General features: G+C 44.5%; 1 protein-coding gene across 1 annotated transcript; it reads left to right on the plus strand.

Annotated features, from left to right (window-relative positions):
• The first annotated feature begins 261 nt into the window (after positions 1-261).
• ABHD5 (abhydrolase domain containing 5, lysophosphatidic acid acyltransferase) lies at positions 262-31,856 on the plus strand. The gene is made up of 7 exons (XM_036759137.1): positions 262-547; positions 12,925-13,010; positions 17,697-18,069; positions 24,716-24,870; positions 25,635-25,746; positions 28,104-28,290; positions 29,263-31,856. The coding sequence occupies exons 1-7, from the start codon at positions 507-509 to the stop codon at positions 29,350-29,352; spliced, it is 1,044 nt and encodes a 347-aa protein (XP_036615032.1). The 5' UTR covers positions 262-506; the 3' UTR covers positions 29,353-31,856.
• Positions 31,857-71,743: the final 39,887 nt, after the last annotated feature.

The raw sequence follows: 71,743 nt of genomic DNA on the forward strand, positions 1-71,743 counted from the left end.
TCCTAACATCACTCCCATCCTGTCACTCCTGGGCAGGGCGGTGGACGTTCCTCTGCTCGCACTAAATGACCTGCGGTCCCTTCCAGCCCCAGATGTGGGCTCCGGGATGGAGAAACCTCGGTTCCCTGGGCCTCAGTTCCCCCCAGTAAAGGCAGGGGATCATCCTATCTTGCCCCCGGGCTCCAGCCACCCAGAGCACGCGCCCCCGCGCCCCGCCCCCTCCTCCACGCTCAGTTCTGGCCCCGCCCTCCTCCGTTGCGCGTGCGCGCAAAGCAAAGAGGTCGCGCCCGGGCGCGCGCCGCGAGCGGGATGACGCAGGGGCACGTGCAGGGCCGGGCCCCCATGGCGCGCGTCCTTAAGGACTCGCGGCCGCGGGCGGCGGCACCTCCTCACTCGGCCTGTCAGCCGGCTCGTTTGGTGGCGTGCGGCCTCGGGCGAGGCTACGTCATTTCTTCGGGGACGCCCGGAGTCCCGGCCAGGCTGGGGCGAGCGAGGGGAGAGCGGACATGACGGAGGAAGAGGCCGATTCTGTGGAGACCCCCGCGAGGTGAGCGGCCGGGCCCGGCTTGGACCGGGGGCGGACGCCGGGAACTGCCCGAGCGAGCGACTGGGGGAACGTTGAGGGCCGAGGGAGCGGTGCGAAGGGGACGATGGAAGGTGGGGGCCTGGCGCGAGGGCCTGGGGGGAGCGGGGTGGGCAGGTGCGGTGACCCTGCCGGGAGCCGGCTTAGATGGCAGTAGGGCTGGAGAGCCGGGAGCGGGGCGGGGCGACAGCGCCGGGAGCGGCCCGGGATTGGCTGGAGCCGGCGCGGGGGGGTGAGGGGGAGTGAGCGTTCGAGCTTTGGGGGGGCGTTGTGTGTGACGAAGGTGGGAGGAAGAGGTCGCTGCGGGGTTAGAACCCCGGGAGCTGGGGGCGGGGCTAGAGCTTCGGGGGAGGCCGCGGATTGGTCTGAGCCGACCGGGTGGTCCGAGGTGGGGGGGAATGGGGGGGGGGGTTCGCCCGTGAACTTGGATGCGTCCTGAAATGGAAGACGGCCGAGGGGCCCTCCTCCCTGGTAGGGCCACCTGGCCTTTCGGTGGGCGTGGGCACCTTTCGAGCTGCCGGGGCGGGGCCCCCGGGCGTGGTCGTTTGGCCGCATATTTGCGGGGACTGTATTGTGACTGGCTGGGAGGCCTCGTTGCTTCCGGGACCTCCCTAGAAAGCCGGTTTCGGAGCCTGGGCGCGGGCCGGCAGGTTGTGTCTGGGATCCCCGCAAAGGAAGCCCGCGCGCTCGTGGGGGAGGGAGCCGCCTGGAGGCGTGCAGAGAGCGGGACTCTCCCCCCAGGCAGGTCGCCTCCTCGGAGACTGCCTCTCCCCCGACCTGGATCTCCGACGAGACCCGCCCGAAGGCGGGCGGCCGATTTAAGGCAGTCTCTCGTGGACTTTAAACTGTGCTTCCCAAGGAGTATTCGAAGGGTGACTTTAAACGTACTCTCACTTTAATTACATGAACCCACGAAAGAACCAGGTTTTGTCCAAAAATGTCCCAAATTATTGAGAACTAACTTAGTTCCTCGAAATTGTATTTCACAGAGCTTCATTTCCCCCAAATACTGTAGAAAGAGGTGACCTTTCCTTTCGGGTGAGATGTAGGGTGCATGGCGCGCAGTTGGAGTTTTGGGGAACTTGGCAAAAAAGTGGGTGACCGGAAGAAGGTAAAGCGTGCCTGTGGATAGGAATCCCTGTAAATCATCACTTGGAGTTGTTGGTTTGTTTCTTGGTTCCAGATAATTTTAAGTGTATTTATTTTAGTTTTCTTGGTGTTTTATTTTTCATAGCAGCTTGGAGGTTGACAGCCGGTGTTAAAACATTTTTGATAGGCCAGATTCTAAATAAAGGACTGGACCTATTTTACCTGTCGTTTAAATTAAGGCCCTTGATAGTTAAATAAATACGGTCACTTTACCGAAGAATTAATTTGACAAAAACATCTTATTTCTCAATATCGGGAAGTTAATTGCGCTTCTGCAACCTTTTCCACACATATATCAAGTGTTACAGTTTGTTGAAGCTTATGTGGTTTCTTTCAAAGGCCTGCAAAAATCCATTTCTAATTATATTATTTACATTCAAAATTGATAAGATGATTTTGAGCTTTGTGAAGACTAGTATATTCAGAAAGATATGACTATAGAAACACTAAGCTTATAATAAAGCAAAGACTCGCTGGTCATTTGCTGGGTGTGTTGTAGGAATTTTTGCGTGGCTAGGTTGGATTAGACAATCATTGAGGTCCCATCCAACTCTGAAATTCTGTGATTCTCTGATTCATGTTAACGTCCGCCTAATGTGGTTGTGTCTTGAAAATGGGATAGCTTGTGAAAGCACTTTATATTTACAAACCCACGAAGTGCAGTATACAGGTAACTTAATAGTATTCATTTAAAATCTAATCAACATTAAGCGTCTACTCCCACTGGTGGTGCTGACCTTAAATTCTTGAAGATTATGCCGGTGAAATGCATGCTTGCTCCCTGTAGGATATGGCAGTCTGGATTTGAGGTTGATGATAAGACTCTGGCTTTCTGAAAATCAGATCAGCTATATTTGGAGAGAATATCATCGGGCTGGCTGAGCATGATGGTTTTCAGCACCAATACCACTGCCAAAGGTCATCTACTAGCCTGCAGAGTGGTTATGGGGGAGGGGGATGCTCCCATGGGTGAAGTTCTAGCTTCTTGGAATATTCGAAGTTATATCAAACTCTGGGGAAGACACAAGACCAAGAAATGGTTCTTGCTGTCGCATTATTATTTTAAAACATTTTATCTTATGTTATTGCTTCGCAGTCATTTCTAAATATTTTCCCCTCCTAACCATTGAGCCATCTCTTGGAACAAAAATGTTTAAAAAGAAGACGACAAGGCATTTCAGTAAAAACAGAACACCAGGTTGACCTGACAGTACACACACTGCATTTCCTCAGCTCTTCGTTATGATCACCGCATGTTCTTTATTTCCTTCTTTCCATTTTACACTCCTGTCATTGTATGTAATGTTTTCTTGGTTCTATCTGATTCACTCTGCATCATCTTATGTAAGCTTTCCCACAATCCACTGAACATTCTTTCTTGCAGGAATTGTAGGAATCAATTCCATTACGTTCCTGTGACAACATTTGTTTAGCCATCCCCCAAATGATAGGCATCTACTTCCAGTTTCTTGCTATAAAGCACCTTTCTGTCTTTAACCTCCTCGAAGTGTGTGCTGAGCAGTGGGTTCTCTAGGTCAAAGGGTATGGATATTTTAGTCACTTTTCCCCCCATGATTCTACAGTGCTTTCCAACTGTGATTCTCTGCCAGGAGTGTTTGACTGTGCTTCACTTTTTCAGCCCCTCTAGCACTGTTTCCATCTTTTGTCTTCAGATAATTTGCTGGGTGGGAAGTGGTGCCTCAGAATGGTTCCATTTTGTGATCTCTTCTTGGCAGTGACTACATAGTTTTAAAATACTTATTCTGCCATAATTTTTCTACCTAACTCATAGGGTTGCTTTGAGGAAAAGTGCTGGGTAAACTTCAGCGTTATTGTACAAATCTCATTGCCAGCAAGTATGGAGAGAAGACCATGTTTGCGTAGTGTGTGATTTTTGTATTTCTGCCATAACCAGGTGACTGCTTGCTTATACTTGAAGTGAAAGCTCTGGTCTCTCTTATAGAAAAAAGGTAAAGATGCTTTAGGAATGCCTCTGTACTCACCAAACCATTAGGAAGAAATAAAGATTTCTTAACAAAAAAAAAAAAAAGGCAGTGGTGGGGGTGGGTTTCGATGTGAATAACAAGAAGAAAAAGGTTCTGAAGAAGCATAGAATAATCTTGGCTTATCTGAGGAAATTGGGGAGTAGAACAAAGTGACAAAGGGAGTAAACTTTGGAAATAAGAAATAAAGATTCTTAAAGAAGAAGAGAGTTGGGCCCTGAAGAGGAAGGTGCTTCTCCATTCACCACATTGACCCACTCAGGCTTCCAGGTCTCTGGATCACCAAGAGTCAGCATGGAAGAAGAGGAGTCCCCTCCTCAGGGGACAGGAGAAGCTCTTTGTCCCATTGATAACAGTAATAAAGATTAGGAATGTGTTTAGGATGTGACTTATCAAGCCAGGTGATTACTACCTGCTTCCAGTGACTTGGTTGGGCATAAATGATGCTGCCTAAAGGAATCTAGACAGGATTGCTAAGGTTGCAGATTTGGGGGGAAGAAATTGAAGAACTTAGGGGCACAAGTGGTGTTTTCATCTCTGTAGCCAGTCAACTAGTATTTATTAATAACCTGCTACATTCTGAGGACTTCGGAGGACAGAGAAACATATGAAGCAGCTTCTGTCTTCACGGAGCTTCCATTTGATCAATCAAAGGCAAGAGCTTCAGAAGAGAAAGGTAGATTTATGAAGAGAATAACAACTTAAGAAGATAGTATCTGAGAAATGGGTTTTTAATTTCTGGACCCTGGTCTAAAATAGAAGGATGATGAGCTGCTGGCTAGTGACAGTGTGTACCTGGTAATGGCTGGTGAGAATGTCTGGTTCTTGTAAATATAATCAAAAGGGCTGTAAATTGAAAAGGAAAGGGAAAGGAGAAAATAACCTATGTATAGCTACCACACTAGATGCCCTAGAGAGTAGCCACAAGTAGAAAGAATCATAACCAGACACATCTATTAATTCTGAGCAGAGAAGAAAGGAGCCAGGAATAAAACACATGGCTTCATGTCTGCACAAATAGGCAAACAAGTAAGATGAACTGAGGGTCCTGAGACTTGTTGGGAGGTGACGTGATTAGACTGTGACTCTGGAAGGGAAAAGAATGAGTAAACAGGGTGCAATAGGTGTAGATTCTTGAGGAGACATAGTCTTGAGGAAATCTAAGGATTAGAGCCAGGAGCTTTAAGGGTAAATATCAACAAAGGCAGAAACAATATTCTCATTAAATCCTACAGACCACCTGAAAAGGAGAAGAAGATAATAGGTGTGAGGAGTTTTGGAAATAGATCGTGTTGAGTATGAAGACAGGATATGGTAGTGTTGACAGGCTTCAGTTGTCTGGTAATCTGCTGGAGTTTTTCTCTGCCAAAAGCAGAGCTTCAGGTAATGACTCCTTTTATTGATAGTCTTATCTTTTGGAAGGAAGTGGAAGACTCAGGAAGAAGAAATTCTGTTCCAGATCTGATTCTCAGCAGCAAGAAAGATCTCACTGCTGGAGTGGAAAGGGACCACTCTAACTAAAACTTTACAGTAGAGGAGAGGAAAGCCAGGCTTAGTCTCAGATGTACTCTAATTTAGATTTTTATTTATTATTTATTTGGGGGTGAGGTGGGAGTTGGGGTTAAGTAACTTGCCCAGAGTCACAGAGCTAGTGTTTGAGGCTGGATTTGAACTCAAGTCCTCCTGACTCCAGGGCTGGTGCTTTATCCATTGTCCTACCCAGCTGCCCTCTAGATTTAGATTTTTAAAGGAAATATACAGAAGATGGAATAAAGGGCAGAGAAGAGAGGAACAGAGCTGTCATGTTCCCCCTGAGTCTCTAGTCTGACTATTCCCTGTTCCTTCTGTTGATCCTTATGTGTCACGTACTCAAGGTTCTTCACTGTTCAGGTTGGCCTCCTCTGCACACTTTCCAGCTTATCTATGTCCTCCTTAAACCGTGGTGCCCAGAACTGAGTACAGCCCTTGAGGTCTGAGGGCATAGTGTACATGGATTTTCACCTTGCTATTTCTGTAAGCTGTGATTTTCCTAATGGAGGCCTTGACTTCATTAGCTTTTTTTGGCTGCTCCATCACATTACTGACTCATTCAGAGTTTGCTGTCCACCAGTTAAAACTCTACTTCTTTTTCAGAACTACTTGTCTTTCCATGCCTCCCTCACCTTATATACTATGGTAAAGTTAGGGGGTTTTTTGTACCCAAGTGCAAGACTTTACATTTATTCCTGTTGAATTTCATCTTATTAGATTCAGCCAGCAAGATCCTTTTGGCTCTTGATTGTGTTACCTAGTACCCCTCCAAACTTTTGACATCTGCAAATTTGGTGAGCTTACTGTCCATTCCTTTATGTTAAAATGGCTAAAAGTACATGGCCTAAGCATTGATCCTTGGGGCCCTCCTCTCAGGACCTCTTGTCAATATAACATTGAGCCATTAGCAGACATTTTGGGAGTCTGGCCTTCTAACCAGTTCTGAATTTATTTGATTGTATTAATGTCTATTTCATCTACAAGAATAGTATGAGATACTTTTATCAAAAACTTTGCTAGGCAAACTATATCCACAGTATTTCTGTCATCTGGATAAAGCCCTGGGCCTGGAGTCAGGGAGACCTAAGACACTAGCTGTGTGACCCTGGGCAAGTCACTTAACTCCGTTTGCCTCACTTTCCTCAGCTGGAGAAGGAAATGGCAAACCACTTCAGTGTCTTTGCCAAGAAAACCCCAAATGGACAAGACTGAAACAACTGAACAGCCACAAAGGAAGCCAAGAAGGCCAGTAAATCAACAGATGGTCTCTCACTGGAGCTCTGGACCTGGAGTCGGGAAGTCCTGTGTTCAAATGTGACATCAGACACTAACTGTGTGACTGACCCTGAGGAAGTCACTTAACCTCTGTTTGCCCCAGCTGTAAAATGAAGTCAGTAACAGTTCCAACCTTGTGAGGATCAAATGAGATAATATTTGTAAAGCCATAAATAGTGTCTGGCACATAGTAGGCACTATATAAATACTTATGCCTTTCCCATTGTTCTAAAATTTTCCTTCCAAATCTGTGCCTTTGGACTATCTATGTTTTCTCTCCTCACCCTCTCCTCTGGGGTTCCTTCAAAACTCATTTCAAAGCCTCCATTTAGCTGGATACCCTCTGTTATCTAGTTATTTACAGATTTTTCTCTCCCATTAGCCTGTGAGCTTCTTGAGGGCTTGAGGATAATGTTTTTGCCTCTCTTTGTATCTTCAGCATTAAACACAGTGCCTGGCAGATAGTGAATGATAGTTGACCGCTTTTTGACTACTGCACCTGTCTTTTAAAGTTCCAGTTAGTCATGAAGGTATAGATGACATTTCATTATATAACGAAAAGCCCTATGTAAATAAAAGGATCAGCAGCTCTTAATTGCCTTCTTATTTGGAACGATCTTTGATGCAAAAGAATTTGAATTCATCAAGTTGGGATTTGACCTGTGTAACTGTGAAGATTGTTCTGGAATAATTTTTAAAGACTGTGCCTTTGTAGAGTTTCACTAGAATTGTTTCGTTGGCCCCTGAATGTGAATAAAGATAATGAAAAAGCATTTATTAAGCTGTTATTGCGTGCCAGGCGCAGAGCTAAGGAGGTAAGTGGTGGGGATTCAGATACAAAAAAAAAATATGACAGCCCTTTCTTTCAAGGAGAAATGTAAACATAAAGGAAGGGTAGAGATGGTGTTTTGGATTGGGAAGTCACTGGGATGGTGAGTGGCGTCATAGGGCAAGCAGTGTACACACCATTTCCAGGAATGAGTGGAGATTTGATTTTTCTTCCCAGAAGAGGTAGAAAACAGGTGACTAGTCCTCAGTCAGGAGAGCACCTCTTCAGGGAGGGACTAAAAGATGGAGTGGAAGCAGCGGCATGGCAAAAGAATGCCAATCATTCCAAATTCTTTGTAGCCAAGAATAGTATTGCCCAGGGAGCTAACAAGTTGAGAACTGCTGGCCTTTGAAAATGTGGAGTTGGTCCATTGACTCATCATTGTGGCTAGTAAGAAGCCTACCTTCTGAATTTTGATGAATGGTGATTAATAATAGATGTTCACCCTTTTGGCCTATTATGTTTTTATCCTTTTACCAACCGTATAGATGAAACTTGATTTTCAAAACTAACCCAAAGAAATGTCACTGGCTTGTTCAGCAACTTAATACTAAAACATACACGTGTCATCTTTTTGCATGGTTGGCTGACACTGTTAATGTCTGGTTCCAGAATGGTTGTCAGTGATATGAGGGAAGCTGAGCAGTAAAGGAGGGGAAAATATTTCCAACTGAACCACCTAAAACAGATTTAATATTCCTATTGTGGCATTCTAGCTTGAGACTTTTTCACTTACAACCAATTTCTGTGTCGGTCCTAGGGACCGTGCAGTAGTTATGTGACTCGTGGAAGATGGTGAGTACGAGTGTAACCCCAAAGTCATGTGGTTGTGATTACCACTAATCTAAAAGGGAAGCCTTTAATTTAAATTGAAAAGGTTTTTTAAAATAAAGTGAAATCACATATGCCAAGTTCTCTGCAAACCTTAAAGGATTACATAAATTTTAACTATATCATCTAGATGTTTCTCCTTGGAGGCAGGAAGGCTTGTGTAGATGTCTCTTCCCTAACACTAAGGTGTGTGATCATGGAGTCATTTTAACTCTCAGTGTCCAAGGCAACTCTGTGCCTGTTAGGTTACAGACCAGCTGCCAAGCTGCTTTGATGAAGGAAATTTGCAGAATGAAAGTTTCCCATATGTCTAAAATCAGAGGTTCCCTACCCCTGTAAAAAAAAAAAAAGAGAGAGAGAAATGCACTTGTGGTTGACCTTTTTCTTTTTGCATAGGATAACATTGCCTTAAGAAATTAGTAAGCTCAGCATTGGTTAGTTAGTTGACTACTTTTGTCTCAAGTTCTTGCATTAACAAAGTTTGTTGATATTTTTTTTTTATGACACATTCCCTGTCTTCAAGAAACACATTCCATTGAGGGTGAGATATCACATGTACACATTTATGTATAATAAAAGGGTGTGATAAGGACAATGGAAAGACCCAGGCAAGGTTCTTTAGGGACATTTGATGAGGGAGACTGTCCACTGGGGAGATTTAGGAAAACTTTACTGAGGGGGAAGGAAGATTCATTCAAATGTTACTAGTTTTCAGAGAAATCTGTCTTTACTGTGGGAAAAAAATCAGATCTTTTTGTGAACACTGACAGCCCCAATTGCCTCTGGTACTTTAGGTTACAAATACCTAAGTTTATAGTTATAGTTTCCGTGGCCACTTGAGAACTGCCTGGTCATCTGCAAAGCAGATGAACATGTAGTGCCCAGAGGATAACATGTGGTTGAACTGGCAGCTCACTGAGTCAAGCTCTTAGGTACGTATACCTTAGACAGATGCTCCATATGAACTGTGAGAAATGAGTAGGCAAGAGAATTCGATTGGGTCAGATTGGGAGACATTGGAGTTCTCAGGGGTGACTTCTCAGCTAAGTCCTTTGAGAAAACAGCTTATGCTAGGCCCTTCCCATTTCTTTCCTCTCATACTTCCAGACCTCCTGCATTCTGGCTTCTGACCTTTCTCCAAAGTTACCAGAGATCTGTTATTGCTAAATCTAATTCATTTTTCATTCCTCATCCTTCTTGACCTCTCTGCGCTTTTTGACATTATCGATCACCGTCTTCAGAATCTCTTCTTCTTTCCGGGTTTTCATGAAACCATTCATTCTTGGTTCTCTCTTGCTTGACTTTGTTTTGCTCAGTCTCCTTTTCATCCAGATTGTGTGTGTCCTAGACCCTCTTCTCTTCCCCCATTAGACCATTTCACCTGGCAATCTCTTTAAGTCCCTGTGGGCTTAATTATCTGTTTGCAGGTGATCCCCAGATCTCTATTGCCAGTCCTGCATAAGCGTTCTTGAGTTGGATGTCTCACGGGCATCTCAAACTCCTCATTTATGTTCAAAACAGAACTTTTCTTTCGATCTTAAACTTTCTTCTTTCTAATCTTTTTTTCTCTTCCCAACTTTCCTGTTTATAGTCCAGGGTACTTTCTTGTGGTGGTGGTTGTCTAGCTTTTGTTTTCCAAGACAGTTATTGACATCATGGGTCATGTCTGGCCTCATGGGTAAATGGGATTTAAGTGAGGCAGAATTGCACAAAGTTGTCAGCCTTATTCTCTCTTCCAGAGTCATAGAAATCCATTGGCAGGGCAAAAGTCAGGATGACTGGTGATGGCCCGGGATGCAGTGAATGACCTTAGCATCTTTGATGTCTGACCAAGCTCCTGCTTCATGGCCACTGGAACAAATTGTTCTTGTCTGCCCGTTCCTCCAGGAAAAGGTCTTCACATGCTTGGGGTAGACATCCTCCAACTCCCCAATGAGTCTGAGGCCTGTCAGTAACCCTCAACCCGGTTTAGCCTGTCTGCTGAGATGGTTTACTAGGGTGGGGCTGCTGTGTATGCTACAGGAGCCACAGGTGAGAGTTGAGTGAATCAGATGGATACCAAAGGTGGATGAGCAGCCCTAAAAAGGGCTCAGCAAGTCCTCATACCAGAGGTGCTTGTCCTCCCTGAGCACCCCATACACCTCTGGGGTACCACCATTCTCTTAGTTGCCAGGCTCACAACTTTGCTGTCATCCTCAGTTCCTCAGTCGAACTCAGATCAGTTATTCAGTCTGTTGTCATCAGATGCCCTTTTTGCCTTCACAGCGTATCTCCTGTAATATCTGCTTCTCTGCAATCACAGTCAGGACTGTAATACAGGCCTTAGCCCATCACCTCACTCCTCCCAAGTCCCTTCTCTCTAACTCATCCTTTACTCAGCTGCCAAAGTGATTTTCCTAAAGGAGAAGTCTGACTCGGTTAGTCCTCTGCTCTCTAAACTCCACTGGTTCCCTATTCTGTTTAGCATTTAAAGCCCTTCCCAGTTTGCTGCCTTTCTACCTTCCCAGTCTTACCCTTTATTCCTCTCTATTTACTCTGTGCTGAAGTTTCACTGGCTACCTTGAAGTTCTTGGAATATGACAGACTCCATCTCTACTCTCTGTGCCTTTTCACTGGCACCCCAACCCCATGCTAGGAATGTCCCCCTTTGGGTTCCTTCAAGATTCACCTGAAACCCCACTTCTTTGGAGGCTCTTCCTGGTCCCTTCTCTGTTCCTCTTTCCCTCTGAGATTATTTTCCAAGCTACTCTCCATATATCTTGTATGTACCCAGTAATGTGCATGTTTCCTCCTCCCATTAGACTGTAAACTTCTTGAGCGCGGCAGGGACAGTGTTTTTTCCCTTTCTTGTATCCCCAGCTTTTACCACAGTGACTGACAGATAGTAAGTGATTAATAAATGCTAGTTGACCGACTGGCTGATCCTGTGCTTCTCACTGCCATAAAAGCTCACCTTTTAAAGCTTCATATTCTGTTGGTGATGATAAATGTAAATTGTGGAATAGCATGGTCTTAAGCCACAATTACAGGCAACTACCCTGAAAGGTATAGAAGGAATCCTAGTGGGTATAAGCAGCACTGTACCAAGGATAGTGGTCATTTAAAAGGAAACCAAAATACTGGAAATATATTTCATAAAATAATTAGCAATATGTTCTTTAAGACCTTGTGAAAATAAGCCAGCCTGCCGAGTGAGCATTTTCTTTGAAATCTTTGACTCTTTCATAATATCTATGGATTATGTAATTCAGATTTAGTAACGCTGTAGATTGTCAAATAGCTTGACTGAACAAAACAAAGAAATTGCTTAGGGAAGAGATGTTAATATATTACAGTGTTAAAGACCTTTAAAACATATATTTGGTAGCAATTCCTTTCATAGGGGGAATCTTTTTTCTTAGAAAAAGTATTTTCAGCATAGTAACTTGAGTGTAAATAATTGTTTGTGGAGACCTTCCCTTAATCTGTTACTGTTAGGTGAGTACAGAATTTACTTACATTATCCCACCTAATTATAACCCTCATTGCTGTGGATTTCTGATTACTGAAAGGACCAGCCCCATTCCCATTTGTTTTGTTTTGTTTTTTTAGATAAAATCCTTTGCACCCTGAATCCTTGGTGTGGCTGACATCACTCGCTGTTCAGCTGGTGAGGCTGAAGCTGTGACTGCTTAGGGCCCAGTATAAAACTTGCAGTTGACTTTGATTTGCGTGAGGGAGGGCTGTGCAAGGTCGCCAGCCTCACTTTCTCCTCCAGAGCCATCTGGGTCCAGTGGCCTGATATTCATCAGGACGACTGGAGATGGCCCAGGATGCAGTGGGAGACCCTGGCCCTTTCAGGCTGAGGTCTAGGTAGAGCTCAGCTCTGTGACTCCAAGGTCATGGCCCTTCCTATTTATGCCAGGTCTTTTGGTACTATAGAAATGTTAGCATTGGTATTATTATTATTCATAATTATTATTTCTGCCACAGGCTTTCTCTGCCCTTCCTAAAGCACCTGCTTGACCACCAGACAGTCCCCTCACTGCCCGGCTCTCTGGCTTCTGCTGCTACTCTGATGAGTAATTTTGTGCATTGAAGGAATGTTTCTCTAGAGCAGGGGAAGGCTCTTTTTATCACTCTCTTGTTTTGCCCATCTTTAGTGAAGAAATTGAACAGACTAGAAAAAGACTGGCTTTAAGAGTAAAAAGTCTTGGGTCCACATCCTGACTCTGCTTGTTTAGTGTCTGTGGGACCTTGGCATAATACTTTAATATACATAATAATAATTGTGTGGATTTTGGTGGGGGGCTTGGAGTATTTGCTTTATAAGGTCCTTCTCTTTTACGTTGTCATTTCATAATAGGATCATCCATGGAGCACAAGATAGGTTTTATGTTGTAGGTTATATGCAGGTATGGGGGCTGACCCTGAATGTTGCAAGTCTCATCCCCACATAGACTGAATTCCTCAAGGTATCCAGATGTGACTTCATTGGCAAGCCAGCCAGTTTCAAAAGAGAAAACCTCTATCCACACAGATCTTGTACCTTCTCTGCCTAGAGCGCCAAGAAGTTCAGTTATCTTTCTTGAGGCCAAGCAGCTCTCAGGGAAGCCAGGCCTTCCTGGATCCAAGGCCAGCCCTCTCCACTGGGCAGGGCAGGATTAAATGGGTTTCACCAAACTTTTGAACTGTTTCCTTCTAACTTATAACATATATACTCTATTCTGTTTTCATTGGTCCAGGTCAGGATGGCTGACGGGGTGGCTCCCCACTTGGTGTCCGACATCTTCAACCTTGCTGAAAGAAGCTGAAGAAAAGATCTTGAAGTGTGAGTTTTTCTGCCCTCTTGGGACACAGACCTAAAGGAGATTCAGCAGTCGTATAGCAGGAAAGGCCACACTGGCCTCCAAATCTCTAAGATTTTGGAGGAATCCCTCCACTTCTCTGGGCTTCAGTTTTCCATCAGTTAAAGGAAGGGGTTTGAGGCAGCTAGGTGGCACACTGAGTAGAGCACCGGCCCTGGAGTCAGGAGGACCTGAGTTCAAATCCAGCCTCAGACACTTGACACATTTACTAGCTGTGTGACCTTGGGCAAGTCACTTAACCCCAATTGCCCTGCCCAGGAAAAAAAAAAAAACTAAAGGAAGGGGTTGGACTAGATAATTAAGAAATCCTTTCCAGTTTCAACAGCATCCTATATTTTTGGAGTGCCTGCTGTGTACAGAGGTATTGGACAGTGGGTGAGATACAGCATTTAAGATAGCATTGTCTGTACCCTCTCATCTTATGAGGGGAAATAGAAACCAAGATGGAAAGCTGTCATTTACAGTGTTATGAGGTGTGAAGGGGAGCAGAGTTAGAAAGTGGCAGTGATCAGGGAAAGCCTTTGGAGAGCAACATTGGAGTTGAGTTTTCATGGGATGGTTGGGATAGTTGCGATTCGGTAGGAAACATGAGGGAAGGAGAGCCATGGAATGGCAGCAGCCTGAGCAGAGCTACAGAGGTTCTTCTGTGGTCAGGGAGCTGTCCAGTTGTTGGAGCAAAGAGTACAGGTCTTCAGGGACAACTCTAGAGAGACAGAAGTTTGGGAAGGCACCACAGTGCCAGGTTGTGGAGAGCCTTGAATGGTGGGCAGAGGAATGTGCATTCTGCTCAGTAGACATGCCAGAAGAAGTCTGCAGACTGGGGTTAGATAAGTGCTGTGACCATGCGCATGCATGAGAAGGGTCACTCTGGCAGTGTTGTAGCCTTGGGGGCCTGTACTAGAACAGTCATGGTGGAGAGTGGAGAGAACAGATGGGAGAGATGTTAAAAACATGGAATGAACTAGACTTGGAGAGGGAAGAGTTAAAGAGAATTCTGCAATTTCTGACCTGGGAGACTGACTGGTGAACACTGGTGAATGCTTTCACAAGAAGTAAGTGACTTCAGAAGGAGGACTGGGTCTGGGGTGGCGGGGGGGAGGTGAGAATGAACTTGATTTTTATTTCTTGAGTTTGTGTGGGTAGAACATTCAAATGGAGAAGGTCTCAAGGTTGTTTGGGCGTGCTAGGTTTGGAGTTCAGGATTGAGGCTTCAGGCCTGCAAATTCATCTGTTTGTAGGTGATAGCTGAAGTGGTGAGAGAGAATGAGATGTCAGGAGAGAGGACAAAAGCTGGCCAGGAACCCCCGTGTTAAGGGTCAGGACGAGGACAAGACAAAGGAGGAGAATCAGGAGAGGCTGGTGTGGGAGCAGCCATGTCAGGTCAAAGAGGATGGGGGCTAAAAAAAGAGCAGATCTGGCAGTCAGGTGACAGTCTCTGGTGACCTTTGAGAGAGTGGTTTCATCAGAGTGCTTGGGTCAGAAGCCTGCTTGTAAAAGGGTAGTGAGTGAGAAAGGGACTGCATCAGATCTAGACAACCTTTCCCAGCTATTTCATAGTAAAGAGGAGTGTGGGAGAGAAGGGTCAGTGGCTAGGTGAGGGAGGAGGGAGCCCTCTTTTAGTATTAATGTCGTTGCTTGATGAGGATGGCCTGAGCATGTTTCCAGGAAGGAACCAGCGACAAAGGGAGGGTTTGAATATGTGAGAGGAACTGGTGGAGCAAAATCCCAGTGGGAGGGAGTGGAACGATGAGATTACTGTGGATGGATGTAGAGGCAGTAGTGTTGGCGTGTCCTTGGAGGGATGTTGGAAGAGGGGAAGGAGACCAGAAGAGCTTGCCCTCAGCTACCTCAGTGCTCGTAAAGCAAATACTCCAGTGCTCATCTGCTTGCAGTGAGCTTGGGGATGAGAACACGTTTAGTGGGAAGAGAAGTAAGAGGTTTGGAACAGTCACAGTGTGGGTTGCAAGGCAAGAAATAGCGTCAGTGGGCCTGACAGAGTATTTCCTGAGTTTGTAGTGATGCAAAGAGCCACTAAAGGGAATAAGGAAACCTGCACTGAAACACTCATTGCGATTCCTTCCTGTGTTAGCACGGGCAAAATGGCAAAATGTGTTGTCCCTGCACAGTGGCAGCACGCTCCACAATGGCCCTGCTGCGTTCATGCCTTGGTGAGAGGTGAGCTTTGCTAAGCCCGACAGGGTCAGCTGCACCTCGTGCAGGGAGAAATTAATGAAGAGAAATTAGACCAGGCTACTTTGGTGACTGCTGCCCTCACCTCGCCCTTCCAGCCCTGGATCTATGATCGTAATCTGCTCTCGGAGTGAAGGAAGTGTTGAAGTCGATGTGATAACCTTGCTTTCAGCAGCATGTATACTTCTTTCTCACTTTGTAGATAGTCTTTGTGTTTTGCTTTACTGAAAATATTCATTGTTTTGTCAACATTTTCGTAATGAAACTCTCCAAAATTTAGCTGGGCTTGTCCCCTGTGACAGATGTAGGCAGGTGCTGGGGCCATCTTTGAAGCTCTTCAGCTCACTGGGCTACCTGGGAGAGTATGCATGCTGGCATTTAGGGTTAGAGAATTTGGGCCTTAGAGAATTCAAGCTTCAACACCACCCTATGGTTAGGCATCAGGGAGTTTAGTAAAGACTCAGAATATAAAGTATACAAATAAATTGAGAATGAAGTTTTTGAGATATGGCCTTTATGTGTTAATCTGGGTTTTTTTGTTTGTTTGTTTGTTTGAATAGAGAAGGAATGAATGATATTTGCTATCCTAGAGGTGGGGCAATCTTAATTTATGTGATGACTTGAAAATAGATTGGAGTAGATAGGATCATGAATTTAGAGCTGGAGGGTTCACTAGAGATAATCAGGTCTGCCCTCCTCATTTTCCAGGTGAGGAAACTAAAGCCCTGAGAGATTAAGTGATTGACCCAGGGTCAAAGAGCTAGTAAATGTTCAAGGCAGGATTCGAAATAGGGTCCTCCTGCTGCCTCCAAGTCCAGCCCTCTCTCCACTTAGAATAGAAACTTCCATTGGACAAATCCTTTTATAACCCTGCTTTCTCTAAAGCAGAAAAGCTTTCAAATGGCGTTGTTCCAAGTGCTACTTCTTGGTCTTGCGAACTTGCTTGTATGACATCTGAGGTGGCCCTTGAACTGAAAACATGGCCTCCCATTCTTTATTCGAAATGGCCTTCCTTTAATCCAGCGCCAGTTGTTTGGATTTCTGAATAGAAGGAGTTTACTTTGAGTTGTGTGATGGAATGGGATGGAGCACCTTGTTGTAAAAGAGGCAGCGGCCCCAGGCTGGCCCTTCTTCCCCATTCTCTTACTTCCCTTCTTCCCTTCCTCCCTCCTCTTTCCCTGCACTTCCACACCACCAGTAGAGTTACACAACTTGACTTAGGGGGTGGGGGGAATTTCATGGCCCAAAGTGTGTGCAGTTTGAGTTGTCGCATTGCAGTTTCATGGTTAGGTAGTCTTTAACTCAGGTTTATTTCCTAACCTAGAGGTGGTGAATATGCCCCATGGTTTTAAAGTATTAAATCGTCTCCTAGGAACAGTAGTTGTCCTTTCCATTTAGTCTGTCGCCTCCCAAAGGCTGATGGCTGTAGTTCTCTTTATGATCCCTCTCTTTCCACCTTTCACTCCCACCTATACTTGCTCTTTTTTACAAAACTGTCCTCTTCACTCGGTGTCGTATAGGCCCTTTTGGCTTGGATCCCCTCTGACTCTTTCTGTTTTATTCTACACCTCCCACCTTTGGATTGTCTTGGAGTTTGTATGAAGCTTTTCTTTGGTTCCTGTTGACAACATTGTTTTTTCTCCAGGTGTGCATCCCTCTGAGCATCTGATATATGGGGCACACCTGGAGATTCTCTTCTCTCCCACTTAGAATGTTGGCAGTTCTCCTTACAGTTTTCCATTCCTAAGATACATCAGCTGATTCAGAATCACGGAATTTTAGAGCCCAAAGGGGCCTTAAAGCTCTGCTTAGCTAGCCCATCCCTGCCATTTTATAGATGAGAAAATTGAGGCCCTGAGGAGTTGGGATTTACCCAAGGGCCCTGTAGTGAGTTAGCAGCAGAGCTGAAACTGGCCCCCAGGTTTCTTTTCCATTGCTCTTTCTCCTTATTCTGAACCTATTACATTTGAACTCTACTTTTAAAATACTTAAACTTCTCAGTTAGAGTTTAATACAGATTCTTCTTTTTTATTTTCTACCCTTCTCCCATCTTTTTTGAGTGTTCTCATATATTTTTAAGTCTGGGTTTATTTAAAGGCACAATGCCTGGCACATGGTAGGTGCTTAATAAATACTTGTTAATTTTTCTCTGGACCAAAGCACAGTGAACATTGTGTAAGTCTACAGAGTCAACCAGATTTTTATGGTCAAAGTACAGCCAGCGCTCTGCAGGAGACCATCTAGGCCTTTCTCACGTTTAGACTTTTTTTCAGTTGCACATTGTTTCAACAACTAGCTCTTGTATAGGTTTTATATTTAATTTTTTAGAATTAGTGTAAAATCAGTGACCTGACAATGGGATATATGTTTTTAGATGTTAATCAAGAGTACATTATCTTTCTCAAAAATACTGTGGTTAAATTAAGCAAAATTTCTCTTTTGTTTTCTGTTTTCTTCAGGTGTCCCTTGTCCATACAAAAAAGAATCTGTTTGTATATCCAGTAGAAATAAAATATGGACGCTGAAATTTTCTCATGATATTGAACATAAGACTCCACTTGTCCTCCTCCATGGCTTTGGAGGTGGTGTCGGACTCTGGGCCCTCAACTTTGGAGATCTTTGTGAAAACAGACCCGTATATGCTTTGGACCTGCTGGGATTTGGGCGGAGTAGTAGACCTCAGTTTGGTGGTGATGCAGTAGAAGCCGAGGACCAGTTTGTGGATGCAATTGAAGAATGGAGATGTGCTCTAGGTTTGGACACAGTGATCTTGCTTGGACACAATCTGGGTGGATTCTTGGCTGCTGCTTATTCACTGAAGTATCCATCAAGGTAAAGTGAGGGCAGCAGGAGTGAATGAAATTTTAATTATAGAATCATAAAGCTGGAAGAAATAACATCATTTGTTTTTCAGACCAGATTTATGGTAGCACTGCAGGGCTGCTTCAGTATTAGGAAAATTATAAACATAACCGATCATTTAGTAACAAAAACATCATCAGGTCTTGGCTTTCTTTTATCAGGGCAATGAAATGTGTGAGCCAGGTAGAGTAGCTGCTTGTCGTTAAAAAAAAATTCCCAGAAAGACAAAATGGGGAAATTTCCTTTCTAGGGTGTTTCAGAAGGTTGTGGTCACCTCCAGTTGTCTGCTGTGGAGGTAGGAGGCTTGCAAAAAGGACTGTTTTTTCCTAGAACGGGGTTAGGAAGTACATGCTTGGGGTCCAAATGTGTAAGAGCGAAGCCAGAACAGTAACACTGAGTTTATATGTTACCTAGCACTGCTTCTTCTTGACTGGGAGTGTACTCACCTTAGATCTGTTGCATTTGTATTTCAGCTGGACAGAACGTACATCTACCAGATGGTCCTTCCCTTCTTCAGAACACCCTGTTTGCATAATGTAGGAATTAGGAAAGGGCTTTCCTGTTTATGAGAAATATTGCGTTGTACATACTATAAAAATCCTTTTCTCGACATTTTTACATAGAAAAATATTTTTAGTGTGTAAATTGTCTTGTTTCTCATCCCTCTTATTTAACTAGTCTCTGTGCCATTTTATTATTTGTCACATTTATTTGTCTACACTTTAGTGAAAGAACAAGAGTGGTAAAGAAGAGAAGAAACTTGTTAATTTCAGGTATTAATTGTTTTCAACAATTATGTAGTCACAGAAAATTTGAGCTGGATGCAACCTTAGATTATTTGGACCCCAACTGATTCGTTAGGACATCTTTTTGAATTGCTTTAAGCAACAAGGTGATGAGTTATATCCATTCTGAAGGGGAGCTATAATGTTTGCTGTGTTTATATTTATTATATAAAATGGCTTCCAAAAGGGTGATCAGGTTACACGTAATCCATCTAGGCTATGGAAGGAAAACATGATGAATCTCACAGTCTTGGTGGGAGAGACATTCCTGGGGTTTGCTGTCAGGATTAAGGTTGTTGGAATTAAGAGGGTCAGGGCTGGAAAATATTGGTACAACCCAAAAGGATTTGGGTGTAGCTAAAAAGTTTGAAAAATTGAATTTTCTTGTGGCTAACTTTTAAAAACTGGACAAATTCATCGTCTTAAGGTGGCTGAGGGGTTAGGATGCTGGACTGGGAGGGAGGAAGATGTGAGGTCAACTCCTGCCAGCTACACTTCTTCAGCTGCTAGCCCTGGGAAAGTTACTCCTGAGCTGCACTTTGCTCACCTGTAAAAATGAGGATGATACATTTAACTCCTCACAGAGTGGTTTACGTGTGGAAGATGCTGTGCAAGGCTTAAAGAGCTGTATAAATGCCCGTGATTGTTGTTACCATCATCATCTTCACTTAAGGCAGCCCTCTAGCCACTATTCCATCCTCTGCAGCAAATGTAAAAATATTGGAAGGGCTGACGTGTAGCTTCCAGGATCCACAAGTGAATTCCTGGCCATTTAATACGTGCCACAAAGTCTTTTGGATAATAGATGTGATGGAATAGAATCTAAAGAACAAGGAAAAAATCCCCATATTGGCTTTTCAGGAAACACTATTTGAATGTATTTGGTCAACAAAGAAATGGAGCTTCTGACTTTAGTATTTCTGGGCAGTTTTTATTTATAATTTCTTGTTCCAGGCTTCTTTTTTTGTTTGTGTTTTTCAAGTGGCCAGATGGTTCTTAGACTCTATCCTTGTCTCTCTTCCATTTCTAGGCCAGTTTTTGATAGGAGATACCTTACGTTTTCTTCAGGCTTCTTGAATTTTGTCCTTATATTTCTTGTGTCTCATGGAGTCTTTGATTCTGTTTGGTTTATTTAAACTTTTAGGGAGTTGGTTACTTGGGCAAGATTTTCCACCTCATTTCTTCTAGTACTTTTCTCTAATTTTCATTTCATTTATAATGTCCTTTTCTTCTAAAAAAGACACTTTTTTTCTTATTTCATCTTTTCCAGGAGCTCTAGCAGACCTTGTGACCAAGCCATCCCTTTGGCCTTAGCTCTGCCTGTAGTCACTACGGTTACTCTCTTTCTCTAGCTTTGTGTGTTAGACATCCATAGAGCTATAAAAGTTACTTAGCAACAGCATCTTTTTTGTGTCTGTTCGTATTTCCAGCTTGTTGATTTCCTAAATTAGGAATTTTTGTCAGGGCAAAACTTTGATGCTTCCTGTATACTTGGATGGGATGGGGGGGGGACCCTCTTGGTCCCACTGGATATCATTTTGAATAACTTAATTTTTATTAATACTTAATGCTATATTAATAATAATGACAGCTCACATTTATTCAGTGCTTTAAGGCTTCTAGCATACTTTACATACATTGCCTCACTTAATCTCCACCTAGGGTGGCCCAGCCTGCCGTCTCTTGAAGTAGTTCATCCCACCTTTGGGTAACTCTCTATTCCGTTTTTCCTTGCATCAAGCCTAAACTTACTCCCATAATTCCATCCATTGCTCCCAGTATTGGCCTCTGGCATCAAAAAAAATAAGTCTTATCCATTTTCCAAGGGACAGCCCTTGGAATACCGTAGAGACTGGCATGCATCCCTCACCTCAGATTTCCTCTTTAGGTTAAACCCATCCCAGTCCTTTCAGCCAGTTTGCCCAGGGCATAATTCTGAGGCTCTTCACCAGCTTGGTGGCCTTCCTCTGGGTATCAGGTTATCAATGTCCTCCTTAAAATGTAGAGCTCAGGTTATCAGAGTCCCCAAGTAGGACCAGCTAGTTTCAGGGGCAGCTTGTGACTTGCTTCTCAAGCTCCTCATCTACTTCCTTCTTTTACTTATCTCTCACCTTTGGAGTAAGATGTGCTCATATTCCCACTTTAGATATTGTCCTTCCAAGTCTCAGTGACAGTTACAAGGTAAATTTCCCAACTTTCAGTGATGCAGAGCCCGCTGCCTCCAGGAGCAGTTCACTGCAAGTCTCCTCAAGACCATTTAACTCTTTGTCAGTAGCACAGCCACCACTTGGGCTGCCCATCTATTGCTGCTCTCTGGGTGTTGTCTTTGATACCACTTCTTGTGAGCAAGTCATTGTTGGTCATAGGCCTTGGCCTCCTTGCATCCCTGGACTACTTTCCATTGCCCTCCTGGACCACTCAAAATTTGAGGTGTTTACTGCAAATGTAGGGTCAGGAGCATGTAGGAAGTCCTTCAAATAACAGTATCAAAAACATTGAAGCTCATCTAGGCCTCATTATATCCAAACCTGATACTGGTGCTACATCTCTTTGCCCATTCTCATGTGAAAATCAACTGTCTTCTCCCTATGCCTTAAGAATTCATCTTATCTCCTCCTGACCCATTCTGATCCTTCGTCCTGCCTGCTCATTCTTGTTAGTCCCTCAGACCTCTGGAGAGAGAGGTCTTCCTCTGTTGAGGCCTCATTGGTTACTGGTACCTGCAGGAGATCCTAACCCAGAGTTACCCCACTGGCTTCAAACCACTTGACTCCTTACAAATGCCTCTCTGTCACTGGCATTCTCACCTCCCTCTATTACTTTTTTCCGTTGTCCAGATAGACCTGGCATTCTCTGTGGCATGCTAGTTCTTTTCTGATAGAGATTCCAACCAGTAACCATGGTTAACTTGAATGCCACTGGGAGATCAAGCTGCTTCTTCTGTGCCTTGGCTCAATTTCCCTAGCCTCTTCAACACAGCGTGGGCTTTCCTTTACTATCTGTTCTTATCATACATCTGGAGAAGAATTACCTCTTGTTCTAAAGTTGACCTCACTTTCCCATTTTCTAGCTTCCCTGTTTTCTGTCCCTAACTCATCCCTTTCACAAGGGAGGAAAGATGTGAAGCAAGCATGGGAGCCAGCTTTAAGGTCAGGATCGTGAATTTCGAGCTGGAAAGAACCTCAGAGGCCATCAGGTCCTACCAGTCATGACAAAACTGAGGCCCAACAGGTGCTAAAAGTCAGAAACCAGGGGCCCCAACTCCAGAGCTAGTACTTCCCATTTATCATGCTGCCCTCAGAAGTGCCTTTGAGTTTTTTAAGTTGTATGAGCCTGTGGTTCTGATTCTCACTTGTCATCCGTGTAAGCTGATCGCATTTGACAATCCAGGTGCAGAAAATAGTGTTTACTGTAAGAAGGATCCAGTACTTGAACATGTTTAAGAAAGGATAGAATTATTCACTACTGGACACCAACGACTTTTGTGATATGATCTTTACTTTAGGCCCTCCTATATTCATTTTGGACCAATGCATTCTAATCCGAAAAAAATGTTTGGTTTCTGAATCTATTTCTCCATTCAGATAGGGATGACAGTACCTCAGGAGAAGATACCTTACAAAGATAAGAATATGTTAGAAAATTTAGACTGTCACTATGGAATCAGATATCTGATATTCAAGTGAGATACTTTTGGTGGCAACAAAGATAATGTTTAGTGAAGAAAATATGCTTGTCCAGTCTTCATTTTTTGGTAGGGGTATAATTTTAGAAGCATGTACATGAATTTTAATGGTTTCTCTTCATTGCACACTTGATATTGAGTAATTACAGATTAACCAAATAAATTGCTAACGCCCAAGAAATTACGTTCAGCCCTCCGAAACTTACATGCTACGGGTCTGCAGACTTGGAATTTTTGGCAAAATAACTTGGTATTTGTAGACCTAGCCTACATGTTAGGAGATGGGGAAGAGGAACAAAAAATCAGTTTTCCTGTTTTTCCTCCTCTGCTGTGAAAATAAACCAATGAAAAGGTAAAACTAGAAAAGAGGTGGGAGAGATGGGCCTCAAACTATATTCAGGTATTTAAAGGGACATCAGTGGATTTGAATGAATGAAAAAAGGAGTATTAAGCACTTACTATATATCAGATACTGAACCGAGACTTGGACATACACATTTAAAAAAATAACCAACAGTCCCTGCCCTCAAGGATCTTACATTCTATGAGGAAAGACTATTTGACAACAAGAAGTCATGCATTTGTTACACACCTATGTGGGCCAGGCACAGCTAAGCCTTGGGAACGTAGATAGAAACCAAAAGACTGACTGTTCTGCCTCTAGGAATGGCCAAGATTCTAAAGGGGAAGACACACAAAGGGACGCTCAAGGCTGGGTGGTGGGAAGGGATGTACCTGATTGGGGGGCAAAGGGAAGGGTGGTCCAGAGAGTTAGAAGCAGAGATGGGAGAGGACTGAAGCGTGATGAGTCCTTTCTTGAATTGGAGGTTCCAAGAGGAACTCACCAGTGGGAGAAGGAGGCTAAAAGGGCTGAGGGATGGATGTTCCAGGATGAGAAGGCATCTGAGGCATGGTGGCAAAGTCTGAAGAAAGCTCCTTTGATGGGTGTGGCCTGGCAGACACAGGGATGGTGAGCCATCATTCATTTGATTAATGTGTCCTTTCCAGAAGCCATGGATGGGAGGTTTGTAGAAACTCAGGCAGTGCCATGGCAGGAAGATGTCTGTGAAGCATGGTTGGGTGCCTGAGGCCAGCCTAAGTACGCTGAGATTTCACCAATCAAACAACATGTTGAAAGCCCTAGATATGAGGATAGGTTTGGGGACTAAGACTGTGAGCCAGGTGAACTACTTGAAAAAGTAAGAGGTCCCCTAGAGACCAGTGGACCGGGAGAGGGGGCCAGCTCCTCCTCCTGGCCGAGCACATTGGGGCACAGTCAGAGAAGGACTGGCCTTCTCCAGAGGGCAGTGTTTACTGTCTTCTTGTACAAACTAGACAAGCTAGAGAGGGAGAACTTTCTAAGGTTTGTTCTTCTGCTGCCTTGTTACTTTTATGCCATTTGTTTTATCCAGGAAGCTTATTAATATTGTGACCTGTTCTTCCTTCTGGTAGCCAAAACCAGTGAGAACCCTAGAGCTGGTTGGTTAGTATGCTTTGTAAGGTAGCACCCACAAACACATAATAAAAATATAGCCCCATTTCCCTGCAAAGATTCATGTCAGTCTCATCTCTTGGATACCCCCAGGGTTGTTAAAGAGCCTCCCTGTATGTGAAATGTACATTATAAGCATTTTCTTAGGGTTCTTCTGTACGTTTTTTTTTTTTTACAATTTCCCAAACGGGCTGTACTCGAGTGTACTTCCAGTTTACTGTGTGTGACATTTGGTGAGGTTTTCCAGTTCCTTACTTCTAGTTTTTTCCTTCGTAGATTCCCCTCTGTTTGTACATACTGATACACACATAGATCTTGAATGTATAGTCGTTTGCATTCGATATCCCCAATTAGAATGTGAGAGCCTTGGGGGCAGGGAGCATGTTTTTTGCCTTTGTATCTTCAACACCTAGCACTCGCCTCTCACATATTAAACACATAATAAATGCTTGCTGACCAATTGTACGTTATCTCCTTTGATTCCATGACAGTCTGGTGAGGTTGTGGTCTTACAGATATTACTGACCTCTTTTATAGACGAGAAAGGAAAAAACCCAAAGAATTTAAGTGACTTCAGTGATCCTAGAACAACTTGATATTGGATCTGAATCCAACAAACCCACTATATCTGAAAACATCTTATTTTCCCAATAGGGTAAAGCATCTTATCTTAGTGGAGCCATGGGGTTTTCCGGAGAGACCTGATAATACTGATCAAGATAGGCCAATTCCAGTGTGGATCAAAGCTTTGGGAGCTGTATTGACTCCTTTTAACCCATTAGCTGGCCTCAGAATTGCAGGACCCTTTGGTAAGTACTTGCATTCTAGGAAAGTAAAGACAGGTACTATTAACACTTCGGTTTTAGATTTCAGTGAAGCCAAATGAGAACCTTTTTTTTTAATTGCCTTTTTTGGAAGCCATCAGTGATATCTTCAAACAACTTTCATCTTATGTTTGGAAAAAATAGTCCCCCTGATATTGCCTATTACATTATTGTACAGAATCTCTCATCTACCACCTCATATAGAAACTCTAAAATGTCTTCATTATACAGCTAATGTACAGTGTGTCTGATAACTAATTGTAGACCCTGACACCCATTTTAGTAATAAATTAGCTCTTTGGTGATATTTTCCCCCTACCTTTCCTGATTAAGGTGTTATATTTAGGAGGCTTTGTCTTATACATGTTTACATCTAAGGCCACTGCTAGTTGATGGTGAAGCCTTACCTGCCCTTTCCTGGGGAAGTAAACACTCCCACCTGCCCTTCTTACCTCCCTGGTTTTCATTAATACCCAGCTCATATTGAGTATTGTCAGATAACACTGGCATATGTAGAGCTGGCATTCAAAATAGGCTATGTTCATTATGTTGACCCTTTTTGGTGTGACTTTTGGAGAGTAGCATGTAGGATCTGCTTTCTCTTTGTTTTCATACTTAGGGTTAACATCTGTATATCTGTCATAAGCAGTCTTCATGCAAATTAGAGCTAAAACCTGCTGTTAGATCTCGGCTCTAAGCTTTTTGTAGACTTAAAAGGATAAACTGATGTATTCTCTGTTGTTATTCAGGCTTAAGCCTCGTGCAGCGTTTAAGGCCTGATTTTAAGAGAAAGTATGCGTCAATGTTTGAAGATGATACTGTGACAGAGTATATCTACCACTGCAATGTACAGACGCCCAGGTAAACTTCGTGTTTCTGAAATGGATTATGATTCCACACTTTTTAAGGAAAATATACTAGAAAAATGAGTGCCATAGAAAAGTGTTTGGAGATTTTCAAGAGTATCCAGCAACCTTTGACTTAGTTGCAAATCATTCAATAAATACCATTAGGACCTACTACAGAGGAATGTCAAGGTTATCACCCTCAAAGAGCTTATAATCTAATTGAGGAGAAAACAAGATGAAAAAATTTTAGCAATCATTTCTTAAGCGCTTACATGTAGAGCATTGTGTTGAGTGCTGAGCAAAGTGAAAACATAATTAAGATATATTCTTTCCCTTCATGAAGTTTAAGAGTAATGTCATTAGTAAATGTCTCCAAGTGGGTGGTACTGAGGGTCCGTGGATTAGGACTGCAGAGGACTCTGTAAACACTGATTGAAATGGCTTGAAAAAGCTTCATGGAAGAGGTTGGTTTTTTTAGTGCTCTGTTCCTGGAAAGCTAGAGGACATTTAAATGGGCATAATAGGAAGAGGATGCTGAACATAGGCAGGGAGACAGATATGGATAGGGGCGTGTTCTTGAAACACTGCCTAAACCACGTTGGGCAAAATTGATTTGTGTAGAAAAATAGTGAACATTAAAGTGGAAAGGTGGGCAAGGGGGTAGAAGTCACTGCTTGTGTTAATACGGTGTTGTAGGGTTTATAAAGCAGTCTGGGTGCCATAAAGAAGTCTTCCACTTGGGTCAGATTGTTACCATGTATGAAACATAGTTTTTGGAAACCTAAAGATTTCATTGGTTTGAAAACACGAAAAAAACCAGTGTGGAGTCATACAGTTGCCAAGGTGTACATTTCATGGGCCCTGCCCTCAGCCTAGGAGTTTCCCTTTTTTCCTCTATTCCTCCTGTGTGACCAGTGCCTAGAGGCCTTTTCTCCATGGCTTTGCTAAAAGGGACTATCACTTACTGAAATTTTGTACATCAATGTAGTTCAACTTTAAGTAGGGGAATTTTAAATGACCCCAGTTGGCAGGGGAAAACTCCCACTTGTTAATATACAAAAGGAAGGGAGCATGGGGGAAAGGATAGCATATGCACAGCCATATGTGGATATTTTTCCTAAGAACAAGCGGAGTGGTTCATATTCACAGAGGAATGAAATAGCTCTTGCAGTTACAAAAGTCCTAAATAATAAACATATCCTTCTATGTTATGGGGAAAGTTATAGCAGCCACCAATCAAACATCATGGGATGAGTCCATCAGCAAGCATTGATGAGTTGTGGCAGTCACAAACTAGCCAGCTAAGACCCAATTCTGATAGAGCTGGCAAAGCCTCTCCAGCCCATTGCCTTTCAAAGGAGCAGGCCAGCTTATTTTTAGACTAGAGAATCAGTCACGTGAGGGGCTGATTGTAGACACAGATTCTGGACACATACATGATGGGGAGCCCAAGTGGACAACCTCAATCTTTTCAGCGAGACATTTGGAAAGAGGGAGATGGAGGTCTTGAGGATAGCAAAGAAGCCTTTCAAGTGTGCTGGAGAATCAGCAGGAGGGAAAAATAAAAGAACTGGCAGACTGCGTTTAGCAGGAGTTTGTAGTGGGTAAGGTTTGTATCATTTGATGATTTTTTTAAAGGATCAAATTGTGTGGGATGGGATGTACTTCTCTCTCACTAACATTCATGGCTTCTACCATTAACACTTCCCTATCTGTAGGTTGGTGGAACTCCTGAGCCCCACTGTAGATCCCTCTTTCCCCTTTGCTTCCTGATGAGAGGTGGTGTCCCTTTTACTTTTTATGTACCTATTCCCCTCACCACTAATGCCCAGCCAGTCTTGTGCCACTTAATCTCTCAGAAACTCAGCTTCCTCATCTGTACTTTAGTGGATGATCCCTGATATCCTTTTTATCTCGAAATTCTGTGATGCTGTGAGTTTTCTTTCTTAACAGCAAAAGACCAGTGACTTTTTTCAGGTTTTCTGCTAGATTAGTATACCATTTGTGATGTTTTCAGTTGTCCTTATAAAAGCTCCATGTTTTGAATTAGTCCAGAATTAATACCAAATAATTTATTATTGTTTATTATTAATACCAAAAATGGTTCTTCCATCTCTGCGAAGGTTTCCATTAAATATATCTTTACTGGAGCTTGATAGGCTATTTGTTTTGGAAAGGGTGGCAGAGATGGCTCTGATTTTTAATAAAATTCTAGGCAACTTCTCTCTGTCCAGTAATGTGTGCCTTTCACCTTTGGTAAATTCTTCCTCTTTTGGGGGTCTTGTGTTCACATTTATTTAGCACCTAATGGAATAACTTACTTGGTTTAATTGATCAAACCTTATCATGACTTTCTCCTTTACTTTTAAGTGGTGAAACTGCTTTTAGAAATATGACTATTCCTTATGGATGGGCAAAAAGACCGATGCTCCTGCGAATTGGTAAGATGGACGCAGACATTCCAATTTCCGTAATCTATGGAGCCCGATCTTGCATAGACGGCAATTCTGGCAATACCATCCAGTGCTTACGGCCACATTCATATGTGAAGACTATAGTGAGTGTTTGGGTTATTTGAGGTTTTCTTTTGTATGTGGTGTATAATTGTTTATGGGTCATTCAGCGAGCATTTAAAAATCCCCTACTGTGTGCCAGTATCCAGTAGGGCAAATGCAACCTTTATGGAGTGCACACTCTAATGGGAAGATCTGACATGGATTGGTGGGGGAGCTTTGGTTTAGGGAATGATATCCTCATTTCCCTCACTACTGTAAAGAAAAGACAGGAATTCCCTGGGCTACATATAAGAATCCTTCTGACAAGATCTTTTTTTGGAGCTCAAAAGAACACCTAAACTTAAAAAGAAAAAGTTCTCTAGTCCTCACCCACTTAATCTTTTTGACCAAAATTCACTTTTTAACTGCATAAAAACAGGTCTTTGCACACACTTACGTCCTTTCCTGAGTCTGTGGTCTCACTGCTGGGGGTTCTCTTTCCATTGATGGGAATGTGTCTATTGCTCATAGTCTTAATCCTGTGTGAGTCTATGAAATGTCCTATCTCATCCATAAAGAGTTATCTAATACATGTTGGAGGCTGGCCTTGTAGCCCTTGTACATTCTTCATAATTTTGAGGATACTAGTTGCAGTACCCAGGCTGGTTTTACATCTGGCAAGAATTGTCCTTTGTTCTTATTAAAGTTTAGTAAAACACCTTCTTTTCTGGGAGGGCAGCATGGCCACTTGAAGTAGAGGGCTGGAAGTCTAATCTCTGTGTCCCAGGTGTCTCTGAAGCAGGCAGCGGCACAGGGCAGGTCTTGATTTATATTGGTAGAGGAAGTTTTCTGCCTGGAAGCCCCTGCACCTGGGAAGTCACAGGTCTGATAAAAACAAATAAGTAAGTTGGATAGGTAGCATTGGAGTTTACTGCTCACTACAGCCTAAAAGCAGGGTGAGGACTCTGTTAAGGGATTCTGTCAGCCAACTAGCACATGGCCCCAGACCACTGACTTATGCTGTTCTCACCCAGGCTATCCTTGGCGCGGGACATTATGTGTACGCCGACCAACCAGAAGAATTCAACCAAAAAGTAAAGGAGATTTGTGATTCTGTGGACTGATCCCATTCAGATCTCGATGGACGGACCTGGTGACAGATGCAGCTCCTCACTGATAACTTAGAAAATGTGATGAAGAATCAGGAAACCAACACAGGAAACTGAGCGGACCTCTTGGCTCTTATTTTGCACATTTGGCATTTCTTCCATGAAGTCACTCACACATTTATACCACATAGTGCCTTTTTGGATGGGAACCCCTTTTTAAATAGAAAATCATTTTAAATACATACAGAAGTCTCAGAAGCTAATACCTTTAAATAAAGGGTTTCTTGCCTCCCTGACAGTGGAAATACTGTAATTTTTTAACTGGAAGATTTTTTTCAGATACAACTTTGCTATATTGAATACTTTTTATATTGGAATCTACCTTTCCACTATAAAGACTTTGCTATATCATTGTGTTATGTATTATAAAGGTGCAATTTATTTTATTTATGTCTTCATATGATTAACATGCGTTTGCCTTAGGTTAGCCATGTCCTTTCTCAAGATGTGTTGAGAAAAAGCAAATTTTTGTATCAAAAGTTCCCACATGGTCCTTGATGTTGTGACCGGCTGGGATGCTTCTTAAGGGAGGGAGAGAAGGAAGGGGCCAAAAGGAATGAGCATTGGACTGGAAGAAGCCAAGAACGAAGGCGCCATGTTTCCCACTTCCAGGTCAATGGGGCAGTAGGTCAGGGCCTTTGCAGGCACCCATTTCTTTAAAACTTGCTGAGTCCGTTGTGAGCACGATTGTTTGTTGCTTAACTGCTCATAAAAGTCATTGTTTAAAACATAAACGTTAGCACATAGGAAAGGCACTAGAGCATAGTAGAACAAGCACTGGACTTGGAGCCACGAGGACTTGGGTTCAAATCCCATTTCCAGCATTTTCTAGCTGTGGTTGAATAGCTCACTTATTCTCTCAGAGCCTCAGTTTTCTCATCTATAAAATAGAGATTCTGATAGCACCTGCCTCCCAGGACCATTGTGAGGCTCAAATGAGAAGGCGTGTAAAATGTTTGGGAAATTTTAGAAAAGTGCAATATAAACTTTTATTGTTATCATGTTTCCCTAATAACAAGGGTTTTAATACTCTGGTACTTCGAAGGTCTAAATGACTTACCTGTACAACCTGTCTTTGTTATAATTAGATCCTTATAAAATATTGCATTAATTAATGGGCCCAAACTACCTGCTCTGTTCCAACAACTGTTCTCAGAACAGAAGGTTTTCTTCCCTTGGAATATCAAGGCATCCATCTTCAAACCACAGCTGCCTTATAGTATTGTAACAAATGATATCCCATTTTCATCAGCAGCTCGTGGGATGGCTCTGAAAAGGAAGCAGCTGATTTCTGTAGTGAAAATTCAGGGTGTGTCTAAAAAGTTTTTTAAACATTCGTAATTATAGCATTGGAATACTTTTTAAAATTTATAACTGTACATAGTGTGTTATGTGCATGCACATATCTCTCTAAACACACGTTTTTAAACCCCCAAACTTTAAATAACTGCCACAGATGATGATACTTTATTGCTGGGATTTTTTTAAAAATCTTCTCATTGAAACTGAAAGCTAAAGCTGTGTAGTAACTGGTTGCCAAAACATCTCTTAATGGGAAACCAAAAAACCTGGGGCAGAGTTGCTGGATGAGACATTTGGGCTTCCCTTGTATGTGGCATTAAACTTTTAGGAGAGGCAAATTTAAATAAAGACTTGAAAAATACAGCAAGTGAAGCCTTAACATGTTTAATTACAATCTTTAATAATAATTAAATGTTGGGTTGTACCTCTTAGCAAACAGACTTCTGTTTTTCAGCATTAATAGGTGAATTTATTATAGGTTAATTTGCCTTGGTGATCAATGGTTCCTTCCACTAGTCAAATAAAGTAGTTGGGTGCGAGAAGGTTAGAGGATGAGACATTTTGTTTTCAAGAAAAATTTAATATAGGATTATTAGTTTGAAGTATCATCTTGAATCTTCAGATTACCTTTTACAGTCTTGAAAAGTTTTTTTAAGGTTTTTGGTTTATTTTTAGGATTTAAGGAGCGTGCCAAAAAAAAAATCAGACTTTATTAAACTTTGCTATGTGACATCTCTTACTATAGTTAAAACTATAATTATAAAAGTTTTGGCACTTTGGAGTAAAGCCACATATTGCATCTGAGGTCAGGAACTGTTTGGTATTTGGGGACATTTATTCCTGGATTACTTGTTAAATGGAAGTGATTATGTGCAATCTGGCTAAAGTTGTTTTAACCTTTTGCTATTCCTTTAGACTTAGCCTATTTGCTGATGTGTATATATAGCCAATTACACAGATGCTTTTTCTGAAGAAGGCATCCTTGATTCCCTTAATTTCTTCTGTGTGCTAACCACTTAATGATTTCTGAAAGATTGTGGAAAATGTGAAGAGTGCAGGACTGGAGAAATGGAAATGTCCTACTTTTCTAATATATTTTGTCTCATTAAATTAAGTAAAATTTACCTTATTAAATGTGATGTGACTGTTATCTAAAACCGTATACATTTTTCATCTTAAGTATAATGGACAAACGTTTATTTAAAATATTTACTATAGTGCCGTGCATTGAGAACTTGCCCAGCATATATAATTGTTCATGGCTAATAGGGAACTTTTACCCAAGAAAAATAGGGAGTTTGTGAGACAGCACCTCACTACCCTTGGTAAGTTGAAGTCACCAGGCCCAGCTGACCTGTATCTTAGGGTACTAAAAGAATTAGCCAGTGTGAATCCTGAGCTACTAATGTCAGTGATCCTTAAAACATTGTGGCCAATGGGGATGTACTTCAGGGTAGGTGATTTTCCAAATTTCTTAACAAGAATGGAGTCTGCACACCACAGGCTAGGCAGCATGGCCTCAGTTCTAGGATGTACTTCTAAAACAGCTGTTATTGGGCTCCTAAGGGATGAAACTAATCACAGAGAGCCACGTTTCTTTACCAGGACGTCATGCCAGACTAACCACATTTCCCTTTATGAGGAGGCCTTTAGCTTTGGTAGATCAGGGGAATCCTGTCGGTGGAGTTTACCTCGATTTTAGCAATGCATTTCTTATGGAAAAAAGTGGATAGACGTGAATTAGGAGCTGATTGGATGGCCAGACCCCAAGTATCATGAATAGTTGGTTCCCTGTCATAGAGATCCCTATGGAGTGCCCCAGGGAGTTGTCCTCCTCCCTGTGCTACTTTATACTTTCAGCGGTGACTAAGATAAACACACAGAATGGATGTTTTATCAAATTTGCAGGTTACACAAAACTGTGAGGGGTTAATACTGGATCATAGGATGAAAAAGATCTTTCCAGACTAAATATATTAGGTTGGATTAAGTCTTACATGTGGGTTCAAAAAATTAACTTTTAGAAGTATGTTTGGAGATACAGAGCATACTGTCAGAGAGCTGCTGAATCCTTTCAACTAGAACTAATCTAACTTCCTCAGTAAATTTAAAATGTTCAAGGGGAAGAGGCAGGGTTTTTTTGAGCTGGATATATTTTCAAACTTAATTTAGAAAATCTTTGAAGGTCAAAGAGCATTAAAGGAGGGGCATATTGATTTGGTCCACTTTCAAATAGAACTTCCTCTGACCTAGGGGTCTCAGGTCCAGAGTGATTTGCTCCTGTGTCCTGACAGGCCATACAGCATGACTGACTCACTGTCGCAACTTTGATGGCCAAGCATTCTCATTTGTCATTAGACAAGTTGCAGTGACCCAGAGTAATACGCAGCTTAGTGACTATGTTCCTGTGAGCCCTCATTTGTTGAAAATGACGAGGGCTAGCTGATGGGTGCTGACAGCGTAGGTATGTGCCTGCCATCTTCTCAATGTGCTTCATGGGACATGGCTAATACTGTGTTTCAGGCATGCTCCTGGACTTTTTATAATTAGAAATCACAGCAATGGAACAATCCAAAGTCGTTTCCAAGACTGCAGCCAGAAGGACTGGTGAGGGCATTCCCTTTCTGAGGCCAGCCGACTTCCCCACGTCTCAGCTGTTGGAAGACAGACGGGTTACTTGAGTGCTGGCCGCCCTGTGAAGTGTAGTCAGGCTTGGGTTCTGTTGCTTTCTATACCTTGTGCCTGTGAGCCATAGCCTCTACACCCTCGCTCCAGGGAGGAGGTTTGATCTTAGGCAGCAGAGCTAGAGAAAGACAAGGGAGCCCCCAGGCTCCCAGAATTGAGGGACCAGACGGTGCTCAGCTTGTTTTAGTAGGCTCTTTAATAAGAAAACTTGGAGTGCTGGAAGTGTTACAAAAGACTCTCCCTTACCAGTGACACGGTGCAGCGAGCAGTGGGGGCACTATGCCTATTCTACAAATGAGGAAACCACCCCAGAGGGCATGACCTGCCCAGTCCCATAGCAAGAACAACAAGCAGAACTGGAACCCAAGTCTTCTGACTCCCAAGACTTCTTGCCCATAGACCAGATTTCAGTTCACCCCAACGGTGCAGTGAAGGTGAATTTGGGATGAACTTACGGCTTTGTCCTAAGTGGTTCCCCTTCCACATCAGAAGTGGGGGCAGGGGGGTCTACATCACACAACAGCCAGTCTTTTTGGACCAGACAGATGTACATCTAGTTTCCCGTAAAGGGCTGTGGATTGTGACTTGCACGTAAATACAGAATACTGGCCTAAGGTTTGCTTGGGGATGTTATCTGTGTCTTTGGGTTGGCACTAATCATTTCTGCGTGGCGCTTTGAAAGCTTTTAATCTCTTCAGGTCAGCTGTTACCCTGCTGAATGCCCACTTAGGCCTCTACCCACTTCCTTAGTAACCTTCCTCCAAGCAGCCAGGCCTAGATTGTGGCTAAAGTCTGCAATCCCAGTCATTGTTTAACACATCTGCCAGCTCTGTCTGTGCATGATGGTCTAATGACAGCATTCTAAACGTCCTTGATGTCTAACTGATCTGCTTCCTCAGGGTTTGTTTAGAACGATCATGCAGGCCAGCAGTGGAGCCTATGAGAATCGTGGCTGTGGACAGGGATGGGTACAGCTGGTGCAGAGGTGTAGTGCAGGTTAGATGCCAGTAGGTGATGTGTATGCTGATGAATCACGCAAAAAGTAAGAGATGTGTAATTATGTGGGCTGGTGACATGCAAGGAGAAAAGCCTGGTGGTTGGTCAGTAGGCACACAGGATTATAGTGACAACAGGGAAAAGTTAGGTAGCTAAAACTGTAAGCTGGGGGATTTTTTTAAAACCCTTTGATGCAGATATTAAGAGTTCATATAACTGTTTGGTTCCTAATTTTGTGGTCCTATTAAGGAGCAGATCTTTGGATGAATTATGTATTAATATCACAATGGCAAAATGAGCCGAAGAAGAAAAATTGTCTCGTCACACCATTTGGAAACTAGTATTTGACTCAGTTTATTGAGTCATAGTCTGAGAATCAGCATAGTGCAGTGGAGATGGTGCTAGGCTTCTAGTCTCAAGTCCACAAGCAGTTATTAATCACTTACTGTATGCCAAGCACTGTGCTAAGTACTACTGATACAGGAAAAGCAAAAAACAGCCTGCCCTCCAGGAGCCCCCATTCTAAAGGTTTCTTGCAGAAGGTAGGAGTTGAGCTGAGTTGAAAAAGAAAGATGGCAGAGACAAGGAGGGAGGGCATTCTATGCTTAGGAGAGAGCAGGTGAGACATCTTAGGTTTGGAAGATGTGTGAAGAAAATCAAAGCCACAGTCTTTGGTCATACATGGAATGAAGTAAGGTGTAAGGAAGAAGACTGGAAAGGCTTTAAAAAGCCGAACAGGATTTTATCTTTGGTCTGGAGGCAATAGGGAGTCACTGGAGTTGAGTAGGGAAGTGACAGTCAGACCTGCCCTTCAGGAAGATCACTGGCACATGAGTGAAGGATGGACTGGAATAGGGAGAGACTTGAGGCAGACAGGCCAACCAGCAGCCCATTCCAGTAGTCCAGTCCATGAGGTAATGAGGATCTGCACCAGCATGGCAGCTGTGATAGAGAACAAGGCATATATGAGGTGTTATGAAAGTAAAATCAATTAAATTGGCAACAGAATAGATGTGTGTGTTAAACGAGTGTCAGGAGTTGAGGAAGACACCTGATCTGTGAGCAGAAGTGCTAGGAGCCTGGTGGTATCCTGGACAGGGAAATTAGAAAGAGGGGAGGATTTGGGAGGAAAGATAATGAGTCTGTCTAGTTTATGATGTCAAGTGTAAGATGTCGAGGGGACGTCCAGTTCAAGGTGTCTGATAGGCACCTGTAGATGTGAGACTGGAGGTCAGGAGAGTGGTTAGGGCTGGACAAGTACATTTGAAAATGATTAACATAGAGACCAGAATCTGGGAGCCAATGAAATCAATCAGCAAGTGAAATACTATCAAAACCTTGGGAGACACCCCTGGCTAATGGGCCTGGATGAGGCAATGAAGATTGAGGAATGGGAGTTAGGTAGGAGAAAGACCAGAGGGTCAAAGACATGAAAATCTGGAAAGAAGGGGGTAATCCACAGCCTCAAAGCCTACAGAGAGGTCAAGGGTGAGGGTGCAGAAGAGGCCTCTGGATCTGGCAGTTCTGAGATCATGGGCAGCTTTGGAGGAAGCACTTTGGATGGAATGATGAGGTTGGAAGCCAGATTGTAGGGAGTTTAGAAAAGGAAGTCAAAGGACCCATTGTATGGATTTTCCAAGGAGTTTAGCCTTGAAAGGGAGAACAGACAGAAGACCATGGCTGGCAGATATAGTCAGATTAAGTAAGGTTTATTTATCTATGTCTACTATCTATCTTTATTTTTAGCGTGGGGGAGATGGCTATATTTGTAGGCAGCAGGAAAACATCCTGTAGACCTGAAGAGATTGAAGATAAGTGACAGAGTGGGAATTCCTAGATGGGGTAGGGTCAGGGTCCCCCAGTACATCTGGGTCATCTCCAGTCATCCTGATGAATATCAGGTCACTGGACCCAGATGGCTCTGGAGGAGAAAGTGAGGCTGGTGACCTTGCACAGCCCTCCTTCACTCAAATCAAAGTCAACTGCAAGTCATGTCATCATTCCCTGATTTCATGGTCCTCTTCAAGAGTGAAGGCAAACACACAACAAGTCTGAGTGAGAAGCCCTGAAATGGGATCAGGGTTTCGTGGAGAGGTAGAGGAGTTTATCTTGTGTAGAGAATGGTCACATCTTCATTTGAGACAGGAGTGAAGGAGGAATAGTGGAGGGAAGATATCTGAGAAAGAGCAGAGAAGATGGGCCGTGCATTGAATGGCCTTCATTTTTCAGTCAAATATGATTAAAGGTTCTCAGCTGAAAGGGTCAGAGAAAGGAATGCCACAGGAAGTTTGTAGAGAGATAAAAAGCTTTGGAAAAGCTGCTCTGGCCAGTGGGATAGTGAATGGATTAGGGAGGTGTACAGGATTGCCTGGCTGTTGTGAGGCCTGATTGAGAAGAGTCAGGAGCAAGGAGGGGACAGGCGGGTGAGCTGGACCTGGGGCTGATGCAGGGGCACAGAGAGAGGCCAAAGATGGGCAGGCTTCCTGGGAAGGCCTTTAGTGAAGGCAGAGGCACCAAGGAAGCCAGCTAGATCTAGGTCCCTGAAAGTCCAAGGAGCTAGAGGCCTACGTGGAAGTCCTAGCCATGATGCTTAGTTGTGTCATGGAGAAGTCAACCTACTGCCTGTAGCTGCCCTGCTAAGTCATAGGCTTCCGTCTGTGGGATCTCTCCTCCCACCATGAATTCACAGATCCTTTGTTTCCTTAACCATAGCTTGAGCACAGCCCTGAGACATAACTGTCTGACCATCAAGCTGCAGGGACACCCACTTAGCCTATTTACCCTTACTTTACACACAATTCTAATGAGATAACATGCTTTACAAACCTTAAAGTGCTATATAAATTGTTAATTATTATAAATTCCAGAAACTGGTTAGTTGCCTTTCCAAACTACTACAGATTAAAAAGCAGCAAATTGGGGGGAGGGGGAGTGGAGACAGAGAAAAGGAAAAGCAGAAATATTGGTTACAGCAAGAACTAATTAAACCTCAGTGAGGAAGAAAACAGAAACTGATAGAGCCCTGACACCCCAGAACAGCATGGACCTTGTGAGCTGTGAGTGTGGGGGCAAACCACCCTGACGAGAAGGACTTATGACAGTGACAGTGTGGCATAGTATTTGATCTTCATGGCATCCTTGGGTCATCAGAGTTATGCTCAGAAGGGGACAGAAGTGTGTAGGGTATTTTAGAACAATTTCAATAAAAAAACCAACAATCCAAAAAGATTCTAGGATTTCAATTTGAAAGGAACATTAAAGATAATCTGATCCACCCTCTTCATGTTATAGATGGGGAAACTGAGGACCAGATTGGTTAAGTGACTTGTCTAGGATGTCATGACTCAGTCTAACGAGGTTTGTGAGCCCAGATCCTCAGACTGCAAATCCACGGTACTTCTTCTTCTGAAAATATTTCCCTTTTGATTTATTACAAACTAGACACATGTGAACACTGAAAACAGAAATCGAGGACTGGGAATGAAGCCTTGAATCCCCACTACAAGTTGTATGTAGGTCTGTCTGTCCAGCCATCTCTCTGTCTGTCTATCCATCCTTCTCTGTCTTTCATCCATCTGCCCGTATGTCCACCCATCATATCCCTTGTTGACATTTTCTCCACCCCATCAACAAAACAAGAAACCTGATTTGTAGCATTTGCTAATTTCTGAGGTGTAAATGTTTACACTGAAAATTTACCATTAGGCTCTTACTAGGGATCGTAGGAGAAGGGAAGGAGGAGTGTGGTCTGATGGAAAGTACATTAGAGTTGGAGTCACAACCTGAATTCTGACTTATTGCCTATGTGATCTTAGGCAGGTGACCTCTCCGGGCCTCAGTGTCATCATGTGTGAAATGAAGTGGGGTGGGGATTGGGGGCAGGAATGGGGATTGGACTCGATGAATTTGGAGTCCCCTACAGCTCCAGAGCTAGGGTCCTATGGGCCTGATTTCAAGTGCCACCTCCAACACACATTGGTTGTGTAATCCTGAGGAAGTCACTGTAACGAGAAAGAGGGGAGGAGGCGGGGAGGAAGGGAGACAGAGAGAGACAGAGAGAGGAGGGAGAGACGGAGAAAAGGGAGAGAGAGACAGAAGGCGGAGGGAGGGGGAGACAGAGACAGAGACAGAGAGAGGACGGAGAGAAAAGGGAGAGAGACAGAAGGGGGAGGGGGAGAGAGAAAAGGGAGAGAGAGTCACCCAGAGAGGAGAGACAGACACAGAGAGAGACAGAGACACACACAGAGAGGAGAGAGAGACACAGAGAGAGAGACAGAGACAGAGAGAGTGACAGACAGAAAACACCTAAATAGCATGCTTGGGTGTCCAAGGGGCTGTACAGATGCCATCTCTTCTAATTCTCATACGTGTGTGACGTCTGTGCCACTTCCCCCATTTTACCAAGGGAGAGAGGCTTGAGCTGAGGCGACTTGCCCAAGCTTCATTTGTAGCTGTTTCATTTCTCATTTCCCTCCCTCACTCCATTTAAGCTCTTGAGCAATAGGCACTCGTCCATTTTCAGTCTTTAACCTCTGCTGCCCTCATGCCACGGGCAGTGCCTCAGATGCGAGGAGCGCTTAAGAAATGATTGTTGAATTTGCTTAAGAACGCTCCCATTTCCCTTTCCCCAGAGTAACAAATAGGGTGCCATCATGAAGAAGGAAGGGTTGTAGATCTTGAGGGAACCTCAGAGGCCGTTAAGGCCAACCCTCTCATTTTTACAAATGAGGAAACCAAGGCCCAGAAAGGTTAAAGCCTTTGTCCAGGGTCACACAGTAGCCAGTATTGGAGACAGGAGTTGAAACCAGTCCTTCCCTCCAAGATCAGTGTTCTATCCACAACACTAGGCAGATTGCAGAAGCAGCAGAAAGTGCCTTGGTGGCCACAGCCCAGAAGTTGGAAGGGTCAGCAGGTTCACTGATAAGGGCAAGCCTGGTGCCAACTCAGAGAGCCTTGCTCTAGATAGATGTGGGCTTCCGTCCCTCTAATCCCTGTTCTCTAGTGGGGAATCAGTGTTGCTTTGTGTAAGCAGCTTTGGGGAAAGATTGAATGGGGAGAAGATAGGCGCTTGCCCCCAGTGCATTAGAGGTGGGTTAGGGGTAACCTGTGGCCTTCCGCTTCATCAACTCCCTCTATCAGGGCCCCAGATTATCGGGAATAGGCGGAGTTGGAGCTAGATCTCCATTCCCAGGATCCTGGAGCGACCTTGGTTCAGGTGCCTCATGTAGGCAAAGACTTTATGCGATCAGCTGACAACTGGTATCTGGCTCTCTTTGTACCCCTGGCCTGCCTCCCTGAACTTGTGGTCTGGAACCTTCTAAGGAGAGATGAGGGAATCTTTTATCTATAAACTGTGGTAATTCCAGAATATACAGAGCCAGGATCTTTGGAGGGCCCCCTGCCCCCCACTATACTGTTGGGATTTCTTCTGTTGTTTATGTCACTGCCTGAGATTATAATCAGTTAGAGATTGGTTTGGGTTAGTACTCTTTTAAAATACTGGACACCTACTTCTTGCTGGTGTTGAGTTGCTTCACTAGGAGGGCCATTTACACCATAGTGAGAATCAGGTGAATCAGCTTGCTTTGCTCTGGCTGAGGTTTTCCCCACTGATGTGAGATTTTTCTAGGGGTGGAGAGGAGAAAAAAGTGGTTTGGGGGTAAGCAAAGCTGGGAAGGGTCAACCTGGATTGAGGTGCCGGTGCCTGCCTCTGGGTCGATGACTAAAGGACCTCATGTTAAAGAAGAGCAGGTGGAAGAGAGACTTGGTGGAGGTGGGGGGTGGAAGGGGTAGGGGGTAGAGGAGGTGGGGGTGGGTCAATTTCACCTGACCCAAATTCAACCACAAAAAGAAAAATCCGCTCATTCTGGGTCTCCAGCCTTATGAGGAAAGCCTTTGTTAGTATGAGGCAGTCAGTGAAAGGAACGTCCATTGGGAATTAGAGACCACGAGCTCTGGTATCACAGGCTACCTGGCCAATCTTGGGCAAGTCACTTCCTCTCTGACTCAGTTTCCTCATTTGTAAAATGAAAGATTTAGACTAAATGATCTTGAAGGTCAAGTTTCTTCTAGCTCTTCATTCTCTGAATTATCCCAGGAGGTCACCAGACATTTGTGAACTATGGGACAGCCTGCCCTTCCCAGGGTCCATCGAAAAGGAGGGAGCTATAGTGGCCCAGCATCTTCCAAAAATCACCTCTGCCCTGGCACTGTGGAGTCACTTGGCTGGCCTGGAAGAGGCCACCGTGGAAGGGAATGGTGCCAGAGAACAAAGGTGATTCTTAGGCCAGGGCTACATACCTGAGAGAGTGAGTAAGAAGGTCACAGTCCCTGTTTCCCCAGGTCCCTCCATAAACTGGGGACCACATGGGAACCACGGGGAGTAGAGCTGACCTTCGCCTTAGATTAGCTGCCCTGATTGGGGGACAGCCTCATCAGACCAAAGAGCATAATGAAACCAAAACATGAGCCTCCTTTATCTGGAATTGGCCTCCAACATGGGGGCTTGGGGCCAGGGAACAGTGGACTTTTTCTGAGAAGCCTTGCCTAACCCCAGCCTAGGGAAGGAGGGGCCCTGCCTAGCCACTATCTTATTTATTAAGCCCTCAGACCCCCCAAAGCAGGTTGACCATTTAGGCAATCCCAGAGGTGGCAGCAACCGTGGGTGTCATAACCCAGGCCGGGTTCGTGCAGTGCTGTGCCACCCACGCACACAGGTGCCGCTCAGAGATACCTTGTCAGGTGATAAGAATGAACCCAGGTCCTCAGCGCATCATTGACTCCCAACCATAAGCTACAGACTCGGGGGTGGGGAACCCGGGGCCTGGAGGCCACATGTGGCCCTCTAGGTCCTCAAGTGCAGCCCTTTGACCGAATACAAACTTCTCAGAACAAATCCCCTTCATAAAAGGATTTATTCTGTAAAACTTGGACTCATTTAAAAGGCCATACCCAAGGACCTAGAAGGCCACATGTGGCCTCAAGGCCGAGAGTTCCCCAGCCCTGGAAGTTGCTAGTCTGCCATCTTTGCTCAGAGTTTCCATTCTAGAGGATTCCTGACCATAATGAAATTAGACCCTCCCCAATACTGCCATAAGAAGGGACCCTCAGCCCGGTCAGCTGTGCTCTGCCAGCCTTTGGGCCTGAGAGAAGCAGGGCTCTCCATTAGCTCTTCTAGCCCAACCAGGGTTTCCTGGACAGCCCAGGTCCCCAGCCTGTTATTTTCACTGCCACCAGTTATCTGAGGTGTAACTCCTCTGTGGTCTGAATAAGGTTAAGGGAAGAAAACCTCCCTTTAAAAGTCCTACCCATCCTTGAAAATTTGACTCTGATCCCACCTCCTTCATAAAGCTTCCTCCAATTCACACTTTGCAAACAGTGGGCACTTAACAAATGCTTACAGAACTGAATTTCAGGATTTTGATCTTTTTTAAAGTTTCTGGAAAAATCCAAGGGCTCTTCACCATAGCCCTACCTACTAAGGACAGAGGGTATGGAGGGTTTTTCTCTTCTCTAGTGACCTGGATTGCTTAACAAGAAGAGAACCGTAAAGCTGATGAAGAAAGAGGAGCAGAAGAAGAAAAATGGAGTAGCCAAGTAGAGTCATCAACCCTCGGAGCCAGAAGGGGCATGGCTTATCTGATGAGGACAACTCCCATTTATGGAATGTTTATGCAGAATTATGGACAGCCTTCATTTCATCTGATCCTCCCAACAACATTCTGAAGTGCGTGCTTTTATCATCATCCCCATTTACAAATGAGAAAACTGGCATCGGTCCTAGCTCTAGAATCAGAAGGGAACGTGGCCATCTAGGCCAATGCTCTCATTTTTACAGGTGAGGAAACTTAGGCCCGGGGTCACACAGCTGGCAAGTGTCCAAATCGGGATTTGAGCCCAAACCTTCCTGACTCCAGTGTCATGCTGCCTGCAGCCTGAGCTTTTCATTTCATGGGTAAGGAAATTGAGGCTCATCAGGGGTTAATGTTCTTAATAAATAAACAAGGTGACTGGAAAGAAATGGATGCAAAAGGCAGAATGGTTCTCGCACCCATATTTATTGATTAAATTAACGTGAACGGACTACATCCTGAAGAATGATGTTATTTTTGATGAAAAATTGTGTCACCAATGAAGAAAAAAATGAGGAAAAACCACCTCCCAGGGGATGGGACCGCCCCAAGAAGTTGGGGGTTCGCCTTTTTTAGAGGTACTCAGACAGAGGCTCCTCGACCACTTGTCAGGGATATTACTGAAGAAATCCTCATAGGTTTGGTTAATTTCTGCCTCATAAAGAGATCAGGGCCTGGATGATCAATTAAATACCTCATTAATGCTGATTAATGTCAGCTGCAGTGGAGAGAGGGGAACCTCCTCCCTCAGACTTCAGGGAAACTGACCACTGCCAAGAGAAATGGCCTGGAGGCAGTTTTTGCTTAGGCCTTTATGGCTTTCTTGATTCGTAGCAAACCACTTCACTTCATCCAAAGGGGAAGGATGGCATGTGCAATTGTAAAAATCCCAAGTAACAAATGTATTCTATTATTCAGGATACAGAGGGTTCCTCCTGCAGCTACAAGACTCGACATTATGGAATGTATTCTAGTGGCCACCATTTAACTGGCCCTGCCACATTCCATCTGGACAAGTGGATTCTTTCATACCTTCAAATCATATCAACACATGATAACTGAATATAATGGAAGATGTGAGCTGAACCATCCCCTGGGTGCTATTATGGGGAAAGTGGGAGGACCAGTATGAGTCCTCTAAGCTGGTCCTTAGACCAGACCTCAAGCTGCCTTCTTTGTGTTTACATTTCTCAATACCATGTCATAGCACAAAGAATTACTTAAATGTTCGTTACATAGAAAAATTGGAGAAGTGGCCGATTCTTGTGTAATACCCTGTTTATTTTAAGCCTGGAGCAATACAGTGGTCTACCAGGTCTGTGTAGTTTCCTTCTCCACCATTTTAGTAGGGAATTGATAGAAATGAAAAATTAATAATACTGTCACAATTGCTCCAAGCTCCCAGCTAGGAAGATTCCTAATACTTAGATATAGGTTGGGCTTTCTGGTTTAATTCACATTTATATTTCTTTCCTTCTAAATCATGGCCTCTTTGTGGTTGAGGTGAAATTCAAGTTACTAGAAGCATTTGGGAAAAGTGGCATCTGTTAAGAGGCAGGAGGAGGGGAAGTTGGGGAAAGAGCACAGCTTTTCTTGACACTCTCCTTGAGGTGGCAGGTACAACTGGTTGCATCAGCCCAAGTCTCCTACGAGGCCTTTCCTGTCACTTCCTTCTTATCCACAGTTGATAATCTGGCTCTTTTGCATAACCTGCTGATGTAATTGGTCAAATGTGTAACCGGCTTTCTGGCAAGGATTGGACTCTTCTGAGGAGAGCCTGAATCACTAAAAACCCAGTTCAGCAAGAGAGGACGTGGAAGGTGGCGGGGCTTTGGAGCCTGAGTAGAGGGGGAGGATGGATGGAAAAGAAGGATGACCAACAGATCTGCCCGCGTCACTGCTGTCTTCAAAACCTTTCAGCCTCTCCTTGTTACCTTCAGGACAAAACGGAAACTCCTTAGCTTGGCATTCAAGGCCCTCTACCCTTTTTTAGCTTTATCTCACCCTACCACTTCCCCTCCTCTATACCCCATGTTGTGTATGCCTTTGTTTATGCTACAGACTGTGCCTGGTGTGCCCTCCATTCATTTAAGCCTATTCAGATGTATAAGCCCAGGGTAGTGGAAAGAGTGGGCTTCTGGTCGAAAGTCAAGTCAGCAAGCATTTATTAAGTACCTACTGTGTGCCAGCTTGAGGTGTACGGGGTGTTCAAGGAGGACTAGCTGCTCTGGTGGGAGGGCTGCTGAGTGCTTTTCAGGGCGGCTCACCCACCTTTGGTGTCCACCTGGCACTCCACTCTCACCTGGGGCTCCAAGACGCTGTAACACACACAGTGTTTAATAAATATTTGCCAAATAAATGAATGAATGTATGAATTCCTGGCAGCAAACCAAGGTATCCTGGACTGAGGAGGTCTCCAAAGGACCAATCCTACAGATCAAAACACTTTCTTCCTCAATAGCAAGAAACTCATCAATTGATTATTCCGATCCTGCAACTCCCCAAGGTTTATAGTGATTGAATAAGGGGCCCAAGTCACCTGGGAAAACCTCCAATAACAGTTTAGAAAGTGCCCAGGTGTCTAAAGATTGGTGCACCGGGGAGACGCACTCCAGACCTTAAATGAATGGATCTTCATGGAGATTGCAGGCAAGCAGAGAGCCCAGCAGTTATGAGTCGAGTCAGCATCCCCTCCATTTCCTGGTTGGGATTCATTGTCCTTTCAGAGCTCCCACGCTTCTTTCCCCAGGAGATAGGGACCGGTAGTAAGGAGGACCTAGACCTCATGCTGGGTCAAAGAGCCAAGATTTGGGTTTTTGAAGATTAATTTCCCTCAGTCACTTCTTTCTCTTGAATCTCCAGTGCAATCCAATTTATTATTATATAATCCAGTTATCCAGTAGATACTTATTAAGCACCTACTATGTGCCAGACATTAAGCTCCCAATTAGAAAGATTCAGATTTAAAACTAGTTAAACTCTATCTTACAGGAAAAGCAGACATATCAAATGGTTAGCACATAAAAGCTCTCTTAATTATGAAAAAAATACCTTAACTCCTCAAAGGAGAGATTGTCAGCTTTAAGGGTATTGTGGGGGCAAGAGCCACCTGCACCTTTCTGTTGTCGCCTGGGTGTTTAAGTAGTGTCTGACTCTTTGCAACACCTCCTGGGCCTCATCTCCTCCACGGGGCCAAGATCAGTCAGTGTAACTAGGTCACGTTCAGCTGGACTCTGTCGTTTTTCTTGTCATTCTTCCACTCGGTCCTCGTGTATCCTGTTTTGCTGGTTGGGTTTACTTCACTCTGCCTCAGTTCCGGCTTCTTGGAATTCTTCATCGTCAGCATTTCTTAGGATGAAGTCACATTCCATTGCCTTCATGTACCATAGTGTGCCTGGCCATTCCCCAAATACCTTATGGTTTTACCTTAAAAGGGGGAACGTTGATCAAGCTTTCCTACTCATTTTAATTCCTACATTTGGTAGCAAATATGTCTCCAGATGAGTGATTTTGAAGTCCATCAGCACCGTGCTAGGAAAGGAAAACCAGAGCGTCTACACGCTAAACATCCGTATGCAGATGAGATATTTAAGTTTTTTAAAAATACTTTTCATTTTAATAAATTTTGTTGATATCTTATCAGCCTTTCTCAATGTTTCCTTCCCGTCAGAAAGCCAATCCGTATAAAATTCAATAAAAAAGAGGAGGGGAAGCAGTTTAACAAATGAAAAAGGTTGACACACGCAGTATTCCACACCCATTGTCCCCCGCCTCTGCAAAGAAGCAGGGGAAGGTATCTTGAAGGGTATTCTTTATAGCTGACTGAGGCCTGAAGAGGGCTGGATTTCGAGGAAATGCCCCAAGTTCTCATGTTCTTCGCTGGCTGGCCAGGACCTTGGTGTTAGAGCAGTTTGTAGGATGGTGAAAGGGGAATAGCTTCCCAGTTTTTTATATGGGGAAGGTCCGAATTCTGACATGTGTTTGTCGCTTCACCAATTTTCTCACTTTTCAGAGTCTCTAGGACAGTGACTGGTGGAGAAACAAAGTCTTACCCATTGTCAGCACTCCCACACCTACCCTTTGGGAATCTGAGCGTTGTAACTGATTGAGGGGCGAAGGAGGGATTCTGAAAATTCTCTAATTTCTGCCCTTGGGGCCCTCTGCTGTCCTGGCGGCCCTCCACTAGTTGGTTAGTCTCCTTCCTCAAATATAATGCCCAGAACTGAATGCAGTACTCCAGAGATAGCTGGACACTCTTTTAACTTTATTTTTCTTGGTTTTCTCTTTCTTTGGTCGGTCTTTCACAACGTGGGTAATGTAGAAATACGTTTTCATGATTGCGCATGTATAACCCATATCAAATTGCTTACTGTCTCAGGGAGAAGGGAAAGGGAACGTTGTTTTACAATGTAATTTAAAGATATTTATGTAAAAATTTTAAAATAAAAAGGGATTTCTTGTTGTCAGAGATCCCTTTCAGAAAATGAAGGAATTACACCAGATTAACTTTAATGGACCTTCTAGCCCCAAGGCTGTGGGTCTTCTGTACGTAATAATATCTGGCTTTTATATAGTGCTTTGACAGCTTTACAAATGTTATCTCATCTGATCCTCGCCACAGCAATGATAACAGCTAACATTTATATCGCACCCACTGTGTGCCAAGCAGGGTGGATGGGGTGTTCGGGGAGGACTAGCACCTCTGGTGGGAGGGCCGCTGAGCCCTTTCCAGGGCTGTTCACCCACTTTGGAGTCCACCTGGCACTCCACTCTCACCTGGGGCTCCGGGAAGCTATAGTATGCCCAATAAGCCGTCTTGGTAGGGCTAAACCGGGATCTGGGTAACTGACGGGCCTCAGACCCGTTGATGAGGTAGAGGAAGGCCTAACCTCAAGCATGTAAGACTTCCCCCAGCAGAATGGGCAGATGAGGTTATTAACCAAGCTAGTGTTATGGCGGGCTCGGAGCTCGGTCAGACATCAGACACCAAGGTGATCCGCTGCGTCCTGGGCCGTCGCCAGCTGTCCTGACTGTGGCCTTGCCATTGGACCTCGAGGGCTCTGGAAGAGAGAGTGAGGCTGGCAGCTTTGCACAACTCTGCCTCACTTCAATCCACTTAACCCACAAGTCAAGACACGGCCCGTGATATCATTGGTTCTCTTTGAAAACAAAGGACAAACAGCAATGGTACCAAGCCCTTTATGATCATTGTCTCATTTTATTCTCACAACAACCCAGGGGAGGGGGTGCTATCATTATCCTCATCTTACAGATGAGGAGATGGAGGCAAAGGAAAGTTAAGTGACTTGCCCAGGGTCACACAGCTAGTCGATATTGGAGGTCAGATTTTAACTCAGGTCTTGCTGACTCCACGTCTATCACTCTATCCACTGAGCCATCCAGCTGTCTGCTTGACTTGTTGAACCAATGTTCATATTCCTGACTATACTTTGCTTAGCTCAGAGTAACTGAAGACCAGGAATGAGAAGACAGTTTAGGACAGTGACATTTCTGCGTCTCAATATAACTTGCCATCTTGGCATGTACAAGTCGCATGAAAGAAGCCCTATAGAAGTGGCATAAAATGCTCCTTCTGGCACTTCTGGGGGTGGGGGAGGTGCTGGGCAGCTCCCCTGCCATGTGGCAGCCAGGGGTTGAGGGTGGCACACCCTCTTTTTATTTTTGCTAACAAGGAGGTGAGTTCACCTGCTTTCAGGGTGCTGAAAGACTGTCTACACTATCCAATGTCTGGTATCTGGGGGAAAGCCCCAGTTCTCAAACGAGATAAAAATGATCTGAGGGTCCATTGATTGGCCTAATCACCAAATCCATGATGCAGAGATAGTCCTGTAGTTTTTATGCTCCGAGTACAGGCTTCACTGAATACAAACATCAGAGAGCCCAGAGCATCATTGTATAGAACGTGGATACGCAAGCAGAAAGAGAACAAAGGAATTTTACAGGAAGCAGGAGAGGAAGGAAAGGGGACCCCATCTGGAAGCAAATAACAAAAGGGGAAGATAAGGATGTCTGCATTGGGAAGGTCAGGGGAGGAGTTGGAGCTAAAGTTTTATGTCCCAGCCTTATCTGCAGACTACAGCAGGTGGTGTGAGCTAGCAGCACAGTGGTGGCAAGAAATCTGAGCCAGAAACTCTCTTGTCACACGAGTTATGTCTCTGGCTTTAGCCTCAGAGACTCTACTCCGGAATCCTGCATGGAGAGAGTCGGGGTGGTTTGAGAACAGGTAAACCAGTGGAACAAGGGCCAGAGGTGTTTCTCTGTCTGTAACTTGTCCACTTGAGTTCTTTCTCTACTGCACTGCTCAAATCCTGGGTATCATTCAGCGCTCTGCTGGTACAAGGAAGAAGGTGGGTGTCTGCATAGTGTGACCCCAAATTCCTCACAGTGGCCTGTAGTGGACCTGGAATCCCAACCACTATAGTGATTTCTGTGTATCAAGGCACAGGTCCTCAAATGCAAATGGAAATGCCAGGAAAGTGGCATAAGAAATTTCACCTCTCTTCCAGCTTCCTTCTAAGAAAATTTCTTATTCACTATTGATCCCACCTGGACAGCGAGAGTCCACAGCATTAAAGACTCCCATGGTGCTTCCCAGTATCTTGAGGGATGTCACATTTTCTAGAAATCCTAAAACAAAGACTCACTTGAATTCATCTTAAGTTTCAAAGCATAGATGTGTGCCACAGACTCGCGCTTCCAATCTGCAGGTCTAGTGGAGGCCTAGGGTGTCTTCCCAAAGGTTAGCATGGCACAAGAAAGCCCTTGACTTAGAGTCAAAAGAGTTGAGTTCAAGGTGAAACTCTGCCATTCACTTGTGTGAGCCTCACCCTCCTCTCCCACAAACCAGAGGCCAATTAACATTTATATAGAGAGCTATAAGGTTTACAAAGCACTTTAATAGTAGCTGGCATTTATAGCACCCACCATGAGCCAGGCACTGTGCTAACTGCCTTACAAATGTCATCTTATTGGATCCTCACAACAACCTGGGGAGATAGGCGCCATTATTATCTACATTTTACAAGTGTGGAAACTGAGGCAAACAGAAGTTAAATGACTTGCCCAAAGGCCACAAAGCTAGAAGGTGTCCGAGGTTGTTAATTCAGGTGCTCTTGTCTCCAGGCCCAGTGTTTTACATGTGTTAGTTATTTTCTCCTCACAACAACCCTATTTTTAATTATTAGTTATTATTATTATATGGCTATTATTTTCCCATTTTATAGACGAGGAAACTGAGGTACAGAGAGGTTTAGTCCATGGTCACACGGCTAGTAAGTATCTGAGTCAGGATTTGAATTCACATCTTCCTGATGCCAAGTTCCACACTCAATCTACTGTCTCACCTAACTGCCCCACCCCAGTTGAGAGGTGGTGGTACTAAATGATCTCTAAGGTACCTTCTATCAGTAACCTTCTGGGAATTTTCTCCTTCCCTGAGCACCAAGATCCAGGAGCTGCTGAAAATTTAGAAAGTTGAGTGTAAATTTCAGTTGGAAAACACTTCCATTGAACACTCATACGAGGATCATAGATTGAGAACTGGCAATCACCCCTAACCTCCTCATTTTCAAAGGGGAGGGCGCGGAGGCACAACCAGTCAGTAGCAGTCAGAATTTGAAATTGGCTCTTGTCACTCCAAATCTTTCCAATGAGTGCTCTTCCCTGGGGGTCTCCAATACAATCAAGTTTGCTCAGTTGCCTACAGTGGATTTGAGTCCAGTTTCCGGGTTGGAAGTTTTAAAAATCTGCCTCACTTCTTCATCCCAATGGTCTCTTTTGAACCCAATCTGATTTTTTCAATTGCCTATTCTTCTCCAAAGATTGCTAATTCATTTTTTTGTTGTTCTTCTGTCCAACTCTGTGACCTCCTCCGGGGTTTTCTTGACCGAGATATTGGAATGGTTTGCCATTTTCTCCTCCGGCTCATTTAACAGATGAGGAGCTTCAGCAAGCATGGTGAAGTGACTTGCCCAGGGTCACACAGTTATTTAAATGTCTGAGGCTGGATATGAACTCAGAAAGATGCTCTATCCACTGAACCACCTAGCTTACCCCTTTCCAAAGATTAGAATGAACATTAGAGTGCCCGTGACTCAATGACATTCAGTTCCCCTGGCACCTTCCAGACAGTAAAGATCCCAGTGAATTCAGGGAGGCAGAATGATGAGTGGTATGTAAAACCAGATGGCTGCTACTCCAGGTTCAGTGTGGAGTATTATGGTTACGAAAATACAGCTTGATCCCCCATCGAATTTATGGTCTACCAATAGTATCATAAATCAAACATCAAGGCTTTTAATTGGGTCAGAATATGAAAATAAAGAAAACAAAGGCTCAGAATCATCCCCCATCCTCCAACAAAAAGGAGTCTCTTTCCCATTTATCTCCCTAGTGGAAGAAGGAATATACCCTGAAGAACTTACACTCGTGGCATTGCAACCTTCTCTAATTGCTTGGCCTGCCAGCAATTGGCTGTGCCTAACTCATTCTGTTCTGCTCCAATAGCTGCTGCCTATCTCTGCCTTTTAAATGGATGTTTTCGGCTTTTCTGGCAAGCTTCTGTTGCCATCTGCTGGAGTTGTCATTTGTTAGTGGAGTTTCTTTCACAAAAGGAATGTTATCGCTTCTTCTTGAGATTGCCCGAGGCAATGTGCCTGGGGACTAATCAACACTTTTTTTTTCCAGCTCTTTTATTTAGTCTGGTTCCTAAGTCTGGCAAACAAGAGGGTCTCTGTTGTCATCGCCAAGAAGTTTGTCAGCTTTCTCCAGGTACACTCCTTGGGGAGTCCCCCAGATACCCCTGAGAGGGTGGGGCAAGTGAATTCCTCCCAGTTGCTACTATTTCCTTAGGAACTAGAACCAAAGTCATACCAATTACCCCAAAAGGTAAGGAGGAACATAGCGATGTTGGAAGAGGGAGAGTGGAGCTGTTAACTCCCCAAATTCCCATTTCCCTCAGGCAAGAAGTGGGGGGCCAGTTTAGTTCCTCTGCTTGCCACAGAAGCCTGATCCTTTAAGGACAGCCTTACCTCACCTTCCTGTGGTGTCCCACTCAGTGCACCATTCCCAATGCAAAGTGGGAACTTCCATTTTCTAATATTTTGAGCTAGAAACCGAACAACTCTAGTTCAAGCTCTCATCACTTCTCACCTGGACTATTGCAACAATCCTCATAAATTTTCTTTTAACTGATAAATATCTTTTGTTTTTACGTCACTTTCGTTTCCAAACATAGTCCTTTGTCCTCCGTTATTGTGCAAGCGTCTCTTGTAACAAAGAACAAACAAAAAGAAAAACAAAGCAGTTCAGAACTGACAAGCCCGTCAGCCAAATTGTGATGGTCAGCGCTCCAAGTCCTTCATCTCTGAGAGGAAAGGGGACAGGCGCGTTTTTTTTACCTCTTCTTTGGACATTACAAGGACCAAGTGTTCAGTTGAGGTTTTTGGATTGTTTGTTTTTTAACATTTACGTTCTGCAGTCCTGATGTATATTGTTTTCCTGGTTCTGCTCACTTACCTCCACATCTGTTCAGCTAAGTCTCTACATGCTTCTCTAAATTCTTCATGCTTGTTGTTTCTTTCCGTACAGTATATTCCATTACATTGCCAAATTTGTGCAACAGTTCTCCAGTCAATGGGCATCTACTTTGCATCTGATTCTTTGCTGTCATGAAAAGTTCTGCTGTGAATGGTACATATTAGGCCTTTCCACCTTTAACCTCTTTGAGGGAATATGCTTAGCAGTGGGATCTCAGAGTCAAAGGATGTGGACATTTTTGTTCCTTTTTAGGAATAACACCAAATTGTTTTCCAGAATGGTTAGCTCAACCCCCAGCTCCACCAACAGGATGAGCGTGCCTATGTCTCAATAGCCCCTGCGGTATTGACTGTTTTTATCTTTGCCATCTTTACCAATTGCAATAGTTTTGTTCTGTTTTTAAATCTGGTCTCTCTGTACTCAGTTTACCCACTGCACAGTCTACCCTCCACACATTCATGAAATTGATATTCTTAAAGCATAGAGCTTTCACATTCTCTTGTTAAAAAACTCCAGTGGCTACCAATTACCTCCAGGATAAAATACAAACTCCTCTGTTTGGCATTTAAACCCCTTCACAATCTGGCTCCAAACCAGCTTCCCAGACTTATTTTCACTTGACTCTCTCACGTACTATGTGTTTCAGCCAAACTGGTCCCTTTGCTGTTCCCTTAAAATGACACTCCATCCCCTGCACAGGCGGTCCTGGTCCTCTGTGCCTAGAACAGCCCCCTTCCTCCCTGGTCTCTGACCCCCTTCAAGGCTTAGTCTGTAAGAGACCTTTCCTGATTCTGCTAGGTGGTGTCTCCTATGTGTTATATGTGTATGTATGTATGTGTGCACATACATGTTACATGTGTTTCATATGCAAGGACACACACACACGTGTGTGTGTGTGCTTGGTACACAGCAGGTGCTTAACAAATGTTTGTTGATCCATTGCTTGGTCAGTCATTCTTCCACATCTTGGAGGCCACTAGTGATGGGGAGCTCAGCACCAACCAGAGCCCTCCATTTCACCCTTGAACAACTCTGCTTGTTTTTGCCTGCACAGAGCCGAGATCTGACCCTGCACCTTATGGAAAGCCCTTTCATACTGACTGGTATGAGAATAATTAACTACTGGATTCAGCCTCATAGATTTGGGGCCAGAAGGGACCTCAGAGGCCATATAGTCCACCCCCACCCCCATTTTACAGATAAGGAAACTGAGAGAGGCATGAAGAGGGTTAGCAGTTGGCAGATCAAAAAGATCTGGGTTTGAATCCTACCTTAGACACTTACTAATAAAGACTCGGCCAGCCTCTTGACTTCTCTCGGTCTTTTTTTTTTGGGGGGGGGTGGAGTGGAAGGGCAATTGGGGTTAAGTGACTTGCCTAAGGTCGCACAGCTAGTAAGTGTGTCAAGTGTCTGGGGCCGAATTTGAACTCAGGTCCTCCTGACTCCACTGCGCCATCTAGCTGCCCCTCTGTCTCAAATTCTCAATGTGTAGAATGGGGGTGATGATAACAACACCGGGTTCACAGGACTATTGTCAGGATCAAATGAGATTATGTATGGAAAGTGCTTTGCAAACCCTAAAGCGATACAGAAATGCAAGTTATTATTATTATCATTAGTAATAATGTTATCGTTATAAACAATAAATGCAAGTGACTATAATTATCAGTAACAATGTTAGAAATTATATTGTTATAATTATAAATAATAAGTGCTACATAAATGCAAGCTATTATCAATTGTTTTATTTTAGTAAATATATTTACAAATATAAACATTATATTTTAAATTTAAATATTAAATGATACTTGAATATTAAACAGTAATGAATGTAAGATCAATAATTTGGTTGGTAACAATAGCTTGCCTTTTATAGCACTTTAATAACACTAATGAACCCAGGGCTCCAGGTGGGACTCGAGCTGACTCAGCAACTATTTCTGGTTACCTGAAAGGGGACCCTAATGAAGGGCATTGTGGGTGAGGCAGCTTTGTCTCCACAATCGGAGCCTTTCACATTCTGGCAGAGGAGATGTCTGGTTTGACGGGAAACTGTACTGTCTTTCTGGTCACAGCAATGTTAGCCAGGAAGCAGGAGCTATAACACATCTTACTTGGGGTGGGGCAGGGGTGGGTGCAGAAAGGTTTTCTTCTGGCCGGCCTCCAGCCACCTCTTTAGACCATCTGGACATTTCCTTATCATTTTCCTCTATGAAAGCTGACAACTGCAAATGACATGGAGGACTAGTCTGTCTTTCCTTCCTTCCTTCCTTCCTTCCTGCCTTCCTTCCTTCCTTCCTTCCTGCCTTCCTTCCTGCTTCCTTCCTTCCTCCCTTCCTCCCTCCCTGCCTTCCTTCCTTCCTTCCTTCCTTCCTCCTGCCCTTCCTTCCTTCCTTTCTTTGCCTTCCTCTTTCTTTCTTTCTTCCTTCCTGCTTTCCTTCCTTCCTCCCCTCCTCCCTCCCTCCCTACCTCCCTCCCCTCCATCCTTCCTTCCACCCTTCCTTCCTCCCTCCCTCCCTTCCTTCCTTTCTTTCCCTTCCTCTTTCTTCCATCCTTCCTTCCACCCTTCCTTCCTCCCTCCCTCCCTTCCTTCCTTTCTTTCCCTTCCTCTTCCTTCCTTCCTTCCTTCCTTCCTTCCTTCCTTCCTTCCTTCCTTCTTTTCTCCCTCCCTCCCTTCCCTTCCTCCCTTTCTTTCTTTCTTTCTTTCTTTCTTTCTTTCTTTCTTCCTTCCTTCCTTCCTCCTTTCCTCCCTCCTTCTCTCTCTCTCTCTCTCTCTCAGTGTGTAGGAGGAACTGCGAGCGATATGAATTCCTCGGTGTCAAAGACACACACCAATCAGTTTGACAGCTCCCCCTTAAAACAGCCACATTCGGGAACTTGTTAGCCAAGAAAGAGAGAGAAGCGTCGCTCTTTGATCGATGAATTTACATGCATTTGGCAGAGAGATTTCTTGTTGAATTTCTAGGATCATAGATTTGGAGCTGAAAGGGACCTCAGATGCCTTCTGACTAGATAGGGAAACTGAGTCTGGGAGGAGAAAGAGGACTTATCGAGAGCGACATGGCGAGATTTGAATCCACGTCTTCTGCCTCCTGGTACCACTCTGACTATGCCAAGTTGTTTTCAGCAGGTGCCTAAGTGTTGGGTAAGCCATTTGATTCTCTTGGGTCAAGTTTATTTCTTCCCCACTCCCCATCCAGCTCCAGGTAAAGGCCAGGAATGAACACTTCATAGAAACAGGGCTGGGTTTTGAGGCAGTATCAGTGACCCACCTGGGAGGATCCCCCTCAGCTCTGGAGTCTGAGACACTGACTTGGCCCAGCCCATCAAAGTCACAGGCTTACGCTGCCAGGCTGCGGTGCCTGTGACACAAAAGCTGCTGTCACCTGCCCAGATAATAAGTGACTGAAGAACAGGACCAGCCTTTCCTGGGAACTTGTCGTGGTCATTAAAATCATGAGTGATCTGCTGGAGGATATTGAGTACTCTGGGTCATTAGAGGGGGTCCGAGCCCCCAGGAAGTAACTGTGGTGTAGTGGAATCAACCCATGTCAGAGGACCTGGGTTCAGATCCCACATCTGACACCTGCTGACCTTAGGCAAGTAACTTAACCCCCTGAGCCTGTTGCCTCATCTGTAACAATCAGAGGGTTGGACGAGATGGGTAATTGATGGTGGGGGGAGGGGGAGGTCAGACACCTCCCAAATTCTAAGCTGCCCTCTCTCCCGGGGTCTCATCTTCCTCTCCTGTAAAGTGAAGGATGGGGGGTTCTGCTTGATACTCTCTGAGGTTCCCTGGTGGTTTTCAATCCCAGGAAGGCATTCTTCTTCATGAACCCCTGAGGGATAGAGCTTCCCAGCCTCTGCCCTGTGGGTCCCTCCCGCCAAACATCAGAGCCAGGGTCCTGGCCCTGCTCAAATGCTCTCACTCAGCCAAGTCCAATGGAGCAGAGGTTCCTCCCTTCCTCTCTCCTCTTCTGCCTTGTGGTTGGCTCTGGAGGAGACCCTGGCCCTGGAAATGTCCTAATAGGACCTTGAGATTAATGCTGCAGGGGACCAGTGGGAGCACTTAGGAAGCTCCTGCTATACGTCAGGCACTCTGCTAAGAACCAAGAACGGCAAAAAGCAGTAACGTGGGAGCAACCAACTGTATACAGGAGGAACTGGAGGTGATGCACAGCCTCAGCAACCCATCTGGTCTGACCACTCATTTAACAAAGTGACTGGTCCAAAATCATGCAGATATTTATTTGCAGAGGCAAAATTTGAACCCAGATATTCTGATTCTAGATCCAGCCTTCTTGTATGACTAACCTCCACATTCTCAGACCTCTGTGTATCCTCAAGTTAGCACAGAGCTTGGTATATAGTAGATGCTTAATAAATGCTTTTCCCTTTCATTTATTCATTTATCCATTCATTCGTTCATTTCACTCAAATAAGAAGACCTACTAGCTCTGACTTAACCTCTACTCAACCATCTCCTTGCCATTAGATAGCCAAGTGATGCAGTGGTTAGAGCCATATTCCTGGAGTCAGCAAGCCTTGAAATCGAGTTCTGCTTCAGACATTTACTGGCCGTGTGATCCTGGAGATGTCCTACTTGCCTCAGCTCTCTCATCTATAAGACGGGGGCCATAATGGCACCTACCTCCCAGGGCTGTTGGGAGGATCAAATGAGAGATAGTTCCTGGCACACAGTAGGCACTTAATAAATGCTCCTTCCCTCCCCATCCCCTCCCCCCCTTTCTCCTTCTGTTCTGGTTGAAGTGAAGTCCATTCACGTAGCTCAAACAGCACTTCCTCCCGGAAGCCTTCCCAGATGCCTCCAGTTGGAAATCGTTCTTATTCCTTCCTTAGACCTCACTCTGCTTCTCTTGGAATGGTTGAATCTAGAGCTGGAAGGGCCTTAAAGGTCATCTCACTGGACAGCTGAAGAAGATGAGGCCCAGAGAGAGTACAAAGGATGGGAAGGCAGGATTCAAACTCATGGTCTAGCCCTGTCTCCGCTGCCTCAGAGCAAAGGCCCTCCATTCCTTCTGCAATCCTGTTTTTCCCTCCAACTTCACTTCTCCACATTCTCTGTGGAGACCACACTTTGAACACAGCACCCTGGTCCAGCTCTGAGTGTCACGGGAGGATCTCTTGGCCCCTTTGGGCTCTTTGCCCGTGGAGCCACATTGTTCCCGTGCTTGGTGGTTCTCCCAGCTGCAATTCTGTCTCAGGCCAAAGCCAAGAAACAAACAAACAAACAAAAAAAGGAGAAATGCTTTTTCAGACCACTCGTGGAAGGCCATGATGCCAAAGGATCCAAGATCTGTGATCTGATGGGTCAAGATGACAGCTAGTTCTGTCTTGACCTTATCCTGGAATGTCTGATGGTGAAAATCCAGCAAGAGACGACCTCCTAGACTTTAGTCACTGGAGGTAGGACTGTGGGTTAGGATCTTGGAAGACTGTTCTTGGTGAGGCGAAACAGGGCACAAGATGCAGGAGGGCCTGATGTGATAGGCCAACCTTTGTGAAAATGTTTCCACTTCCTCAGTCCTCTCTCACGCAAAAACTGCCTTGGTGTTTGCTAATCCCCATTGGTGAAAGGCTTCTCCCTATGGGGAGTTCCCTGCACTAATAAAATCACAGGGTTAAGATTTTTAAAAACTGTGGCCTGGTCTGGTGCCCTCCACTTGACATAATGGAGGGGTGAGGTGGTGAGCATTCCTGTCTGTAAGGAGTCCAAAACATTGGGCCTAGCACCCGTCCAGCGGCCCAGTGTCTCTGTAGTGGCCAGTGCTATGAGCCATCGATCAGATGCCGTTCTGTGCACCCTAAAGAGGGCTGGATAATGAGAGGCAGCCAAGCAGACTGCAAAGAGCACTGGCCCTCGTGCCAGGGGACCCGGGTTCAAATCCTCTCTTTGACGCTGAATCTACTGACCTCCCCCAGCCTCATAAAATGAGGGTGAGGCTCCCAAGAGTCTGGGGAGATCCAGGTCTGTGACCCTATGATCACCATCAATTAAGAAGAAGAAGAAGAAGAAGAATGGTTAATGTGGAACATTCAGGAAGGTTTGCACGGTGATTTACTCATATTATTTATTTTAATCCACAAAACTCAGCGAAGAAGGAGCAATTAGCATCTTCATTTGCAAACACTGATCCGAGCCCCCAGGGGACAGTTTCTCTCTAGCTGATACCAAAGGAGACAAGGCTGGAGGCTGAGGAATCTAATTGATTTCACTGACCCACGTGACATGGAAGCTGGAATGAAACTCTTAAAAGTGGAAGAGACCTTGAAAATAGTCTAGGTGGACACTTCGATTTTCTGAGGAGCCTTCTCTACGTCACACTCGAAGAGGCAGAGTACCTGACTTTCAGGCCAACGCACTTCCCAGTACAGCACTGGGTTCTCTTATCAAGGTATTAACCTCCCTCCCACTCTAAGGTACTAGCGGACAATAGATAAAATCAGAGCCCCCCCACCCCACCCCTCCCAGGTCTCTCTTCCCCACCCCCACCCCCCCCACGCCATTACTTCCCCTTCCCCTGAGTTGGACGGCAAAGACCGCTGCAGAGACTGCAAAGCCAGTGTTTGGATCCCCACAAGGAGAAAGCGCCCCTGTGGGCGCCAGCACCTGCGGGAGAGTTCCAGCTGCCCCACCGAAGTTAGACCTTTGCCTCTGCAATTTCCATCCATTGTTCTTCCTGCCCTCTGGGGTGGAGGAGATTAAGGTTAATCACCCTTCCACATTACAGCCCCTGTGGTCACTTAGAGACTGCCCATAAATGGCTGGGCCCCATTGAGTGATCAGCTCACTCCCTGAATTCTACCCTTTGCCCTCCCTTATTTAACATCACCTTGGCACCCTACATGGAGCTGTCACAGCATTTGTTCACAGCTCCATCTGAGAGCCCCTGTCAATTCCCTTAAAATATCTGATTCCATTTTGTGTGGAAGCGAAGTCGTCAGATTAAATATATGTTGTGTTAAGAAGCCTCCGGTTTTATCACAACCGGGTCCCTGCCAAAAAAGCAGCTAGTTCTGCATGTTAATCAGGAGAACTGAAGGGATTTACCAGAAAGGTCCTTCTTCTCCCCTTCCTTTAACTTTATTATGCTTTGGTGGGGGAGGGGACAGGGGGATGTGGAACTGTTCGAAAGGTGAAATAAGCGGGAGGGCAAAGGGCAGCTGGGACCCCAGTGAGGTTCCTGGGTGCTACAAGTATGGGATGCCCGGGTTCTGTCAAGTGAATAAGTTGGTGCCTTTGGTCAGCTGCTTGGAGAGATCTTGACCTCAGACTCGAGTGGGAGCTGTGCCCTAACGGCCGATGGCAGAATCAGTCCAAGACACTGTTGAGCAATGAGAGTGGGTGGGGGGAGGGAAGAGGAAAAGCCATCCAAATGAGGGACATAGGTTAAGTGGGTCGGTAGGAACAGGGAGAAGGGACGCTGCCCAGCTGGGTCACAGTGGAAGGAGGAGCCTGGTATCCTGCTGTTCCAAGACTCCAGACATGGACTGGTGACCCTGGGCAAGTCGCTTAACCTCTGTGTGACTCAGTACCCTGGTCTGTAAAGTGAGGGGGTTGGACTCAGTGACCTAAAAGGTCCCTTTCGGTTCTAGATCAGTGGTCCTACGACCTGAGTTTGTGTGTGTGTTGTGTATATTATAATATATGGTGTTATGTACATATATTACATATAATCTGTAATGTGTTTCTAATATGTAACACGCATTATGCATGTGTATATATTATGTATGCATATATAACATGCGTGTATACACACACACACACATGTTACTCCTGGGGGGGTGGGGGAGGAATCAAGGCCTCTATAGGAGGCAGCCAAGGTGAACCTGAGGGAAACCAGGTGCTGTTTGTCTGTCCTCTGAGCTCCCTCCGTCTCACACTCTAGTATCCTGTGAGTGTCCAGCGTTGTTCCCATGCAGCTCTGTAGAAATGTGGCCGATGCATAAAAGGTGCTCGGTATACAATAAGGACCAGCCGGCCCTCTGTCCGCTTCCCTGGGGCCAGGGCTCTGCTCTCCTCAGGCTGAAGAGGTCATTTGATGCTTCTGACCCATGTGGAAAGTTTGCAAAGTGATCTACACACATTCCCTCATTCGATCCTCAGGATTCTATGAGGCTGGGGCTGTTAATGCCCCGATGTTTCAGATGAGGACATTGGAGCTCAGAGAGCGTCAGAGACTTCTCCCCTGGTAATCCAGCCCCTGACGCGTGATTGGAACCTCCATCTTCCTGCCCCAATGCCAGCGTGCCCTCTTTACTTCCTCACCTTATCTCCTAATGTTCAGGGACATTTTGATGGGCTTATAGGATCAGAGAGCTGGAGCTGGCAGAGCCCCAGAGGCCATCTCCTTCCACCTTCCCCCAGTTTTACAGGGGGGCTGTTTTTCCTAAGGTCACAAGGGCAGTAAGCATCAGAGGGAAGATTTGAACACAGGTCTTCTGGCTCCAGAGCCAGGGTTCTTTCTAGTTCAAATGGTCTGGTAGCTACTTCCTTCTGGTTCCTTGAAAGCTAATTTCATTCATCACTCGGGTCCTCTCCCTCTCTTTGACCCTCCCCCCCCCACACGGCTACCCATCCCACCACTGTGAGGTCCTCCCTCCTTTTAGTCCCTTTTCCCCTTCGGCCCTGTTCTCTCTTCACCTTTGAGACACAGGTTCCATTTCAAGTCCCCAAAGGCTTGCACAATACCTTCACATGATCTTGAGAACTGGAAAAACCCACAAAGGAAGGATCGAATTAACATGCTGGCTGAGGTTGAAGCAAGAGTCTGTGGCTGTGGGGGTGGGAGTGGGTGGGGATGCATTGGCAGCAACCAGTCAGTTAGCGAGCCCTCCCTGCTCTCCCTCTTCCTCAGTTGGCCTCCATCCTTAAGCCTGTCTTGGTCAGGCCACATGGCCAGCAAGGGGCAGCAGGGGGAGCCCTGGGTCTCTGAGCTTCCTCAGCAGCTCCATTGCCCACAGTCCCTCCCCATCTGCACAGTTGGACTTTTCTCACCCCATTTCGCTTCTCAGTCCTCCTCACACCTACAAGGAAGACCTTGCTGGGCTGTTTGGGCAGTGATGAGAAAGCCTTGGCCTTCCTCTCCTTTCCCCTCTCCTCCCCTTTCTCTTTCTTTTTGCTTTCTTCCTCTTTCCTTCCTTCCTTCTCTCTCTCTCTCTCTCTCTCACTCTCTCTCTTTCTTTCTTTTTTTCTCTCTCTCCTTCCTTCCTTCTTCCTCTTTCTTAGTTTTCTTCCTTCCTTCCTTCCTTCCTTCCTTCCTTCCTTCCTTCCTTCCTTCCTTCCTCCTTCCGTCCTCCCTCTCTCCTCTCCTTCCTTCCTTCCCCTGGACCTGTGATTTCATACATATGGGAACTCCTGGTGTGGAAATTCCTTCCAACAATGCAGACCAACACATGCTCTACAACTCCTGGGACCCAGAGAGGTTAAGTGACTTTCCTAGAGTCACACAGACACTACATGTCAGAGGCAGGATTCAGATGTGGGTGTGATTCCCAGGCCTCTTTTCAAGGAGAGTATGGCTGGGAGCTTAGAGAAATAAAGTCCTAAGATTTTGAATTGAAAGGGGATCCTCTAGTTGTTAGACATTTTACAAGGCAGAGAGCTGAGGCCCAGAGAGTGTTTGTCTAAGGTCACCTCAAGAGCAAGGAGCAGAGCCATGATCCAAGCAGGACTTCTGACTGGAGAACCAGGGCACTTTCCACGGAGAATTAGTTGGCAAACAGCTCTATAGCAATACTCTCTCCACCAAAAAGAAAAAAGAAAAGAAAGGAAAGGAAAAGGACACAGGAGCAATGATATTTCTTTCACCAGTGACATTCAATTCAGTGTGCACTTATTAAGCATCTCCTCGGTGACATACACAGGAGACATAAACCAAATGGTGCCTTCAAGACATCTTTGGGGGCCTCTCTTCTTGCCAGTTCCAGGTCATGTTGATTTTCTGTTTTGTGGTCATAGAGTCTCAGGAAGAGACTTTTGACATTATCTAGTCCAGCCTGGTATAATAGAAATAGCACTGGTCTTGACTCACAGGATACAGATTCCAGTTCCGACTCCAGTCATCACCAGCTGTGCCATTGTGTGCAAGTCGCCTCTCAGGGTCTTGGTTTCTTCAGCTAAAAATGAGGGTGTTGAACTCCATCAGTTAACCAACAAACATTTATTAAGTGTCTACTGTATTCGAGGCATTGGAGATACAGACAAAAGTTGAAACAATCTCCACCCTTAACAGGCTTACAATCAAGCTGGAAAAAACAAGACATACAGGCAGGGATAAAAGAGACACAAGATAGTTTGCAAGAAGTAATGGACTATATGTAGAACCCATATCAGATTGCATGTTGTCTTGGGAGGAGAGGAACGGGGAGAAAATTTGGAACTCAAAAACTTGTGGAACTGAGTGTTGTAAACTAAAAAAAAAAATTAAGAAGAAGGTAATGGACCCTGAATAATGGGATGACCTTGATCTATGATCTCATTGTAAGGGAGGGTGTCCTTCCAAGCTCATGAAATATAATCAGGCAAAAGGCTGTGATGAAGTTTTTAATGTGTAAACAATATGGTTTATACTCTGTGAGTTCTTTATAAGGTGTGAACCTCTTGGATAAAAAAAGAAAGAATGTGATTAGCTGAGATCAGTCACAACTATTTATTCTGTGTATAAAAGAGTGGCCAGTCAAAGGGTAAACCAGGCTAGTGGTGAAAGTTAGAAGCTGGAGAGCCAAGCACCTGAGAGGGAATTGCTTTTGGGGGAAGGAGAAAGAGAAAACTCTCCCCTACACCCTGCCATAGAGAGACTGTGAACAAAAAGAGACACACTGAGGACAAAGATGATCAAATGTGGAGTATTTCAGGTGCAGGAGGATAGCCAGCTAGGGGAGTGAACAGGTTTCTTGCACTGGAGAGAAGCATCTACCCTTGAGGTCCAGCAGAGAAATTCATGAGGATTCTACAAAGTGAGAAAAGTACTTCCAGTACCCAGGAGTTGTTGGTTACCTTTTGCTCTTGTATGTGGGCCTCACTACTTTAAATTTACGCCTACTTTCCCTATGGAGTCTTTATATTTGTGGCAATTGTGCCCCAGACTTTCATTTTGGAGGGGAGACATGTTTTTGTACCAAATGCTCTTTCTTTACAGCCTTAGCAAATGCCTTTGCTTAAAAAAAGAAAAAAAGCTAATTAAGTCTCATTACCTATTGGTGGGAAGCATACCAGCCCCTTAGAGTTATCCCTAGAACCCTGAGAGAAGAGTAGTAGCAGCCACTCTCTGAGCACCTCCCCCATACAGGTGCAGAGTTGGGGAAATTGCGGTGCCACGTTACTACCCTTCATCTCACAGATGAGGATAAATGACTTGCTCAAGGTCACACAGGCAGTAACTGCACCATAATTCAAACCCAGGTCCTCTGATGCCAAATCTGGTGCTTTTCTGCTACAGAAAAACCATTTCATTGTCAGAGACCTCAAGACATTCAGGTATATTTTGTATGTGTGAACAGCTCTAGTGGGCTGGCAAAGGGTGGGAGTGGCTGTGGCTGACCTGTCTGGGAATGAGCATCAAGTCATTTCACTATGTTGGAGCAAGGAGAGAGAGGCACACTATGGGTACAGTTGGCCAGCTCTTAGAGTCTGGATATTTACCACTGGGATGAATGAATCCTGTCGGGTACTGCCCAGTGAGAGCTCAGAGCAGTGAGGAAACGTTGGGGGGGCTCCCTGCCTTACTATTACACTAGCCAGAAGCTTGCCTAGTTCAGATCAGATCAGATCAGATCTCCCAAACAAGCCTGTCCTAGACCTTGTGCCCTCTTACCCTAATAAGTGTTTTGCCTCCCGGGTTAGTTATAAGCACAAGAGATAAGAGATACAAAGGCAATTGGGAGGGAGAGAGAGAAGGAGAGAGAGTAACAGAGACAGAGACAGAGGGGAGAGAGAGAGAGAGACAGAGAGAGAGAGAGAGCAAGCATCTATGATTTATTAGTACCGAACTATTGAATATGGAATTTCTTTGAGCCTCCCACTTAGCTAATTAGTTCCATTTCTTAATGGCCTGTGTTCTTTATTTGGTGACTGCAGAGGTAAAGCAGTGACTCATTGGAGCCAAGATCTAATAGTGACCTATATACAGGGCTTAGGGGAGCATGGGAGGGGAAAACAAGAGTCCTGAAATGGAAGAAATACCCGCTTCAGTTGCTGTCTCCCAAGGTGGTCCTGAGGATCAGAAGTGTGTATGGGGGGATGGGAGGGACATGACAGTTAGAGTCAAGCCTCTGAAGGGCTGCCTTGTGTGAGAGGGATTGGGCTTGTTCTGCCTGGCTGGGGGAGCAGGGGGGCGGGGCAGAACCAGGAGTAGTGGGTGAAAGTTACAAAGCCACAATGAGAACTGTCCAACATCACAGCAGGCTGCCTAGAGAGGGGGTGGCTCGATAGTGTTCCCCCCCTCATTTAGAGGTCTGCGAAGCAAAGTCTGAATGACCCTTTGCAGAGGAGACTGTTGTTCATGTCTGTTGGACCAGGCAGCCTCCGAAGTCCTTTCCAACTCAGATTCTGGGATCAAATGAGATAGGTGTGTTAAGTGTTTGCAAAATTAAAGTATCCTATAAATGGAAGCTATTATCTATTATTCTAATGATCTCATTCTTCCCCTTCTTTTCAAAGGGGTCAGATAGAAATGGTCTTGGGACAAGCCACCTTCCTGTATTATTTCTTTATATTTAATGGTCTATAACAGGGGTTCTTATTCTGGGGTCAGTAAACTTGTTTTAAAAATATTTTGATGATTGCTTTTCAATATAATTGGGCTCCTTTGTAACCCCATGCATTTAAAAACGTGATTCTGAGAAGGGGTCCATAGATTTTGGCAGAGCTGATCTCCTCATGAAGAATATAGTGAGACATGGGAGCCCACTTTCTTTTCTTAGAGCTGTTGGTTGCACTATATGAAGGATTTGGAGGAATTTGAAAACTGTGTAGTGGACAGATAAATAATGCATGACTGCCCGGCCTCGGGCTGTGCTCCCTCCCACCCATCTTCCACAAGCTGCCAAAGTTATCCTCCCAAAGCATGGCTCAGATCACATCACCTTGACTGCTCTAGCTCCTTGTTAGTTACCAAATAGTGGCCAGACTTGGTTGTTTGGCTGGAATTTATTTCAGAGCTCTCAGTGTCTAGCTCACAAGATCTTAGCTCTAGAGCTGGGAGGGTCCTGAGAGACCAGTGAGAAGGCCCAGAGAGGAGTGTCTTGAGCAGGGTCATTCAGCTAGTAAGTTTTTAAGGTAGCATTTGAACTCAGGTCTTCCTGAGAGGCCTCCTTTCCAAATTGCCTTGTATTCATTTAGTATATATTTATATGTGTCTACGTTGTCTTCCTCAGATACAATATAAGCTCCTCCAGGACAAGAATACAGTAGGCACTTAATAGATGCTGATTGATTGGTGCTTCGATGCACTCCTCAATCATCTTCTATTATGTAATTTTCCCAGCTGGATACAAGCTGTCCTTCCTCTGAACTCCCAGGTAATGAGAGGGAACCATATTGTAGTGGAAATATCATTGACTCCTGAGTCACAGGTTCAAGTTTCACTTTGCTATGTGACCATAGATCAGTCACTTCCTCTTTATTCTGTTCCCTCGTCTATAAAAGAGGCTTTACTAATGGGTGGGGGAGGGGAGGAGAGAGAGCATCTGGAACTCAAAATTAAACATGAATGCTGGAACAACAGCAGCTCTACCACCTCCCTCACACAGTTGGTGGATCAAATAAAACAATCTACACAAAGGGCTTTGTAAGCCATTATAAGAATGTAGGCTCTTGAATCTCTCACACCTTGGCTAGATGCTGAGTTTATATTATTACGCTCAATGTGGAGCACTAGGGGGCGCCATAGAGCACAGAGCGCTGGGCCTGGAGTCAGAAAGACTCATCTTCATGAGTTCAAATCTGGCCTCAGATAATTACTAGCTGGGTGACCCTGGGCAAGTCAATTCACCCTGTTTGCCTCAGTTTCCCCATCCGTAGAAAGGAAATTGCAAAGCACTTCAGTATTTTTGCCAAGAAAATCCCAAATGGAGTCATGAAGAGTTGGGCATGACTGAAACAACTGAACAACAAACAACAAAAACTCTTCGTGGATGTCCTGTCTCCTTTTTTCAGCTCTTTGTGGGCAGGGACCATGTTCCGTTTATCTTTGCATCTTTCCATGGTACTCTGCACATAGTAGGCGCTTGGTGGATGATCACCCTGGGACGTCCCACCATAACTTGGCTGCCCAGTTAGCTTCCTGAGACGTAGAGCCCCGGTGTAGGGGGTGGCCCAGGGGGCAAAGAGGGATGCCAGATGATGGGCTGGTGCAGGTTTTTAAAGGTGAAGAGATGAGCAGAAATGCGAGACAGGATGCTGCAGCAAACCAGTGTCCCTACCACGGTGCTGTCCACAGGAGCCTTTAAACATTAACTCTGAACAATTAAACATTAACATAAACATTTCCGGGACAAATTGGCTCTTATGGCCAAAGTGACCACAGAAATAGCAAAGAGTTTTCCAGACCTTAAGCCACCGTTATCCTAATGAGTGTTAATTGTGTCCCAGAAAGCAGATGGGAGTAGAATGGTTATGACCTGAAACTGATGCCTGGGATTCCATGATCCAGCCTGAGTCTAGAAGGCTGCACCCAGGAGATGGTGAGCCTAATGGCAGTTTTCTTGTCTTGGGGGAGGAAGATTAGATCTGGGATATGAGAAGACTGTTGTGCTTTGCAATACATATGTCTTTTCCTTTGCATTTTATTACACTTTTACCAAACCTAATTAAACTGTTGTCTAACCACGACTTTGACTTTGAGTGGAGGTAACTGAAATAACATTTTGGTCTGGGCAGCCAAGTAGGTGGGAGCCAAGCCAGAGCTTGAGTGACACACGGTCCTAGACAAGAATCTGGGAGGGTGGCAGGGGGAAGGATTTCAGTTATTGACAACCATATGTCCCTGGGATCCTGACTATTTAAGGCATCAAGCTGGGCCATGTGTTACAAAGGAGTGAGTACTGTGCAAAATGAATTACAAGAGACATCTATTGTGCTGATAACTTGAAACTAGGTGTATCCACAAAGAGCTGTTCGCCATTTTACTGTGACATTTGTGCCAACACAGAAAGTGTTTTGCTTTGCAGAGGTTAAGGTTTTTAAAGGACATGACATGAACACTCCATTGTGGCATCATCCCCTTCACAACTGGGCCTGGCCTGGTTTCCATGATAATTATATACTATTTACTCTCAGTCTGTGCTCAGCCAAATTGGCCTCTTTGCTGTACCCAAGCCCCCAACATCCCAGCTCACTTCAGTGCCTAGACATAAGTCATACCCTCCCCATCCGCAGGTGGAATGTAGGCTCCCTGAAGGAAAGGACCATTTCATTTATAGTTTTATATCCTCACTTATAGATTTCTGTCCTTGGTACCTAGCACACAGTAGGCCAGTACTAAATATTTTTAATCATTGCTGCAAAATAATGACATAATAACAAGAGGGAGCCCAATGAGTAACCAACACCCATCTGTTGTACAAATTGACAGTCACAGGCTGAGGCCCACATGAGTAAGTAACTCTCACATGATTAGAGTAGCCTTCATGGAGAGGAGAGAGTTTATGGGAAGGGAGAGAGAATGCTTAGTGAGTTTGGGGTGAGAGATTATTCTAGATTAAAGGAACAGGAAGCATAAGGCCCCTTCAATTTTGAAAATTGATGGAAAATAGAACAACTTGCTGTTACTTATCTGAGAATTCAGGTAAGAGAAGATGAGATGCCAGGTAGTCTGGGCTGCATGGCTCAGGAGCTGTTAGAGGGGCCAAGAGTTCAGCACACAAGGGGCTTCGAAGAGCCACGGGCTTTACTAAGTACTTTTGGGTGAATGACCTCCGAAGAAAGACAACAAGCTCTTGCTAAGAAATCAGTAAGAAGGAGCCAGAAAAGTCTTGGAAATTGTCTGCGGATGGGAATATTGAAAGATGCTTTTTCTCCGGGATATGAGAAAGAGGAACCAAGTTTGAAATGGGAAGAGATGGAGTTCAGAGAGTGAGCATATCTTGAGACAAAAAGAAGTGGGGAGAAAAAAGGGAGGGGGGAGCTCATAACTCCTGAGGTCTGGAAGCTTTTCTTACCCAATCTGGGAAGGAGAAGCTATGAAATATGCCCTTGGCAATACAAACATACAAACATTCATACATATGTACATCATTTTTTAAAGAATTATTTTAATCTGTGGCATTATGGTGTAGTGTGAGGAGCATAGGACTTGGGGTCGGAAATGCCAAAGTCATATTAGAGAAGCAGAGGTCCGACTTTGGACTACCTGTTCTTCAGGTCTGGCAAAGTAATTTTACCTCTTCAGGACCTTTTTTCCTCCCTCCCCCTCCCCCTTCCTTCCTTTTTCCTCCTCTTTCTTTCCTTTCTTCGTTCCTTTTTCTTTCCTTCTTTCTTTCTTCCTTCCTTCCTTCTTTCTTTCTTTCTTTCTTTCTTTCTTTCTTTCTTTCTTTCTTTCTTTCTTTCTTTCTTTCCTTCCTTCCTTCCTTCCTTCCTTCCTTCCTTCCTTCTTGCCCTTTTCTCTTTCTTTCTTTCCTTCTTTCTTTCTGAAGAAAAGGGAACAACAAGAAAGTTTTTTTTAATTGGAGGGCAAAGCGAGTCAGACAAAAACATTTAATGAGAATCTGTTAAGTGCTCAGCACCATGCTGAGCGCCGTGGACAATAAAGAAGCAGCAGAAGACATGGCCCTTGCCCCTTGAGGAGCTGGCGATCTAGTTGGGGAAGGCAAGACCCACAAACATGAAAATATAGTTACTTAATCAACTGTTGTTTCTTTAGGGACAGGACTTCATTATACACAAGTCGGTGTATAATTGAGTGATCCATTCATTATATGGGACAGTCTAGAAGATTTCAGAAAAAGGGAAGATCATTTGGAGCATGAAAATTTCAAGGGACAGTTGCTTCTCAGGAATGAAATCTTGAAGACACAAAAGGGAAACAGTCAAGGGAAGAAAAGGAAGAACTGTATCAAGATCAGAGATCTAGAGCTGGAAGGGATATCAAAGGTCACCTAATTGATTTCCATTATTTAACAGATGAGAAAACTGTGGCCTAGGGAGGGTAAGGATTTAATTGAATTCACACAGGTAGCAAGCATTAGAGGTGGGACTTGAACTAAGTTCCTCTGGCTCCAGAGCCAGTGCTCTGTACCAGAGAGACTGATGAGGATGCACAGGGACCTAACCAATGAACTTAGAATTCCAAAAGGCAGGTACAGAAGGCAGAAAAGGTGTTGGTAAATGAGGATAAATACAAAAATGTGGTATGGAGTCCTATAAGAATAAGGAAGGGATAGTAAAGCTTGAAATGAGCTAAAGCTGGAAAGGATAAAGATGTGATTTTTTTTAAATTACTGGAGAAAAGGAGAGAATCAAAGGATACTTATTTTGCAGATGGGAGAAAGCATCCTGATTACAGAAATGAAATAAGATTTGAGCAACCCTACCCTCCCTAGGTCCTCTTTGCCAAGGAGAATGGCGCTTAGACTAGAAAGAACAAAATTAAAATGTCTCATTGAGAGTAGCTACCCAATATAAATAGGGAGCCCTTCTTGGCCCTTGATGTGTTCATGAAACCAAGCCCAGATGTACTGCATCCTAGGGAGACTGAAAGAGAGAGTAGATGTGACTGTTGGATCACTCAAGAGATTATGGAGAATGGGAGAAATTTTGGAATCAGTTGCTGGGACCAAAGGGGCTTCAGAGAAGAATCAGACAAGCCAATCTATACAGAAAAGAAATAAGACCTTTTATTTAGCATAGTCATGGACTGACTTGGGGAGTGGTGTTCTCCCTCTCCTTCATTGGAAGTCTTTGGGCAAAGCCTGGATAAACCTTCGTTGGGGGTGTTGTACAGGGATTTCTCTGAAGTTCTTTCTTACTCTTAGATTCTGTGATTTTTCAATCAGAGAGGGGGTCATGGAAGAGATAAACTTTGACATGGGACATTGAAAGATGGAGAGTTAAGGAGTAAGTGGAGAGTAGGTGGTGATGACCACCATAAATAAGAATCAGTATGGTGCATTTTCAGGCTAGTACATTCACATCCCAGGACATTTCTCTGCTGAGTTCTAACCCCTCACCCTGAGCTACAGAAGGATTCTACTCATTCTCTTAGTCAGTCTCTGCTACTGTCATCTCTGGGCTGAGATCCCTCTAGACTGAAAATGACCTGGGAGCAAAGGTGAAGCAAGGACATTAGGACTAAGAAAGCTGCTTTGCTTGCCAAGTCTAGACAGGAAAAAAAAAAAAACAGCAAGTCACCCTGGCAGGAAACTCCCATGGTTTGGGGAGGGAGAGGAAGGTGGAGACTAATGACTAGGCTGCAGTGTCTCAGGAGTTAAGGCCCAGGGCAGGTGGGACAGGTTATGGAAGGAGGGCAAAGAAGGAGGGGAGGGGAGAAGAGGAAGAAACACATTCAGAGTTGGTTGGGCTTTTTAACCATATTTTGATAGCAGGATTCTGAGAATCCACACCTACAAGGAGGGTTTCTCTCCAAAAGTCATTGCAACCCCTCCCTTTTCATCTACCTTCTCCACATTTCCTTCTTCCCTAAAGCCCTAGTCCTTCAGTGTCCCACCCATGCTTGTCCCTGTCCTGCACTTCAGTGCTGAAGGAAATGTATAGAATAAATGACCTCTGAGGTCCTTTCAAGCTCTGGCTCTACCATCTTGTCCATTCCCTGGGTACTGGAAGTGAGCCCACCAGTCAGATGTCACATCGACAACAATAAGAACAAAGCAGCTATTTACATTATCATCTTAAGAGTTACAAAAGACTTTGGACTCATAATTTCCTGAGTCTCATAACCACCCTGTGAAGCATTACTACATATATTATTTTCCCTGTTTTACAGATGAGGAAACTGAGGCCCAGAGATGTTAGGTGCCTTGCCTGTAAGTCACATAGCTAGTATCAGTTGTAAAATTTCAACCCAGCTCTCCTGGGCTCTAAGACCCACACCGCATTGGAGGGCGAGAATATCTGAGTATCTGCATCCTCTACTTGTCATACAGAGGGAATCGCGGAGGTGAATTGGGGGGTACAGAAGTACTTGGCTTCTTAGCTTAGGACTTGTCCCCATCCTCTGTCTCACCCTGGTGCCTTTCCCCAGAGCCTTTTGTTGTATTACACTGCAGTCCTAGGAGCATCTAGGAAAGCAGTGTAAAAACAGACCTGAGCTAGCCAAGCTGGTCTGGTGGCTCAGGTCTGAGACTAGAAGGAAACAAGACCCTCCTAGTCAGTATAACAGCTAACAAAAAAGAAGTTTACTTAGCACTTATAGGACATTCAAAGCAAATAAAGGATATTCATTGAGGATATACCTGATTTCATTGGGCATGGTTTGCCTATGCTGCTGGGCTGTGGTCTAAAGTCTGAAGGAGGATCTCCAGGTTTTTGTGTCCTGGACATTTTTAATCATCATCATGAACAAGCATTTATTAAGTGCCTATGATATGCCAGGCACTAGCCTAAGTGCTGGAAGTACAAAGTAAGTTAAAAAAAAAAAACACAGTCCCTGCCTTCAAGAAGCTTACACTCTAACGTGGGGAGACACACACAAACAACTATGTATAAACAAGCTATAGACACTATAAGTGGGAGGCAATCTTAGGGGGAATATACTAAGATTAAGGGGAACTGGGAAAGGCTCCTGAAAGACGATAAGATATGAGGAGAGCCTTGGAGAAAGCCCAGAAGGAAGATCAGGAAGCTATAAGCCTTAGTCTCCTCAGCCAATTAACACTTAAAGACATCCCCAAACTGATAAATGGTCAAAGAACAAAAACAGGAAGTTTACCAAGAAATAAAACTATCTAAGTCAATGCTCTAAATCACTATTGACTAGAGAAATGCAAATCAAAACAACTCTAAGGTACCACATCATACCTGTCAGATTGGCTAATATGACAAAACAGGAAAATGATAAATGTTAGAGAATATATGGGAAAATTGGAATATGAATATATTGTTGGTGGAGTTGTGAACTGATCCAACCATTCTGGAGAGCATTTTGGAACTATGCCCAAAGGGCTATAAAACTGTGCACACCCTTTGATTCAGCAAT

The sequence above is a fragment of the Trichosurus vulpecula genome, chromosome 5 (assembly GCF_011100635.1).
Source record: "Trichosurus vulpecula isolate mTriVul1 chromosome 5, mTriVul1.pri, whole genome shotgun sequence".
Lineage (NCBI taxonomy): Eukaryota > Metazoa > Chordata > Mammalia > Diprotodontia > Phalangeridae > Trichosurus > Trichosurus vulpecula.

Bases quoted from the DNA above. Each gene is read 5' to 3' on its own strand.
- ABHD5 (XM_036759137.1), top strand. From the start codon at position 507: ATGACGGAGGAAGAGGCCGATTCTGTGGAGACCCCCGCGAG. The intron at 13,011-17,696 runs GTGAGTTTTTCT...TGTTTTCTTCAG, and splicing joins TGAAGAAAAGATCTTGAAGT to GTGTCCCTTGTCCATACAAA. The intron at 24,871-25,634 runs GTAAGTACTTGC...GTTGTTATTCAG, and splicing joins CAGAATTGCAGGACCCTTTG to GCTTAAGCCTCGTGCAGCGT.